Source organism: Macaca thibetana, chromosome 11, assembly GCF_024542745.1.
Source record: "Macaca thibetana thibetana isolate TM-01 chromosome 11, ASM2454274v1, whole genome shotgun sequence".
NCBI classification, from domain to species: Eukaryota; Metazoa; Chordata; class Mammalia; order Primates; family Cercopithecidae; genus Macaca; species Macaca thibetana.
Genome location: NC_065588.1, coordinates 12,951,320 through 13,022,892, shown reverse-complemented (window position 1 = coordinate 13,022,892; position 71,573 = coordinate 12,951,320). Strand labels below are relative to the sequence as shown.

The 71,573-nt window shown below is 44.3% G+C and overlaps 2 protein-coding genes and 1 pseudogene across 3 annotated transcripts; 1 reads left to right on the top strand and 2 right to left on the bottom strand.

Moving 5' to 3' along the window:
• The first annotated feature begins 2,756 nt into the window (after window positions 1-2,756).
• Window positions 2,757-3,035, top strand: LOC126930792 (60S ribosomal protein L37a-like; annotated as a pseudogene).
• A 9,856-nt stretch (window positions 3,036-12,891) lies between these two features.
• Window positions 12,892-29,575, bottom strand: DDX47 (DEAD-box helicase 47). Its single transcript, XM_050748229.1, has 12 exons — window positions 29,395-29,575; window positions 28,636-28,729; window positions 21,261-21,449; window positions 20,933-21,004; window positions 20,577-20,695; window positions 19,930-20,001; window positions 19,318-19,434; window positions 18,607-18,753; window positions 17,951-18,088; window positions 16,849-16,919; window positions 15,481-15,610; window positions 12,892-13,450 (listed from the first exon to the last, which is right to left on the bottom strand). Exons 1-12 carry the CDS (start codon window positions 29,479-29,481, stop codon window positions 13,319-13,321), a joined length of 1,368 nt encoding a protein of 455 aa, XP_050604186.1. The 5' UTR covers window positions 29,482-29,575; the 3' UTR covers window positions 12,892-13,318.
• A 21,450-nt stretch (window positions 29,576-51,025) lies between these two features.
• APOLD1 (apolipoprotein L domain containing 1) lies at window positions 51,026-56,727 on the bottom strand. 2 transcript variants are annotated; one of them, XM_050748283.1, is made up of 2 exons: window positions 54,970-56,727; window positions 51,026-54,216 (listed from the first exon to the last, which is right to left on the bottom strand). In XM_050748283.1, exons 1-2 carry the CDS (start codon window positions 55,528-55,530, stop codon window positions 54,169-54,171), a joined length of 609 nt encoding a protein of 202 aa, XP_050604240.1. In that variant the 5' UTR covers window positions 55,531-56,727; the 3' UTR covers window positions 51,026-54,168. The 2 variants fall into 2 exon arrangements, with proteins under 2 accessions (XP_050604240.1, XP_050604239.1); XM_050748282.1 differs by having other exon boundaries at window positions 51,026-56,727.
• Between the last annotated feature and the right edge of the window lie 14,846 nt (window positions 56,728-71,573).

Sequence of the window (71,573 nt, the reverse complement as noted above, 5' to 3'; positions counted from 1 at the left end):
TAATCCCAGCTACTCAGGAGGCTGAGGCAGGAGAATCACTTGAACCTGAGGGGTGGAAGTTGCAGTAAGCCAAGATCACGTCACCTTACTCCAGCCTGGGCAAAAGAGTGAAACTCTGTCTAAAAAAAAAAAAAAGAAAGTAGAGAATGAAGAAACTTTTTTCTTTTTTTTTTTTTCTGAGACGCAGTTTCACTCTTGTTGCCCAGGCTGGAGTGCAATGGTGCAATCCTGACTCACCACAACCTCTGCCTCCCGGGTTCAAGCAGATTCTCCTGCGTCAGCCTCCTGAGTAGCTGGGATTACAGGCATCAGCCACTGCCCCTGGCTAATTTTGTATTTTTAGTAGAGACTGGGTTTCTCCATGTTGGTCAGGCTGGTCTCAAACTCCCGACTTCAGGTGATCCACCCGCCTCAGCCTCCCCAAGTGCTGGGATTACAGGCGTGAGCTACTGTGCCAGGCCGAGGAAATGCTTCTTAATTGATTTTATGAGGCCAGCATAACCCTGATACCAAATCTTGCCAAAGACATTACCAAAAAAGTATAGACAAATTATGATAAATCCATATAATGGAATACTACTGAGCAATAAAAACGAATGAACTATTGAAACACACAACATGGATGAAACTCAAAATAATTATCCCAAGTGAAAGAGGTCAGATTTTAAAAAGAATACACTGTATTTAGCCGGGCGCTGTGGCATATATCTGTAGTCCCAGCTGCTTTGGAGGCTGAGGCAGGAAAATTGCTTAAGCCTGGGAGGCAGAGGTTGCAGTGAGCCGAGATCATGCCATTGCACCTCAGCCTGGGTGTCAGGAGTAAAACCCTGTCTTAAAAAACAGAAAACACTGTATGATTCCATTTATACAAAACTCTAAAAATGCAAACTACTTTGTATATTGACAGCAAGCATATCAGTGGTTTCCTGGTGTCCGGCAGGGAGGAGGAAGGAAAGGCAGGAGGGTGGGATGACGAGGAGCACGAGGAAATTTTGGGGATGATGGATGTGTTCATTATCTTCATCGTGGTCACAGCTTCATGGATGTATACGTATGTCAAAAGCTATCAAATCAAAACCTATCAAATCAAATATGTACATGGGTTTTTTTTTGAGACAGCATCTTGCTATGTTGGCCAGGCTAGTCTGGAACTCCTGGCCTCAAGTGATCCGCCTGCCTCAGCTTCCCAAAGTGCTGGGATTACAGGTATGAGCCACCACACCCGGCCATGTTTTTGATACCTCAGTAAATGTGTTGTCGGGAGGAGACAGGAGCGGGGGGAGGGGAGAGAGAGAGAGAGAGAGAGAGAGAGAGAGAGAGAAGGTCAGCAAGAGAGAAGGAAAGAGAGAGACAGAGAAGGGTAAGAGAGAGACATACACAGAGAGAGATTTCCCATGGGAAAACATATCCACAGTGAAGAATAGCTAAAATCACAAAAGCCTGACAATATCAAATGTTGGAAAGGCTGGGAGCAACTGGAACTCTCTTGCCTGCTGGCCCTGGCATGTCCCAAGCACAGAAGGGAAAGCTGGAACATTTTGAGAAACATACTCCAAAGTGTGGAGACTCCTGAGGAGCAGGCCTGGGGAAGGCTCTCACTTGCCCAGGTCTAAAGTCAGTGCTGTCCAGGGGCTATGGGAGGTGGTGTTCCCCACGTTTCCTTTCGCAGAACTCCCTCACAATAGAAGGGGGTTGGGATGCAGGTCAGGCCCCAAAGCAGCACCTGCCCACTCCACACTCAGGCCATAACCACACATTCTGAACAGCATGAGAGGACCACTCCAAGTTCCTAACATTTCTAATGAATGCAAAACACCTGACCTTAAAGTTGGCCTGTGCAGGCTTATTTGGGGTACATAGAAGGTTTCTATTAGGCTCTGGAAACAGTGAAAATAGCTCACACACCTATTAGCTCACAAACTCTCAAGGAACTGGAGAATCATCCGGGTTTGAAACCAGAATTTGAAGCTCCCACTCAGTTCGAACGTGGGAGACGGAGGTTGCAGGGAGCCAAGACTGAATCACTGCACTCCAGCCTGGGCAACACAGTGAGACTTCATCTCAAAAAAAAAAAAGGCCAGGCACGGTGGTTCACGCCTGTAATCCCAGCGCTTTGGGAGTCTGTGGTGAATGGATCATGAGGTCAAGAGATCAAGACCATCCTGGCCAACATGGTAAAACCCCATCTCTACTAAAACTACAAAAATTAGCTGGGAATGGTGGCGCATGCCTGTAATCCCAGCTACTCAGGAGGCTGAGGGAGGAGAATCGCTTGAACCCAGGAGGTAGAGTTTGCAGTGAGCCGAGATCACGCCATTGCACTCCAACCTGGCGACAGAGTGAGACTCTGTCTCAAAAAAAAAGAAAGTTGGGCCAGGCACGGTCACGGTCACTTACGCCTGTAATCCTAGCACTTTGGGAGGCCGAGGCGGGCGGTTCACGAGGTCAGGAGATCGAGACCATCCTGGCCAACATGATAAAACCCCGTCTCTACTAAAATACAAAAAATTAGCCGGGCATGGTGGTGCACTCCTGTATGTAATTCCAGCTACTCAGGAGGCTGAGGCAGGGGAATCGCTTGAACCCGGGAGGCGGAGATTGCAGTGAGCTAAGATTGTACCACTGCACTCCAGCCTAGGGACAGAGCAAGACTACATCTCCCAAAAAAAAAAAAAAAAAAAAAAGTTAATTTCATAATGAAACATAAAATAATGCTTTTAAAGACTATTGCGGGCTCAAACCTAGTTTGCGCTGACATGGCTAAATGCACCAATAAAGTTGGAATTGTCGGTAAATACAGGATCCGCTATGGTGCCTCCCTCCGGAAAATGGTGAAGAAAACTGAAACCAGCTAGCACGTCAGGCACATTTGCTCTTTCTGTGGCAAAACCAAGACGAAAAGACGAGATACAGGCATCTGGCACTGTGGTTCCTACATGAAGACAGTAGCTGGCGGTGGTTGAATCTACAATACCACTTCTGCTGCCACAGCAAAGTCTACCATCAGAAGACTGAAAGAACTGAAAGACCAGTAGATGTTCCTCCACCACTGGAAACATCACTAGCCTTTAATAAATGGGTTAACTTATGTAATAATAAAAAAGGACTATTGTCAGCATAATTCCCTAGGGCTATAGTCCTAAACTTTCTTTTTTTTCTTTGAGACTGAGTCTCGCTCTACCGCCCAGCCTGGAATCCAGTGGCACCATCTCAGCTCACTGCAACCTCCACCTCCTGGGTTAAAGCAATTCTCGCACCTCAGCCTCCTGAGTAGCTGGGATTACAGGTGCCCACCACCATGCCAGGCTAATTTTTGTATTTTTAGTAGAGATGAGGTTTCACCATGTTGGCCAGGCTGGCCAAACCTTCTTGATATGCATCCCTATTCAACATAATATCTTTAACATACTTGCACGTATGTTAAACAATTTATATACATTATATATATATATATAAATATGCCATATCCATATGTATTTATTGTGAATTGTTTACAGCAAAACTTTACACTACAAAACATAAAAAATAGACATTAGAAATGGATGGGTTAAATACAGATAAATGTTCTAGTGTCTTCCACACCCCAACAGACCGCCTCGCAGTATGTTGTCCCTGGATACCCATACCCCGCTTTGGAAACAACTTCTCTAGACCATAGGGAAGAGAAATGAGCCCTGGCTGCAGGCCACTGGCCAAAGAGTGACTCAGGGACTCTGGAGAACACAGTAGGAGAAAGGGCAGGAAATGACTACCCAGCTGAGTACCATAAAACCACGAAGTTTGCGGACAGGCTGTAAAATTGAACACGACACCCTTCTTCCCTTTACCCTCTCTCCCAGCACCCCGCCCAGGTGGGCTGCCCTTCTGTCATCCCTGTCAGCCAGAGGCTTGTCCTTTCGTCCCCTTCAAGGCTGCCCTTGGTGATCACACATAATTCTGAGTTCACCCAGACAAAGATGCTAAAGAGGTGAGGTACAAAGTGTGACTTACCCACATGCCACACTGGCAATAGACACTAGTGCCTGGTTAGGGGCATCACTGGCATTTACTAGGAAAATGAGTTAGGCTGGCCAGCCTTCTCTACAGCATACTTCTGTCGCCCAACTACTCCCACTACTCTTCTCTTTTTTTGAGATGGAGTCTCACTCTGTTGTCCAGCCTGGAGTGCAAGCGTGATCTTGGCTCACTGCAACCTCCACCTCACTTGGGTTCAAGTGATTCTTATGCCTCAGCCTCCCGAGTAGTGAGATTAGCAGGCACAAGCCACCACACCCAGCTAATTTTTGTATTTTTAGTAGAGACGGGGTTTCACCATGTTGGCCATGCAGGTCTCGAACTCCTGACCTCAAAAGATCTGCCCACCTTGGCCTCCCAAAGTGCTGGGGTTATAGGCATGAGTCACTGCACCCAGCCCCCACTACTCTATTCAAAAAGGAGACTTAGGTCTTCAAGACTGAAAAGCAGGGCCTGTTTTTTTCTCAGGCAGATATGATGAACAAAATTCCACTAGAACGTTTTTTTGAATAGAGGGAGTCTTCAGTGTCTGTCTTTAAATGGCTAAAGCTTGTTGGCACACTCTAAAACACATACAAACCTATAAACACACACATACTTCCCTTAAGCATCTTCAAAGGAAAAATGAACAGATTCCGGTGATCACCAACATCCTCTCTGTCCTCATATGCTGATTTTGTGTGAGGTTTCAACGCGCATCTTCTGGCAGTCCAAAGGTCACATTTATTTTCTGGAGATTTAGTAAAAACACAAAACTATGGTGCTCAACTTCATTTTGTCAGCATAGGCTCACCCTCCAAAATTCCTGAACACCCTTGGATGAATTTAAGAAATCACAGAAGACAGAATAAGGAATAACTGGGCTGTGCCCGGCACGGTGGCTCACGCCTGTAATCCCAGCCCTTTGGGAGGCCGAGGCAGGCGGATCGCCTGAGGTCGGGAGTTAGAGACCAGCCTGACCAACATGGAGAAACCCAGTCTCTACTAAAAATACAAAATTAGCCAGGCGTGGTGGTGCACGCCTGTAATCCCAGCCACTCAGGAGGCTGAGGCAGGAGAATCGCTTGAACTTGGGAGGCAGAGGTTGCAGTGAGCCGAGGTCGCACCATCGTACTCCAGCCTGGGCAACAAGAGCAAAACTCAGTCTCAAAAACGAGAAAGAAAAAAAAAAAGAATGACTAGGCTGTAGTTTTAAAATATGACAAACAAGCTTTTCTGATTCGCAGTTTCCTTGAGAAATAACTCATGACCTCCAGTAAAAGAAATAATACATGCCAGTCACCTGGCAAATACCTAACACACAGGAGGCTCTCCTCAGCCCTATTGTAAAGAATCACTGGTTTACTATTTATCTTTTAGAGACAGGGTCTCGCCCTGCACCCAGGCTGGAATGCAGCAGCACAATCATAGCTCACTGCAATCTCATCCTCCAAGGCTCAAGTGATTGTCTTGTCTCAGCCTCCCAAGTAGCTAGGACCACAGGCAGGCTCCGCCATGCCCAGATAATTTTTTTTATTATTTTTTGTAGCAGTGGGGTTCTGCTGTGTTACCCAGGCTGGTCTCAAACTCCTGGCCTCAAGCAATCCTCCCACCTTGGCCTCCCAAAGTGCTGGGATTATAGGCATGAGCCACCACGTCCCATCCAAGAATCACTTATTTAAAACCAAACCAACAACCATTACGAATGTACAAATAGACATATGCCAAATAAGAAACCTTTGGATAGTCCCCACTCTTGACCCACCCAGAAATCGCCACAGGGATGTTGGTTTTAAGTTGGCACTGGATTTAATAGCTTGGGTAAGAGGGTTTCTAAGATGTCAGGAGTAACCAGTGGACTCCTCCCCCAAAAGATGTCTGAGGACAAAAGCCAGCATCACATCAGTGAGAGTCAGCCCAGTATAAATGACCACCAAGCTTGACTGCTGCTACTAGTCTTTTGGACCCAGAAGGACAATTCCCATTACTTTGGGCTGAAGGACACGTCTCTAGGATAAAATGAACAAGCAGCTCACAGGTTACCCAGCACCAAGTTTATTTGATACAGGAGCGCGGGCTGTGGACCAAGCCTACTGGATGGATACGCAGTTAGGAGAGAGGGAAGCAGTGAGGGGGGCCAATGGCTCACAAACAACATGTATTGGGAGAAGCAGGGAAATAGTATTCCTAGCTTACAGACTGGGGTAGGGGGCGGGGAAAGGAGCAAACAGGGCAAGTGGCTTCATCAACATCCCAGAGGGAAGGGCAGGCTTTGGAAAAGAACCAAGTGTCTGGAAGCTGACGAGGAGGGCCCACAGCCAGGGACCATGCAGTAGAGATGATAGGGGAACGTGACCTTTTTTTCTAACTGCGTCTGAACTTGCCTTTACTTCGGGGCTCCCAGTCCCCATCCTCTGGGTCAACCTAGATCTTCTTGAAGGCTGACACCCTTCACATACCTGTAGGTAGTTCTCCTGCCCACCCAGACCCCTGACCCCTAGTCCTGGTGGGGCTGTCCTCCACTGTAGTCATACAAGGAGTCTGACTCATCCGCCCCTGTGCCTCAGCCACAGCCCACTGTGAATCACTCCCTCTGAATCAAAATTCCTTCCCTCTCCGGAGTGGCCTTTTCTTCCTTCTGCCATCTACTGGTGAAAACAAGAAAGTCATATTTTCTTACCTGCCTGTTGCCGATTTGAAAATAGCTTGGAATCTGAAAGCTCATTTGCATAATACTTACTTGTTGCGTGGAACATATTGAATGAGTAATATAATACGGAATTACACATATATACATACACGCACACATAACAGTGTATTTACCGTAAACGGCACAGGCCTGGAATCCAATTTTGGCTTCAAATTTTTACTTAGCCCTTTACCAGCTGTATAATCTGGGCATGCTGCCAGTCTTCATCTATGCTAATAGCCACAATTAATGATCATTATAATGACTACCACCTACTGATTGTTATCATGAGCCACAGTATATAGTTCATTTAAACTTCACAATGCTGTACCATAACTGTGTATCTTCAGATAAGAAGACTGAAACACAGGAAGGTTGAACAACTTGTCCAAAGTCTCACAGTCAGGGGCCCATTTGGCAAACTGGCACCATGGCTCATACTGGGAACAATAATATCCACTGTTCGGGATTGTTCAAAGAACTAGAAACAATACAGGTCAAGCCGCCTGACACATCTTAGGTTTCAGAAAGTGACAGATATTGAACATTTACTGCGTATGGGCCCTGTAAGATATTAGTTATATCCACGAACTAGGCATGGTCCCTGCCCAGTAGGAAACACAATCACAATACAATAGTAAGGCTAAGTTCAGCAAAAATAGCATCTGACTCTTTCTTCAGTACTGCTTTCCTAGTACCTGGCACTGTGGCTAGGATATGGTGGACACTGGAAGGGAAGGAGGAAAGACACAGAATTTTAAAAACTAGGTTCGAGATTCTGTGAGGCAGGCCAGGTGTGGTGGTTCACGCCTGTAATCCCAGAACTTTGGGAGGCTGAGGCAGATGGATCACCTGAGGTCAGGAGTTCGAGACCAGCCTGACCAACATGGCATCCTGCCTCTATTAAAAATACAAAATTAGCCCAGCATGGTGGCACGTGCCAGTAATTCCATCTACTTGGGAGGCTGAGGCAGGAGAATCGCTTGAACCTGGGAGGTGGAGGTTGCAGTGAGCTGAGATCACACCATTGCACTCCAGCCTGGGTGACAGAGACTCCATCTCAAAAAAAAAAAAAAAAAAAAAAAAAGATTCTGTGACAGGGATAGGTTCCATGGTCTTCTTTCCATATTAACAAATGAGAAAACTCAAGGTTCAGAGAGGTTTAGTAACTTGCACAAGGTCACACAGCAACAGTGAACTTACACTTTCCCCACATGTTCCTTTCCCAATCCCTCCTGCCCCTTCCAGCCTCTTTGACGGCACTGGCAGATGATTGAAGGGTGATAGTGACAGGAGACATCCTTTGGGTTTAGATGGCATCAGGGGATGGATGGCTATGAGCAGACAAAAGCTCCAAGACTCTGAGTGGACCTTGGGGCCCACCTCCTAGAAACCATGGCTCCAGAGGAGCCCATTTTCTTCCTGTCTCCTTTGCACTTGGCACCAACCAGCTCTTCACTTCAGGTGAGACTGTTCAGTGCTATTTCCCAGACTTCAAGTTTCTGCAGTTATTTTTAGCGGTAGTTTTCGTGCATACCTGGGACAGGTGAGGCATGAAAAGGAATGTGGGTGTGGGTAACCCTTGAATCTCTAGAGTTATGGTCTGAGTCTCGTCATTCCAGCTAAAGAGGGGTGACTCACACCCTGATTTCTTATCTGCCCAGAGGCTAGATTTCACCCTACGAACCATGTGGATCAGAATGTCTTTATTCTCTTAGTTTTAAGGACACAGTTTCTTGATGTTGCTTTGTTACCTGCTTTTAATAACTTGGATCCCTTCATTTTCTGTAACCAACACCATAGCCAGTGGTTCTTTCTGGTCCTATTTCCCAGGGTTTTGAGGGCCCCGGGGTAGATAAAGTCTCCGATTTAGGTTTGTGGATGCCTCTGCAGGCAGGAAGCTACTTGGAAAACACTCTGTCTGCAAGCAAGACGTCCTTAAAGAGCCAGCCAAGTTCTGGGATATTCTTTGCACGTTTTGAGAGACTGAGAAAGAATAATCATGATCTAGTTGGGTCTAGGCCCCTCTTAGCTACTAGAATCCCCTCAGAGTGCCCTTAGAGGACTTCTTCATAGTTCCCTGGAATTCTGGGCCTGCTCTAAGCCTGAAACAGCCTATCCAGCTGAAACCCTCTCACTAGGATCCTAGGACCCCTTCATAAGATAGAGAGCTGTTTTCCTCATTCTCACTCTCACTCAGCTCTGTACGGAGGAAGCAAAACTAGGCTAGCTACTACCATGAAGCTATTGTTACTGCAACTGCAGACAATGAATACCATGTAAATCAGTTTTACAATTCAGATGAGAAATAAGGAAGACATTTTCTCTGGGCTGATATCACATGACTATTCCAAGATACTCCCTTTATTAAGTCATAAAAGTTAGATGTATCTGTTCACAATTGGGGTGGGAGAAGATTGTTTTGAAGCTCACAGTTTCTTAAATCAGGAAGGCAGAACTAAGGAGTTGTACCAAGAAGGGAATAGCAGAGGGGCCAGGGACCTCTTTCCCCACTCCTAAATCTGGAGCCTTTGGTATCTTGACTGCAAAGGCAATTTACATGTCATTTAAGAGAATGACATTTCAACATTCTTCTATCCTTCTATTAATACCTATCCAAACACTTCTGAAGACCCATCTCCCGTCTTCTCCACACTTTGTAACTAGTTCTCCCCACCATTTCTATTCCATAATTGCAACCTTAAACCCCGCAGAATATAGCAGAGTCCGCAAAGATGCCTTGTACTGGGCTGAGCAGTATCCCACAAAAAGTCATGTCTACCCATGTATTAATCTGTTTTCATGCTGCTGATAAAGATATACCTGAGACTGGGTAAAGAAAAAGAGGTTTAATGGACTCACAGTTCCACATGGCTGGAGAGGCCTTACAGTCATGGCGTAAGGTAAAAGGCACATCTTACATGGTGGCAAGGAAGAGAGAATGAGGGCCAAGCAAAAGGGGAAACCCCTTATAAAACCATCAGATCTCATGAGACTAATTCACTGCCATGAGAACAGTATGGGGGAAACCGCTCCCGTGATTCAATTATCTTCCACCGAGTCCCTTCCACAGCACGTGGGAATTCTGGGAGCGACAATTCAAGATAAGATTTGGGTGGGGACACAGCTGAACCATATCAACCCAGAACCTCAGGTGACCTTATTTGGAAATAGGATTCTTGCAGATGTAATTAGTTAAGATGAGGCCATGGTGGATTAGGCTGCACCCTAAATCCAGTAACTAGTATCCTTATAAGAAGGCCTTGTGAAGACACAAAGATACATGGGGTAGAAGGTCATGTGTAGATGGAGACAGGGATCGGAGTCATGTTGCTACAGCCAAGAAACACCAAGGACTGCAGGCAACCAAGGGGCAATGCTGGCTAAGAAGCCAGGAAGGACTCTTCTCTAAAGGTGTCAGATGGAACATGGCCCCGCCCACACCTTAATTTTGGACATCTTAAAATCCAGGACCATGAGAGAATAAATTTGTTATTTTAAGTCACTCAGTTCCTGGTACTTTGTTTCAGTAGTCCTAGGACATTAAAACATACTTCCGTAAGGGTTTCAGCAGCACGACCACTATCTCAGCTTAGAGGACAGGAGAGCACAGGAATGACTAATAGAGCAAACCTACACACCTTGTTTTTATTTACTGGTGGATCACATTGGTTTCTGTGCCTCCTGCCTTTTGCAATAGCATCTGTGCATTTTCTTCTTTGGACTCCATGCTCTGGACCTGTTAATATACCTGAAGACACACCCGTCCACATTTCTTTCACTAGTGTCCTTTCTTCCCATCCTAGCAAAGCATAATTATGCACATACATTAGAGATGGCAGTTAAGCTTTAGTGCAGTGGTTTTTAACCTTTTTAGTCTCCCCAGAAATATGCATATTCCTCAGGGGTCCACAAACCCCAGGCCAGAGACCACTGCCTACTTGGAAAGTTGAGACATCCTTGAGGATGATTGCAATCTCTCCTTCTTACCCCCTACTGGTACACCAGTTCCATTTCAGCTTGCTTCTGAAGTCCTCCACTGAGCTGAAACAGCATCCATGAGCTGACTCGGAGAGAGCTGCTCTCCTAAGCCACCCTAGAGTGTGCCATAGGGAAAACATGATGTTAATGGAGAATTAGTCCCAAGTGGGAGGCACAACTCAAAACAAATAGGAACGGGTACGCCCCGCTCAACCATTTGCCTCCCTATTCTGGTACCCCTTTCTCCTTTCCTTTCCCTTATGTCTCTACCTCCTCTAAATTATCCTTCACACAAAGGTACCATAATAAGCAGCAACGAAATTCAGAGCAAACAAAACAACAAGTAAGTCATGCACAGTATTTCAATTCATTGCGAATGCCTTGCCCACAGGCGCCCATTTTAGAATGCATCCGTGGTAGAAACTCCCCCCCACCGATATTTGCAAAGCTCTTCCTGCAGTGAAGGAAGTCCACTGAACAGTCCACCCTGGACTACCACAGAGAATTTTACTGCTTTGTACTCTTTACTCCTCACCAGATACTTTGACTTAGATGGATACGGGAAGTTTCTTTTCTGCCAAACTTCATTCCAATCTTAATCCATCAAAGTGTTTCTTTAGACCCTCTTTACCTTGGTTCTGCCACTTCAGACACACTCTTCTAATAAAACTGTTATAGACAACAAAAAGTATTAGGCATCTTCTATGTGTAAACATCCTCAGAACATGAGACTGTTCGTGATTGGGAATTTCAAAGTTGCTTCTGAATTCCAGCAACCCTCCCCCAGCATCCAGCCCCTAGAGTGCCAATGCCCTACCTCCTCCCCTGGAGCTGAGGCCCCAGCTCCACATCTCCTGCATCGCCTAATAGATGGGACAAAAAAGACGAGTGGCCAGTGGGCACCAATGACAAGTGGATGAAATTAGGTCTTATAATTATACATTTTTGACGCATACTGATTTTATTCTTGTCACCTGGGGATAAGAGTCTACATAAGAGGCAGAGTGGCCAGGTGTGGCGGTGCACGCCTATAATCCCAGCACTTTGGGAGGCCGAGGCGGGTCGATCACCTGAGGTTGGGAGTTCAAGACCCTCCTGGCCAACATGGTGAAACCCTGTCTCTACTAAAAATACAAAAATTAGCTGGGTGTGGTGGTGCGTGCCTGTAATCCCAGCTACTCGGGAGGCTGAGGCAGAATTGTTTGAACCAGGGAGTTGGAGGTTGCAGTGAGCTGAGATCACACCACTGCACTCTAGCCTGGCAACAGAGCGAGACTCTGTCTCAAAAAAAAGAGGCCGGGTGCAGTGGCTTATGCCTGTAATCCTGACACTTTGGGAGGCCGAGGTAGATGGATCTCTTGAGCTCAGGAGTTCAAGGCCAGTCTGGGTAACATGCCAAAACCCCATCTCTACAAAAACACAAAAATTAGCTGGGTGTGGTGGTGAGCGCCTGTAATCCCAGCTACTTGGGAGGCTGAGGCAGGAGAATTGCTTGAACCAGGGAATCGGAGGTTGCAGTGAGCCGAGATCATGCCACTGCACTCCAGCCTGGCAACACAGCAAAATTCCATCTCAAAAAAAGGAAAAAAGAAAGAGGCCGGGTGCAGTGGCTCACACCTGCAACCCCAACACTTTGGGAGGCCGAGGCAGGTGGATCTCTTGAGCTCAGGAGTTCAAGGCCAGTCTGGGTAACATGCCAAGATCCCATCTCCACAAAAAATATAAAAATTAGCCAGGCGTGATGGCGTGTGCCTGTAGTCCCAGCTACTCAGGAGGCTGAGGTGGGAGATCACCTGAGCCCAGAAGGTCAAAGCTGCAGCGAGCTGAGGTCATACCACTGCACTCCACCCAGGGTGACAGAGTAAGATAGTCTCAAAAAAAAAAAAAAAAAAAAAGTCTACGTAAGAAACTAGTCTTCCTAACCACCTGCTTAATTGAGGGAATGAAGGAAATAAATCTATTTAGGGATTTTAAAGACCTCTGCTGTCTTACTGATGGACTTTGCTCCATCTGCAAGAAAAACACAACCTCCTTTCAAGTGGGACTTCCCTTTCAAAGCCATCTATCATCTTGTTTCCTTGTTGATTTTTTAAGTAATAAATATTTATCTTAATTAAGACAACCAATGAATGTGCCATGTAATCAACACTGTCAGGTTCTTACCTATTAACAAGATCTTACTTAAATCTACAAGGCCCTTTAACACCAAGGTCTTTAAGGAGTTTGAATCTTTTAAAAATAATGTTTAAATTTATTGTTTCACATTAGTTTGAAAAAAGTACAAGCCAAGATGGCTTAAATATCATTTGCAGATGTCCAAGCTTCTTTACAATTACAGGTCGTGGACATCATCAACCTAGTCCTCGACTTGCAGCTAAAAAAGGCAACAGGTCTGTGTGAGTGACAGAAGAGCACATCCTACTCATGTCATGAGCGAAGAGTCAAAGTTGAAAAAACAGTAACGGTCTTGACATCAGCACTGTAAGAATTATTCTGCAGTAAACTCCAACCCAGAATGGGGAAGAGTACTGAATTCACTGAGCACATTCTGGACACAATTCTGACAGATTTCAGTCTCACGATCTCTGTCGGAGCAGGTTTCATTCTCCAGTTCTCTTTCACAGAACAGCAGAACGTGAGCCTTCATAAAAGTGATTAACGGCCTTTCCGCTTCTTCATTTTTCCTCCAGCCACCTTGTTCCTGACACCAATAGCGCCCTCTGTATCATCATTATCTCCAGCATCCTCTCGCGAGCGTTTCTTCTTTTCTCCATGCTCCCTTAACTCCTGCAAGAAAAAAAGAAGATGGGATTGAAAACGAATTACTGGCACTGAAGGTAACACATTCTACTCCCCTCTCCTTAAGATCAAGTATCAAGTAACGTCCTGATGCCTGACATTAGCAAAGGAATGAGATCTAACTCCAAATATACAAAGATGTTAACCTTATTGGTAATCAAAACGTGAACATTAAAATAATAAGGTTTTATTTTCACATGGCAGATTGGCAAAGACTTAAGAGAAGGGTAATCCCCAGTATTGGCCAAGGTGTAGAAAAATTCACATATACTGTCACTTACAGTGCAATCTGCTATAGCTTTTCTTGGGGGAAGGGGCAATTTGGCATTCTGTACGAGTTCAAATTTTAACTGTGTACATCCCTTGGCCCAACAATTCTACTTCTAGGAATTTATTCTAAGGGAGTAAGTATGCAAAGCTATACGAAGTAGGGAGTTCAACACTGTACCAAAGTAGAAAAAAACTGGAAAAAAGCATAAGCATCCATGAATGTAAGTATTTCATACACATGATGGAATTCTTTGTAGCTGTTAAGAAACGATCACATGAATCTATATTTGTTGAAACAGAAAAATGTTAATCCTATATAATTAAAGTCTAATTATGGCTAAAGAAAGAAAAATAACCACATGTTATCAATGGTTTTCTGTGGGGAAATGTTTACCTTTTCACTTACTACTTTAATCTTTTCTGTATTTTTTGAATTTTTTTCCCAATGCACATGTAATACTTTAACAAACAAAAATACCAAACAAAAAAATCCCATGTGGGCAGAATAAAAACCAAATCTGTACCTCAGCTACTCCAACAACCACCTATGGGCAAAGTTTCTCCATCCCTCAGACCAGAACTCCAAAAAGCAGGCAGCACTTCCGAGCGTTTTCCTCTAGAATCTTCTCATCACCACTATTACTGTTACTACTACTACAGGGTGAGTATCCCTCATCTGAAATGCTTGGGACCAGCAGTGTTTTGGATTTCAGATTTTTTCTAATTCTAGAATATTTGCAGATACATAATGAGCTATCTTGGGGATGGGACTCAATTCTAAACACAAAATTCACTTGTTTCATATATACCTTATACACATTGTCTGAAGGTAATTTTACACAGTATTTTTAATATTTTTGTGCATTAAAAACATTTTGACTGTGTCTTGGTAGCAACCTGTCACATGCAGTCAGGCATGGAATTTTCCACTTGTGGCAATCCTTTTGGCACTCAAAGTTTTGGATCGCCAGGCGTGGTGGCTCAAGCCTGTAATCCCAGCACTCTGGGAGGCTGAGGCGGATGGATCACCTGAGGTCAGAAGTTTGAGACCAGCCTGACCAAAATGGAGAAACCCCATCTCTACTAAAAATACAAAATTAGCTGGGCATGGTGGCACATGCCTGTAATCCCAGCTACTTGGGAGGCTGAGGCAGGAGAATTGCTTGAACCTGGGAGGCGGAGGTTGCGGTGAGCCGAGCTTATACCATTGCATTTCAGCCTGGGCAACAAGAGTGAAACTCCGTCTCAAAAAAAAAAAAAGTTTGGATCTTGGTTTTGGATTTCAAATGTTTGGATCAGGTATGATCAACCCCTACTAGGAACTATGTAGTTTATATTGGCTTCTCTGGTGCTTGTAAAACCCCATAAGGTATTCAGGCAAGTGTTATTCCCAATTTACAGGTGAGAAACTGATTCTGATTCTGAGAAGTCAGGCACATTTCCCAAGCTCACACAGTTCACAGCTGCATCTTCTGACCTCAGGTCTGATGAATTATCTCACCACAGGTGACACGTGAACAGTTGCTATGAATGTGTAAATGTCAGAATGAGGCCAAACCCTGAATCCACCATTTGGTTGGATGGTCTAATGCAAATTACCTACCATCTCTGCACCTTAGTTTGTTCATCTGAAATTTGGAATAAAATAATACCCAGCTTCTGCAGTCTAGTGTGAGGGTTAATATGATAAAGTGGCACACAGTTAACATGGTTTGCACAGACACTGGTGAGAAAAGAAAGATGCATACCATTCGGGCAAATCTTTGGGCTTCAGCCACGCGTTCTGCCAGCATCATAACCTCATCATCCTGTGTTGGAAAGACTGGTAGTTTCTTCCCAATTAAGTGTTCTATGCGCTGGAAGAGTTCCACGTCATACCTGAGGAAGGAGAACTGCACAGCTTTGGTTGCCTGGTAATGCAAATGCTGTCCATTCCCAAACTATTATTATATGACGCAACGCAATAGGAGCCATAGGTTTAAACAATATTGAACATATTATTTCTTTTCTAAGTATGGGTTAAGTGCAATCTCTGTGCATAGCCCATTAGAAAATCACTCCAGGGAGGCCAGGCGTGGTGGCTTGCAACTATAATCCCAATGCTTTGGGAGGTCAAAGCAGGAGAATCACTTGAGACCAGGACTTCCAGACCAGCCTGGACAACATAGTGAGATGCCATCTCTATAAAAAAATTAAAAATTAGCCAACCGTGACGGCCTGTGCCTATAGTCCCAGCCATTCGACGTTGAGGCATGAGGACTACTTGAGCCCAGGAGTTTGAAGCTGCAGTGAGCTATTATCGAGCCACTGCACTCCAGCCTGGGCAACAGAGTAAAACCTTGCTGCTTAAAAAAAAAAAAAAAAGAAAGAAAGAAAAATCGGCCGGGCAGGTGGCTTGTGCCTATAATCCCAGCGCTATGGGAAGCTGAGGCAGGTGGCTTGCGCCTGTAATCCCAGCACTATGGGAGGCTGAGGCAGATGGATCACTTGAGCTCAGGAGTTCAAGACCAGCCTGGCCAACATGACAAAACCCTGTCTCTGCTAAAAATATTTTTTAAAAAGCCAGGTGTGCTGGCATGCACCTGTGGTCCCAGCTACTTGGGAGGCTAAGGTGAGGTAGGAGGATTGCTTGAGCCCAGGGGGTGGAAGGTGCACTCAGCCAAGGTCGCACCACTGCACTCTAGCCTAGGCAACAGAGCGAGACAAATTAAAAAAAAAAAAAAAAAAGAGGGAAGGAGGGAGAAAATCCCTCAAGGTATTTATTCACAGGACAGCCTTGGGCACATAAAAATTTGTTCCTCAAAAAAAAAAAAATTGGAAATAGTTATTCTAATACTTTCTGAGTTGACACAAAGACAATTGCTCTCCAGCTCTAGGTACCACTTCACCATTCTACATGCCAAATACTATACTAGATCTTTTACATATATCATCTCCAATTTTCACCAAAACCCTGCTAGATAGGTATTACTATTCCCATCTTTCAACGCCTTCATCCTGGTTTTCAGTATGAAAGTGAGTAGTGTAGTAAATGATAGCGCCAGGTTCCCAGTCAGTGGCTCGAAAGTTCTGCTCTTTTCTCTACGTTGCTCTGCCCCTAAAGCTGATTTACTTACTGCGTGACAAAAGTAATAGCCTTTCCGGAGCGCCCAGCTCTAGCTGTTCGACCTACTCGATGGATGTAATCCTAAAACCAAAAGGGTACATAAATTCAAGTTATATGGATTATAAGTATAAAAAAAAAAAAAAAAAAAAAAAAAAAAAAAAAAACCTACGTATGCAAAGTCTTGCCATAAAACTTTGAAAGAAAATAGATTCATGTCATAACATGGAGAAAATAAATGGCCTGGGCAATCTGTTGAGACAAATCTACTTCATCTTTTTTATTCTCCTTGCAGCACAAAATGGATCCAATGCTTTCCCCTCTTTCATAGAAAGATAAATCTACAAAGCATATATACATGGTCGCAAGCTGCATGGTGTTTTAAAAAACAGCACTGGATCTCGAGGCAGAGCTGGGTTACAGCTGTGGTCCTTCCCACCTGCCAGTTACACAATTACCTGCAAATTATATAACCTCCCTGAACCTTGGTTTCTATTTATTGAACAGGCATAGAAATACATGCCCAAATTATAGAGTTGTTATGAAAATCAAATGAGATAGCACCTCATCTACAGCAGTTAAATACAAAGACAAGAGACACACCAGTCTCATCCAGGGGTGCTTCTGTCATCCTCAAGGGACACTGGTAATGTCTGGAAATACTTCTGATTATCACAAGTGGAAGAGTGTGTGATGCTGTCATCTAGTGGGTAGAGGCCAGGAATGCTACTAGGAATCCTTCAACTCAAAGAACAACCCTTCAAAGAATTCGACAGCTTAAAATGTTAATAGTGCCAAGGCTGAGAAACCTTGAGATACACTGAGAACTACAAGTTGTCATTCTCAAGAAATGACAGTGACATGATCAGTATGTGGTGCACCTGCCACTACTATGAGCATCTAATAACTCTCCTTGGCTACCTCTTTCATATGTACTAACGTTACATACACAGGCCTGTGCAAGATGATGAGAATGAACTAATCAAGGGCTTTCTTGTTTCCTGATACTTAATTAACCAGGAACAAAAAAACTGCTGTAACTAAGGAAAGACAGAAGACACTCCATTAAGAAACACACTTTAGGACTAGAAAGGCAAGTTAGCAACAGGACTCACCTTGGAATGGGTAGGAATGTCAAAGTTGACAACTACATCTACATGAGGTATGTCCAAACCCCGGCTGGCAACGTCAGTTGCTAGAAGAATGGAACGGGCCTTGGCCTTAAACTTATTAAGGGATCCTAGGCGCTTACTCTGAGGTAATGAGAAAGAAATGATGGAAAACTTAACATACATTTTGGAATACAAAACACAAAACAGACAAACACAAGAACAAAGAGACATAAATTTTTTAAAGTTTTTTTCCCCCCAACTTTTGAATGGGGCTTCACAGGTCAAAACAGAAATATGAAGCAACAAGAAATAAAAAAAAAAAATGATACAAAATAAGGGTAGCCTGACACAATAGAAAAGTAACTGTGAAATAATTTATTAATGTTTTTAGAGACCAGAGTCATTATTACCATTAGGGCTGAATACATCAACTCAACAGCTTGCAAACCAGACAGCTACATATGAAATATTCTAATGGGAGCCTCTTGCTACCCTGGGAGAAAGTAAGCATCTAGAGCAACACTTCAAAGCCCATAAAATGAGAACAATTATGGAAACAGGCATCAGTGCCCTATGTCCTTATTGTACAAATCTATTGTTAGGAGGTTTATCTCGCTCATGCCATCAGTGCATGGCTGATGATGACGATGAATCCTTACCTGACTCATTTGTCCATGGAGGGGGATGGCAGTGAATCCAAGATTTCGCAGTAGCAAAGCTGTTCTCTGGGTATTATTACAGGTGCTGCAGAATATCATAAAGGAGTTTCCCGCCAATTCATTTAGAATATAAACCAGGTAGGTATCCTAAGTTACAAACCCAAAACAATATATGTCATCGAACCTGGGAGAAAGGATTGGAGACCTGGCATATACATAAGGTAAAAACTAACCCTATAGTTGCTTCTCAATTATCCAGACCTCCATTATCCAGACCTCCAGCTGCCAGCTTAGGATTCCTTAACCAGCATTATCATCTCCGTGAACCACTATTCCCCACAGAGCCTAAAGGCAGGCAGGAGATCTGTCCTCAGAAAACAGGAGAAGTCCTTATATCAAAGCACAAAACCAGAGGCTTCATCCTAAATAAAAGCCACATTATAAGCGAACAAAGGAAAAATTACCTCAAGGATGGGGATGGGAAGGAATTATATGATTACATCATGACCTCATTATTGTGGTTTAATATGTTGTGAATTCCTGGCATGTCTAGTTTATCGGTGATAATATAAGCACAACACGCCCTCTAAAGCAAACAGACAGGATGCCAATCTGCATTACAGCTCTTGGCTAATCAAGGGTTGACACATTTTCAGATGCTTTGGTGAAAAGAAGAGGGAGAGGCAGGAATGATCAAAGTAAACACTTTACCTTGAATTTAGAGGGAATAAAAATATAATATTGCTGTAATTTTTCAACTGTCTGGTATTTAGAGGAAACGGCACATTTCACAGGATTTTTCAGAGCTGCTCGCTGAAGCTTTTGCACCTGGAGGAAGAAGATCCAGAACAGCACACTGATGCCTAAACACTCTTTATTTATATGGTTTGACTCTGTGTCCCCACTCAAATCTCATGTTGAATTGTAATCCCCACATGTCACGGGAGGGACCTGGTGGGAGGTGACTGGATCATGGAGGTGGTTTTCCCCCATGCTGTTCTCATGATAGTGAGTTCTCACAATTTCTGATGGTTTTAAAGTGTGGCACTGCCCCTACCTCCTGCCACCATGTAAGACGTGCCTTGCTTCCCCTTCGCCTTCTGCCATAATTGTAAGTTTTCTGAGGTCTCCCCAGCCATGTGGAACTGTGAGTCAATTACACCTCTCTTTTCTGTATAAATTACCTAGTCTCAGATAGTTCTTTATAGCAGTGTGAAAATGGACTAAAGCAATTTATTTTTACTTATTGTTATTATTGTTGTTACCATTTACTTTATGTATCAATTCTCATAAAGAAGAAACAAAAGTCCTAGCAAATTTCACCTTCTTGGTCATGGTGGCAGAGAAGAGGAATGTTTTCCGATCTCGAGGGATCACTTTGAGGATCTTGTCAACCTAAGGCACAAAGAGGAAAAGATGCCAATATGATGTTCAGACTGGAAGAGCTGCAAATCCTCTAGGTAATGAAGGAGGTAGACGTTAACAAATTAAATATATCACTGTGAAGATTTGGTACTCGAAAATTCAATTCGATTCAGCTAAAGTTTACTGAATATTTACTGCCTGATACCCCACCAGACACTATTAAAAAAATACCTTTCTAAGAAAAGAACAGTTTAAATTAGTAGACCAGAGTTGATCTAAGAGAAAAGTCAAGAATAAGTATTAATCAACTAAGTAAGCTGGGATTAGTGGGTCATCAAAGAAAATAAAGATATTTCAGGGTATATGTCAAGGTCTAAATTAAATGAAATGGAAAAGAAAATCCAGTTTTGATATTTCCCATTTCTGGAGTCAGAGTCAGACTATATTCTAAAGATAAAAGGGTGCTGAGAAACTGCAATTTGAAGAATATCAAGAATGAAACTGATACTGATGCAATGTTCTACATAAAACAAGTGGGCAATGAACCAAATTTTGAAACAGGAACCTGAGATGCTCTAAGAGGAGGAAAGAAATTGAGAGCTCACCTCTGTCTCAAAATCCATATTCAGTATTCGGTCGGCTTCGTCCATAACCAAGTATTTGAGAGCTCTCAAGTTGAAACCTTTCGTATTTTCCAAGTGGTCAATCAGTCGACCAGGAGTTGCTACCAAGAGAGGTTGAGGAGAAACAGTGATGTTTCAGAACAGGACGAAAAACAACAACAACAACAAACAAATAAAGTTACCTGCCCCACCCCACAGCTCTCCACCAAATTTAACTTAAGAAATTAAAAAATTTAACAGGGTTACAAAATCTGTTTCTCAAAGTCTTCCTATCCGATATTGGTAGATTTTCTCCAATTCATCACTGCCAGTGTCTTTTACCTTCGTCAGTTACTCACCTATTATTATATGTGGTTTTTTTGCAAGGGCCAAAGATTGAGACATTGAATCAATTCCACCCACAATCACAGCTACAGAGAGAAAAAGAACATAGAGATGAGATCCTTAATTTTTTTCCACGGTCCACTGAACATCTTTTAGAGCCAATGCCAGATTTCTACTTAAACTTGTTCTTCCCTTACAATTAATACTCTTCCCAAAGCTAAAATACAGCATTAGCTCTTTGGGTCAATGAATTATGCTAGCAATACCTTCCTCCATTCTCCTTTCACACTCATTCTTCACTTGTGATGGCAACCTAGGATCCCTTCCCTCTCAGACACTTACCACTCTGCACTCCAATAGAGGACCCCAGGGCTTCAAACTGCTCTGAGATCTGAAAGGCCAGCTCCCGAGTCGGGGTAAGAACTAGGGCAAACAAACGCTGTGGGGTCTCCAGCAGTGCATTCAGAATGGGCAAAGCAAAGGCGCCTGTTTTTCCAGAGCCAGTTTCTGCCAGCCCGATGATATCACGACCTAGAAGAAAAAGAAATTCAACAGCCAAGTTAATTCTCTCTGCAGTATTTCTGTGTCTTCTACAATGACACAATGCTGGGCACAAAGTAGACGCTTAATAAATATCTGATGAACTGGGGAGAGAGGAAAGTTGAATAAACAGAAAAGACATGGTCTCTCTCTTAGATAAGCTCAAAACCCAGTGGTGAGACAGTCTGATATACAAATTCATTATAATGTGATAAGAGTTTTAATACAAGCCCCTGCAAAATACGTGAGAACACAAGGAAAAGTAACTACTGCCCAGAAGAGTAAAAAAAGGCTAACAGAGATGATTAAGTGAGTTAAACCTAGAAGTAAGCAAAGAAGGGAAGAAATGATATTCCTGTAAGAGGAAAGATAATTATAATTAAGGCTTTAGAGAACATAGCATGCTGGCCAGGCGTGATGGCTCACACCTGTAATCCCAACATTTTGGGAGGCTGAGGTGGGCAAATCACCTGAGGTTGGGAGTTCGAGACCAGCCTGACCAACATGGAAAAAACCCTGTCTCTACTAAAAATATAAAATTAGCCAGGCATGGTGGCATGCCTGTAATCCCAGCTACTCGGGAGGCTGAGGCAGAGTTGCTTGAACCCAGGAGGCGGAGGTTGCCGCGGTGGTGAGCGGAGATCGTGCCATTGCACTGCAGCCTGGGCAACAAGAGCGAAACTCCGTATCAAAAAAAAAAAAAAAGAACATAGCATGCATAGTTAGGCTGAGGAGTGTAATGTGGCTGGAACATAGAAGTGTTAAGGGAGAAAGAGAGAAGAATGAGGCTAGAGTTTTGATGTTTTCCTATAAGAGAGAATTGAAGGATTTTAAACAGGGAATATCATGATCAGTATTACTGTTTAGGAAGATAAACTCTAGGCCTGATGGCATAAGGAGGAGCCAAGGAACCTTACAGTGCATGCCATTTACTGCTCCTTCTGAGGGAAGAATGCTCTAAGTAATTCTTTAAGAACAGGTCACCACTGTTTGTTATCACCACTCAAGCCACAACTTATAAGATCTGGAAATTAACTCCTGGGTGGAGATCACTATCTCCAGGCTGGCTGTAGTGCATAGGCAGCTATGCACTACAACAGTGTCCACTGAGAACACTCCCTCTTAAATCACGACCCCTACAGTTGCTGCCCCTGTTCTATGACCGCGTAACAGCTGAGAAGTCTTCTTTACCTAGAAGATAATCCTACAATAAACAAATCCCTTTCCCCTGACATAACCTGAACATGACTTACAATCTGAAATGACTTAAATGACCAGAACAGGGAAAACAAAGGCTCAACCGGGACATCAGATATAATTCAGGGGAGATATGATGGTGGCCCGAACCGAGGCCAGGAATGAGCACAGGAATGAGTGAGATTCAGAAACTAACAAAGGGGAATGTGGGTGACGCACACATTTTTAGTACAGGACACTCAAAAGCCAAAAACTGAGATATAGGCAACAGAAAAATTAGTCCTGGTTAGGAAAATAAGGACTTTGGTTTCCACACAGGGAACTTAGAACTTAAGATTCCTGCAGTAAACTCAAAGAGGTATGTCTAAAAAGCAGTTGGACATACTTGTTTAGAAATACGTCTAAAAACCAGTTGAACATACTTGTTTGGAGCTCAGGAAAAAAGTGGGGTTAGAACAGACATGGGACATAAATATCCTACCACTGGTACTCCCTCAGGGGCAGATGCTTCAGAATAATCCATGAGACATATATATATATATGACCGGTCCCATGCCTGGAAATTCTGATTCAGTATTTCTCACCCAAATCTCATCTTGAATTGTACTCCCATAATTTCCACATGTTGTGGGACGGAGCCGGTGGGAGATAATTTGAATCATGGAGGCGGTTTCCCCCACACTGTTCTCACAGTAGTGCATACGTCTAGTGAGATCTGATGGTTTTGTCAAGGGGTTTCTGCCTTTGCATGTCTCTAATTTTCTCTTGCCGCCACCAGGTAAGAAGCGCCTTTTGCCTCCTGCCATGATTCTGGCGGCTCCCCAGACACACATGGAACTGTAAGTCCAATTAACCCTCTTTTTCTTCCCAGTCTTGCGTGTGTCTTTATCATCGGTGTGAAAACGGATTAATACACAGTGTATCCTAGTGAATTATATATTTTAGCCTTCTTTTCATTAACATCAGTGTTTTCCATTCAAAAGCAAATGCACAGATGTGAAATACAAGTCAAACCAGACAACAGACTGATTTTTTAGAGATTACAGACAAATGACAATCCAGGGATAAAACGTCTCACTCATCTACTTATTGTAATGTTCCCCAGTGGCAGGGTAGGTAATAATGAATTGCAACAGCATCTACCTATCTGAGAAACAAAGGTCAGTGTAAGCAAATGATTCCCAAAGCTTTTTAGTCTTCAACTCCTTGGGGATACTGCTGTCCTGCCTGTGTAACACAATACACCTTCGGGAACAGGGGGCGGGGCAGCTACGATTTGTTCTTTTTTTGTCAAGGGAAATCTTAACATTTCAGAAGAAAGGAGTACATAAGAAAGATTTAGGGAAGTAAAGGAGCCGAAGTTGCTTGGTTCACGAAGCAATAAGCACTGCTCGCTGCCCACAGCTGAGGCCTGCACTGCTTTCAGTTTTTTGAGTCCCTCAGAGCAACCCTCAGTTTGTGAAACTGATATATTTTTCTATGTCATCTCCTTTCTTCATCTCTGAAGAAACCTCTGAGCCTTTTCAGTGTTTATACCTGTAGAGAATATACCAGCATGCATAAACTCCATAAGAGCAGAATAAATTTTGTCATATAGACCTGCCACGTTGCTAGCACTGAACATAAGTGCTTGCTACATGGCAGCCATTAATAAGCTGTTTGAAATTCCTTGAGGACAACTCTAAGTGATCTCTGAAACAGAAATAAATAGATGGTGTCTCACTATGTTACCCAGGCAGGTCTCAACCTCCTGGTCTCAAGCAATCCTCCCACCTCAGCCTCCCAAAGTGCTGGGATTACAAGCATGAACCACCATGCTCACCAAACAACTCTTAATCTCTTGATAGTAACACATGTTGATGCAGATCCATTAACAGAGGTTTTCTGAGCTATAAGATTCTATGTTCAAATTCCAGCTCTAGCAATAATTAGTTAGGTGACTCTAGCCAAAGGACTTAACTCCCTGAGCCTCAATTTCCTCACTAATAAAATAATTATCCCTACCTACTATTCAGCATATTATAAGGTTTAAGAACAGTGGACAATCTGGGCTCAGTAACTTTGCAGAAACTGAAAACGTCATTAATCCCAAATTCAAATTTAGAGTTATTTTAATCAAATAACAACAGCAACAAAATCAAACATTATTTGAATCGTTTCTATAGATTCAAATGAAATATTTATAAACTACTCATTAGAATGAGACAAACCCAATAAGGATAAAGACATTTTCCATGGTGATCGTGTCTGTCAGTTCCTAGCAATCTTCCACTGACCCCTCCCTATTCTTTTCTGCATCAAATTTAAACTTATGGCTGAAAGCATTAAAATAATTTTAGGATGGCCGGGCACGGTGGCTCAAGCCTGTAATCCCAGCACTTTGGGAGGCCGAGACGGGCGGATCACAAGGTCAGGAGATCGAGACCATCCTGGTGAATACAGTGAAACCCCGTCTCTACTAAAAAATACAAAAAACTAGCAGAGCAAGGTGGTGGGCGCCTGTAGTCCCAGCTACTCGGGAGGCTGAGGCAGGAGAATGGCGTAAACCCGGGAGGAGGAGCTTGCAGTGAGCTGAGATCCGGCCACTGCACTCCAGCCTGGGTGACAGCAAGAATCCCTCTCAAAAAAAAAATAATAATAATAATAATTTTAGGATTACTGCCAGCTGTTTTGACTCCTTTTTCTCACCTATGCTGTAGGGCAAGCTGGAAAAGTTAAAATGCACGAACGCTTCTTGCTGTTTTTTTTTTTTTCTTTTGAGACAGAGTTTTGTTCTTGTTGCCCAGGCTGGAGTGCAATGGCACAATCTCGGCTCACCGCAACCTCCGCCTCCCGGGTTCAAGTGATTCTCCTGCCTCAGCCTCCCGAGTAGCTGGGATTACAGGCATCTGCCACCACCCCGGTTAATTTTGTATTTTTAGTAGAGACAGGGTTTCTCCATGTTGGTCAGGCTGGTCTTGAACTCCCGACCTCAGGTGATCCACCTGCCTCAGCCTCCCAAAGTGCTGGGATTACAGGCGTGAGCCACCGCGCCCGGCAACTTCTTGCTATTTGAAAGTAATGCTGGGCCGCTGATACTTCTTTCCCACCACTGGCCTTTATATGGTCCTTATCCTTCAAACTTCTCTGCACAGGTTGGAAGTGTTTATTAGCCCCTCCTTGAAACACTTTCCCTTTCCTAATTTGTGTGAAACTATACTCTCATGATTTTCAACCCTCTACTGAATCTTCCAATTTTTCCTCTGTCATCTTTGCCAATCTAATCCATTTCTAATCTCAGCTATAACTGCTCTTTGGATACAATGTCTATATCCACCTCTGGCCTCTCAATCAAGTTCCAATCCCAGGATTCCAACTGGGTATTTTTTTTCCTTTTTTATTGTCCCTCAGTTTTATTAATTGACAAAAAATTATAATATACTTACGGTATAGAATGCAAAGTTTAGATATATGTATACTTTGTGAAGTGATTAAATCAAGCTCATTAACCTATATGTCACCTCACATACTTGTCATTTCTGTGGTGAGAACATTTAAGATCTACTCTCCTAGCAATTTTCAAATACACAAAACATTATTAACTGTAGTCATCATGCTATTCAATAGATCTTCAGAACTTATCCATCCCGGCCGGGCGCGGTGGCTCAAGCCTGTAATCCCAGCACTTTGGGAGGCCGAGACGGGCGGATCACGAGGTCAGGAGATCGAGACCATCCTGGCTAACACGGTGAAACCCCGTCTCTACTAAAAAATACAAAAAACTAGCCGGGCGAGGTGGCGGGCGCCTGTAGTCCCAGCTACTCGGGAGGCTGAGGCAGGAGAACGGGCGTGAACCCGGGAGGCGGAGCTTGCAGTGAGCTGAGATCTGGCCACTGCCCTCCAGCCTGGGCGACAGAGCGGGACTCCGTCTCAAAAAAAAAAAAAAAAAAAAAAACTTATCCATCCCGGCTAACTGAAACTGTACCCTGAGCAACATTTCCCCATTCCCCTCCCACAAGGTCAACTCTATCTCATTGATATCCAAAATCAATTACTTCCAACTGAACTCATCTTTCCTGAATTCTCCCCCCGTTCCCTTTTTGTATCAGTGGTACACCAATAATATGCCCTGAACATAACAGCCCACAAACTTAGCGATAATCTTAGATTTTCCCCACCCCTTCCTTGCCTTCCACTTGCTTAACTGGTTGTAAAATCAAGGATTATTTTTCTAACATTTTCTTTTTCATTCTACCACCACCCTACCCATTATTTATTGCTAAAATCATTACAATAACCTACTAATTGGTTTCCCAGACTCCAGTCTCTTGTCTCTAATCTTTCACAGCTAAGAGATTAATCTTCCAAGAGTACAACTCTAAATCCTTAAGCTCCAAAAATGCCCCACTGCCTATGAAACGAAGACCAAATTCCTTGACTCAGCACTCAAATCCTTCATAATCTGGCCCCAGTCACCTTACTAAACTTTTTCACTACTCTGCTAAGTACTTGCAAATCTCCATACGTGCCTATGGTTTCCAGACTGGCTTTTTTTCCACGCTGTTCCCTATGCCTAGAAAGTTCTCCCTTCCCATCATATCTGAATGTCTAAATCCTTCTAAATTCAGTCTTCAAGGTTCAGCTCACATGTCTTCCCAACCTCCCCAGCCAAAAATAAAATGAAATAAATCTTCTCTAATCCATCCTAATTAGAAGTAATCTCTTCTCCCTCAGTGCACTCTGAATGTAACTTTCTTAGGTCCCTGTTCAACTTGTAATAAATTTATAATTATCTCTTTAATAGATTATGGACTCTAGGAGAGGACAGACTATTAACCTCCAGTGCCTTACATTTACAACAAATAGTAACTATTTATGGAAAGAGCAAATGGAATTTTGTAGAGTAAGTCTAACCTCTTTTCCACATGACAGCTCTTCAAATCATTAAATCTTTCAATTATTATCAATAGCTAGGTTAATTACTAATAATTAGTAATAATTATAGCTTACATTAATCACTAATATAGTAATAATAGCTACATTAATACTAACAATAATTAGCCACATTACCCCTCTTATAATAATAGCTAAGATTACATTCACTTTTTCTGAGGATCTTAATAGATTTCAGTTAACTAAGACCTCTGGGTCTCTTTTATCACCCACCCGAATCCTGTAAAGTTGGTACTTTAGGAATCTAAGAGCAGGTCTTTATTTCTATTCCTATTAAAGTTCATCCTGTTACGGCCAGGTGTGGTGGCTCACGCTTGTAATCCCAGCACTTTGGGAGGCCAAGGCAGGTGGATCACTTGAGGTTAGGAGTTCGAGACCAGCCTGGCCAACATGCTGAAACCCTGTCTCTACTAAAAATACAAAATTAGCCGGGCATGGTGGTGGGCCTGTAATCCCAGTTACTCGGGAGGCTGAGGCGGGAGAATTGCTTGAACCTGGGAGGCGGAGGTTGTAGTGAGCCAAGATCGCACTACTGCACTCCAGCCTGGGCGACAGAGCAAAATTCTGTCTCAAAAAAAAAAAAGCTCCATCTTAAAAAAAACCTCAAAAACAAAAAGTTCATCCTGTTAGTTTCAGTTCCACTAGCCATCAATCAGCACTTTAACCACTCTTTTACAAATCTGATAAACATGGCTCACAGCAAGAATGCTCAACTCCTCAAGACACACATATGTGTTCCAGGCATCCTTCCCTGTCTAAGTGTGCACCCATTGATGTATAAAGTCTACCAAGATTGTCATTAATATACTTTAATCCAGGGCTTCCTTAAAGTCAGCATCTGTGGCAGAGAACAAACCCTTTTAGTTATTAAGACAGAAAGTAAGCTCTGTAAAACTGGAGAATGACATTTTCAAATGCCATTACCCAAACTTTGTACCTTTAGTGACCATATCCTTATTTCACTTGAAGTATGCAAGCAACAGCTTTCAAAAGGGGTATCTAATTGAGATAACTTTATATTAAATCTGTACGAAGTCACACAACCTACCTTGTAAGGCCAAAGGAATAGCTTCAATCTGGATCTTGGTGGGTTTTGTCCATCCCAACTGGTCACAAGCTTCACACAACACATCTGTCACACCCTTAGAATTCAGAAAAATATACCTTAGCCAAGAACAGCACACCCCTACCTCCCTCCTACTTAACTGACTTTGTCAGAACCATCATGTACAACCAATATACTTGCTTTAAAAGGTATTTGCTGTGCATCTCAGAGCTTACTCTTTATACCATGAGACAGTAGCTCAAGACTTAACGAACATTTTCTGCTCACCAAGGCCAAGGCCAAGTGCTTTACATGTAGCATCTCATTTAATCGTCACAACAATTCTGCGAGGTAAGTACTTATTACTATCCCCAATTTACAGATATGAAAAGAGAAACACAGAGAGATAACAACTTGTCTATAGTAAGAGACTGGGTCAAAATTCAAATCTGGTTGGTTCGTCTGACTCCAAAGCTCCAGCTATAAAGAGACCAATTCCCCATATGTACAACCTCCTGGACACATATAAACGTTGCCACACTAAAGTGGCGAATAGGGCAAATGGGGCTCTCAGGGCCCAGCAGCCCTCCCACCACCCAAACTCAGAGCACGCCCGAAACCCAGCCCTCTGAAATTCTGGGGAAAACCCAAGGTAGGCCCCGAGATGCTTTTGTGCACTATCAGAGCGGGATCTAAGGTAATTGGGTCTGCCTGAGCCTAGCACCAGAGTACATAAAAGAAGCCAGCGCCATCCATTCTCACCAGGTCTTTAAATGTTTTAGTTTCCTCCTCTTCCATCACTGGCTGGGACGCTTCGGTCGGAGAATCGCGTTCCTCGGGCGCCGCCATCTTGTCTGAAGTCTCCGGAAGTGGGTCTGCGGCGCGCGGGATGCTGGGAAATGTAGTTTTAGTTCTCCCCGGACGGCTTGCTCTGGGCGCCCCCTGCGGGCTTGCCGGGGATTGCACCCGTCCGCTAGGCGGGTGGGGCCCAGTGAATATGCGCGCGTAGGCAGGCGGAATAGGTCCGATTGCGGAAGGGGCCCATCACCGGGGAATCGAGTTGACCTTTAGATCCCTTTTAAAGCGCCTTCCCTACGTACGTCGCCAGTTATGTTCCCCGCTTTTCTAACCATAGAGTTTGGAACGGATTGATATCACAATGCCATTTTTTAATTATAGTATTACCTTATTCAATAATGTTGAGAGCCTACCATATGCTAAGGCTGTGCTAGATGCCTAGTGAACAGGACAGCGACCCCTGCCCTCGTGGAGAAAAAGGAGACAGAAAAAGGAGATAAGCTATCACAGATCATTTCAAATTGTGAAAAGTAGCTGGGTGTGCTCATGCCTGTAACCCCAGCACTTTGGGAGGCTGAGGGGAGTGGATCACTTGAGCCCAGGAGTTCGAGACCAGCCTGGGCAACATGGCAAAACCCTGTGTCTACAAAAAATAACAAAAATCAGTCGGGCATGCATGGTGGCATGCGCCTGTAATCCCAGCAACTCAGGGGGCTGAGGTTGTGGGATCACTTGACCCCGGAGGTTGAGGCTGCAGTGAGCAGAGATCCTGCTGCTGCACTCCAGCCTGGGCGACAGAGTGAAACCCTGTGTACATAAAAATGACAGAGTAACCTGCCGAGGGTGGGTTGTGGGGATAACTGTGGATTGGGAAGGCCTCTCTGAGACGGTGATATTTGAGTTAAGACCTCACTGTTGAGCAGGAGAAAACGTTTTAAGATCCCGGGAGATAATTATTCCAGAGTGAGAGAATTCCAATACCAAGACTGTGAAGCTACTGAGGCTATTCTGGAAAGCAGCAAATTCAGAGCTGTACGTTGTATGCCCCAAGGCCAGCAATGCCCTCCCATGGCCTGTCACTTGGGTCTCACACTGCACAGGGTGCTCATTGCAGTCTTATTCCTGAGGATGGGAAGTTGGAGGCAATCTGGTGTCCATCATTGGGGAAATGCATAGTTAAAATGTGAACATGGTGTCTACAAACATGCCCTTAACAATATGATGAGAATCTCAAAAACCTAGCGCTGAGTAAGAAAAGCATAAAATATATCAAGTATATTAAAATATAGGCCCACAGATATCACATTCTGCTAAAATACATCCAACAGAAGATACACTTGAAATATTTTAGAATGGTTGCCTGCAGAGGGAGAAGAATTAGAATAAAATTGGGAATTGGGAATAAAAGAATTAAGTGTAAAAGATAATAGGCGGGCCACGGGGCTCACACCTGTAATCCTAGCACTTTGGGAGGCCAAGGCGGGTGGATCACTTGAGGTCAGGAGTTCAAGACCAGCCTGGCCAATATGGTGAAATCCTGTCTCTACTGAAAATACAAAAATTAGCCAGGCGTGGTGGCGGGGACCTGTAATCCCAGCTACTTCGGGGGCTGGGGCAGGAGAATTGCTTGAACCCGGGAGGTGGAGGTTGCAGTGAGCCAAGATCCTGCCATTGCACTCCAGCCTGGGTGACAGAGCAAGACTCCATCTCAAAAAAAAAAAAAAAAAAAAAAAAGATAAGAAATACACAAAGCTGGCCGGGCGCGGTGGCTCAAGCCTGTAATCCCAGCACTTTGGGAGGCCGAGGCGGGTGGATCACGAGGTCAGGAGATCGAGACTATCCTGGCTAACATGGTGAAACCCCGTCTCTACTAAAAATACAAAAAACTAGCCGGGCGTGGTGGCGGGCGCCTGTAGTCTCAACTACTTGGGAGGCTGAGGCGGGAGAATGGCGTGAACCCGGGAGGCGGAGCTTGCAGTGAGCCGAGATCACGTCACTGCACTCCAGCCTGGGAGACACAGCGAGACTCCGTCTCAAAAAAAAAAAAAAAAAAAAAAAAAGAAATACACAAAGCTAGAGAGGGGACTTATGATGCCAGTGTGCTTGACCTGAGAATTGTGATGAACCCAACTCGATGTCTCAATGTGCCTGCCAGCCTTCCCACCACCACAACTAAAAAAAGAGCCCTGATTTAGGCATCAGGGTGGTGTCTGCAACAAAAAGGGTAGGATGCGGTCAGAGAAGTGGGCTCAGGTCAGACTCTGCAGGGCCCTGTTGTAAAGGGCCTGGGGTTTTGGATGTTATCCTAAATGCAGAAGGAAGCCACTGGGGGTATAGAGCAGGGAAGAGGTATGACCTACACATTGAAAATATTACTCTAACTCTATATGGAGATAGGTTGTAGAAAGAGTGGGAAAAGGAGACCGTCTAAGACAGTGGTCCCCAACCTTTTTGGCACCAACGACTGGTTTCGTGGAAGACATTTTTTGCACAGAATTGGGGTGGGGATGTTTTCAGGATGATTCAAGCACATTACATTTATTGTGCACTTTATTTCTATTATTATCACATTGTAATATCTAATGAAATAATTATACAACTCAGCATAATGTGGAATCAGTGAGAGCCCTGAGCTTGTCATGCTGCAGCTAGGTGGTTCCATCTGGGGGTAGTGGGAGACAGTGACAGATCACCAGGCATTAGATTCTCATAAGAAACCTGCAACCTAGATCTCTTGCAATAGGGTTTGTGCTCCTAACAGAATCTAATGCCGCAGCTGATTTAACAGGAGGCAGAGCTCAGGTAGTAATTCTTGCTCACCTGCTACTCACCTCCTACTGTGCAACTTGGTTCCTAAAGGGCAACGGACTGGCACCAGTCCATGGCCCAGAGGCTGGGGACCCCAATCTATGTTGGGAAAAGGGCATGTGGGGTGCCTGCATAAACTGGCCATAAAAATATGGGACAATAAGTTGTGGAAAGTCACTAAAGGGCTCTGAGGAGGAAAGCCTTCTTATCGCCATTATGTTCCCATGCTCTGAGCGCAACCTGCTTTCTTATCTATAAACACTGTGTTCAAGGAGAAAGACACTCCTTTGAAGCATCGAAATGGACAGACGTTCAGGCTCCTAGTTAAGCCCACTCCCACTAGCTACTTTTCGATAAGTTAAAAGTATGCTGTTTGAGCACAAAGGAGATTCATTTAAACCACTATTGCTATAGATTACGCCTATGACATACTGCCTCCCTTTCACTGTTTCGCCCTGAACATCTGCTTCTTAGATCTGTGACTGTCCTCAATAAACAGTGTGGAGACCAGAACTCTGGACCTTTCGCAGCCTCCATCTTGCAATTGGCCCCCTGGCCCCCACTCTTTGTGCACTCTTAACCTATCTTTTCTCATTCCTTCGTCGCCACTGGACTTTGGGTACCCTATGGGTGGTGATGAGGCTGGTCCCCAACAATCTAAGAGAGGACGGATGCTCTTCATACCCCTGGCTCTAAGCACAGGGCCTGGCAAAAAGTGGATGCTCTGTAAATGCTGCCTGGCTGAAGTAAAACAGTAAAGCGTTGGGATCAGGAAGGACAGCAGACCAGAGAGGACTTCACTGTTTGTTTTTTAGGGAGTGAGGTTTTTCCATATTTAAGATTACATTCCTGGCCGGGCACAGTGGCTCACACCTGTAATCCCAGCACTTTGGGATGCCAAAGCAGGTGGATCATTTGAGGTTAGGAGTTCAAGACCAGCCTAGCTAACATGGTGAAATCTCGTCTCTACCAAAAATACAAAAATTAGCCGGGCATAATGGCAGGCGCCTATAATCCCAGCTACTTGGGAGGCTGAGGCAGGAGAATAACTTGAACCTGGGAGGCAAAGGTTGCAGTGAGCCGAGGTCGTGCCACTGAACACCAGCCTGGGTGACACAGCAAGACCCTGTCTAAAAAATATATATATATACACACACATATATAAAAGATTACACTCCTGCAGAATGGGCTGGGGTCTTTGGCCTTTTTACATTAGTTCACTCCAAGTTAAAGGAAAGGAGAGCAAATACACACTGCATAAGACAACAGGTCACCCTGAAATTGGTTCTATCGGGCAATCACAGGCATACAATTATGCTAGCCCAGTCTAAGGCATTCCATCTCTCTATTTAGCCCTCCTCATGGCTACCTTCTCATTCTCCTATGACTTGGAATTGGGCCACTCTAGATGGTCTCCAAAGTGAATACATATGCTTTGCGATAAGGGGAAGTCAACTTCTCCCAAAGAGCATCTACCCAGCTAAACTGGGCTCTTCCTCTTCCTCTTCTCTGTTACATAGACCTGCTGGGGAGTTTGTTCTCCTCTTTTGACAGAGAGGAACTCTAGTCCCAGAGAGTAAAGAGACACAAGAGTAAAGAAAGAGTAAAAATCACAAGAGACAAGACTAGAAGCCAAGCCTCTTAGACCAGGTGTGGTGGTTCACTCCTGTAATGCCAGCAATCTAGGAGGCTGAGGTGGGTGGATCACCTGAGGTCAAGAGTTCCAGACCAGCCTGGCCATCATGGTGAAACCCCATCTCTACTAAAAATACAGAAATTTGCTGGGTACGGTGGTGTGCGCCTGTAATCCCAGCTACTCGGGAAGCTGAGGCAGGAGAATTGCTTGAACCTGGGAGGTGGAGGTTGCAGCAAGCCGAGATCATGCCACTGCACTCCAGCCTGGGAGACAGAGCAAGACTCCTTCTCAAAAAGAAAAAACAACAACAACAAAAAGCCAAGCCTCTTGAGACCAGACCAAAGCTTTTACCAAAGAGAACATCGTCTTACATAATCGAAAGCAGCTTCCTTCTTCAAAAGCAGCCACACAGACTTTTCTGTAAAAACAAAGAGAGAAAGCAGCTGCAGTATTTATTTTGCTTCCCCTTGACTCATCCTCTGATTGCATTTAGGAGAGTGGAATGAGAAAGAAGAGCTGAGAGAAGGAGAGGATCCTAACTGGGGAGTGAGGGGAAGCAGAGATAAAAGCCTGAAAAGGGGACTCAGATGGAAATAACTGGAAGGTCTATAAATTTGTATATCATATACGATCTAAAATTACGTGAGTTTTGTTCAAATGTATTACAGAAAAGAAAAAGGAGTCACCCGTAAAATGTCTGGGGGTGGCTGCTGCTTTAAAGGGAACTGATTTAAGCCTTTCAACTGCAGTTATAACATAAGACCCTGTTGATTTTAGCCAAACAAATCTTTTCTGTTCTTTCTTGGATAATTCAGACACAGCGTGTTTTTAAAACTTCCTCTGGTGTCAGTGTCCTCAGGGTGTCGAGGGCCGTGAAGAGGATGTGGCATGCAGTGACAGCAGCATCAGCGCTGCTCGATTCTTTGGTCCGTTCCTGCCAGCAAGGTTTGGGCCTTGGAAGAGCACCCACCCCAGTGACCAGATTCATGTCAGACTGACAGGATGACCATAGGTGGGTTCCAAAGAGGAAAGCCTGCAGTAGCTGAGATGATTGTCTGCTTTTGACTATTCCTATCTGGTTGGAAGCAGTTTGGATATTTATATTCTGGGAATGGAAATAATAGAGGTCCATTCTGGTCACTGAGCCATGTCATATCCTGTACTTTCAGAACAATGAGAAAGGTTAAAGAGGAAATATAAATAAACACTCTAAATGATGAGGGAGGAAGAGCAAGCCTGAAACAATACATGGGCTCCAGAAGGAGAGGTCGAAGGGCCTGACCCCATCTTACGCAAAGGTTTTCATGAGCCTCAGGCTCCTTTGCCTTCACGCACCTCTTCTTCCACAAAAAAGTATTAAAAATTGTATTTTACAACTGCATTAGTATACAGACAAATATATTAATGTTATGTATTAAAACCTGTTCTTTGACTTAACACATTTTTATTTTATTTTATTATTTTCAGTTTTTAGAAACAGGCTCTCTCTGTTGCCCAGGCTGGAGTACAGTTTCCTGGACTCAAGTATCCTCCCACCTCGGCCTCCCAAAGCACTGGGATTATAGGCGTGAGCCACCTGGCCTTTTTTTTTTTTTTTTTTTTTTTGAGATGAGGTCTCCTTCTGTCGCCCAGGCTGCAGGGCAGTGGTATGATCTTGGTTCATCGCAACCTCTGCCTCCCAAGTAGCTGGGACTACAGGCACATGCCACCATGCCCAGCTAATTTTTGTACTTTTAGTAGAGGTGGGATTTCACCATGTTGGCCAGGGTAGTCTCGAGCTCCTGATGTCAAGTGATCCACCTGCTTCGGTCTCCCAAAGTGCTGAGCCACTGTGCCCTGCCCTGGCCTTCTTTTGATTTGAAAAGAAATGAAAACCTGTCTTTGGAGATCTGTAAAAGCATTGTTGACTCCAGGCATTCTGTCTCCTGCACCCCACAGGTAAGGGAAAGGTGTGAGGAACGTAGGGGAAGCCTACCACGGGCCAGGAACCCAGGACCACTGTGAAGGTGAGCAGGTTGGGATGTTGGTGGTTCCTGGAGCAAAAGTAAAGTGAGCCCCCAACTTAGGGACAAGAGTTCTGTGGAGGACTCAAACAAAAATTGGTGATCTGTTTCCGCACGAAATGGCCAAGAAGTTGCATACCGGGAGGTCTGTTTTGGAGGAAGCTCGCTTATGACAAAGTGCCCTTTATTCAAGAAGGAACCCATACAAAATGTAATCAGTCAGGAAATTATCTTTAGACTTGTGAGTGGTAACTTGTTATGAATATGTATGTTCAGATGAAGAAAGGACAGACACAGATGATGTAATAATGCGGGCAGAGAGAGAAGACAGCAGTGTACATAAAATCTAGAAAACAGACAGTTCAAGTACAATTTACGTAGTTATCTAACCAATTCTTGTCTAGAGAGAAAAAATAACTAGTCCTTGTTATTTGTTGTTTTCTTTTTCTTTTGGCTTTTAATTTGAAACTTTTTCTTTTTTTAAATGTTTGTTTGTTTATTTGTTTGTTTGTGTTTTCGAGACGGAGTTTCGCTCTTGTTGCCCAGGCTAGAGTGCAGTAGCAAGATCTTGGCTCACTGCAACGTCAGCCTCCCAGGTTCGAGCAATTCTCCTGCCTCAGCCTCCCAAGTAGCTGGGATTACAGGCACCTGCCACCACACCCAGCTTATTTTTGTATTTTTAGTAGAGATGGGGTTTCACTGTGTTGGCCAGGCTGGTCTTGAACTCCTGATCTCGTGATCCGCCTGCCTCAGCCTCCCAAAGTGCTGGGATAACAAGTGTGAGCCACCGTGCCTGGCCCTGTTTTGTCATTGTTTTTGTTTTTATCAAGACAAGGTCTCACTATGTTGCCCAGGTTAGTCTCGAACCCATGAGCTCAAGTGATTCTCCTGACTCAGCCTCCCAAAGTGCTAGGATTACAGGTGTGAGCCACCACGCCCAGCCCCACGTGTGTTGATACGACATCGTCACTATGCTATCCCCGGTATGACGAATGGAAATATCAGTAATATGCTAATAACATTTTCAATTAACTTAAGCCAATTTGTTTTGTCTCCTGCATAGTCTACGCACTTCAAGGGGTGTCTCTTCTGTGGGTAACTCCTTTGGAGCCTCAACTTAGCCATGTCTTCCAATGAACATGAAAACTTTAGCATGTGGATTTCTCCCCAACACTTGCTTTTCTCTCCATCTTCTTCATCTCACCTCTTTCTTTTCCTGAAGGTTCCACATCAGCAAGTCTTACAGACTCTGCTGCCGAAATTCATCTGGAGTCCCACTACTTCTCCTCCTTTTCCACCACTACCATCATAGTTCAAAATGAGTTTGATTGTTGTTTGATTTCCCACCCAACAGCAAGGGTTACCATAACAGTGACTAGAGCACGTCTGTGGTGTGCACTCATGCACTTCCCATTGCCTAGCCAAGAATAGGAATTCAGAAAATACTTGCCCAATGGGTGAATGAGACTGGTTTGTAGATTGGTCTCCTGTGACTGTGCTTAGCATGAATAAATCCCCAGAGCCTATTTATTTATTAATCATAGGGGTCATAGGGAGTTTCTGAATCTGAAAAAAAAAAAAAAGAGAGAGAGAGAGAGAAACCGACCTAGGAGCGTGGTAATTTAATAAGGCTGTGGCCACTTCCGTGGTGAACACCCACCCATAGGCAGTGGCTAGGAGCAGCAGAGCAGGGTTGGGGTGGGAGAGTGGCAGAAAAGCCAACTTTCCTACCAAACCTGCCATTTGGCCCCTTGAGCCCCTAGGTCCACTGGGAATAACAGATTTTTATGTCTAGTGCTCCCCCAAAAATCTGGTGTCTCAGACTGAGAACTAAACTGAAGAGGACAAATGATGTTCTATAACGCAAATAAAATTTATAAGGAATGGGTTTAACCTAGAGTCAACGATAAGCAGGAAGTTCAAATGCTATGTTACAGTCTTACGTAGAAAGCACGGCGGCTAGGGTTTCAAGGTCAGTTCATGCTATGGACCAGGTAGTAAAGGAAAAGGCAGCTTTGAGTCATTTCCTGGTTTCCTGGTTTCCTTGTATTCCCTTCATACAAGTGAGGTTTTTTTTAATGTACACACTTTTTTTTTTTTTTTTTTTTAAGAGAGTCTCACTTTGTCACCCAGGCTGGAGTACAGTGGCGCAATCTCAGCTCACTGCAACCTCCCCCTCCCGGGCTCAAGAGATTCTCCTGCCTCAGCCTCCCAAGTAGCTGAAATTACAGACGTGTGCTAATGTTTTGGTATTTTTAGTGGAGACAGGGTTTCTGCATGTTGGCCAGGCTGGTCTCAAACTCCTGGCCTCAAGTGATTCGCCTGCCTCAGCCTCCCAAAGTGCTAGGATTACAGGCATGAGCCATCACACCCAGCCTTAAATGTATACACAATTAAAAAAAAATTACTAGAAATGGAAGTGTTTATAAAGTTCCTTGGCAATCCTGATACCATGGCTACAATGAAATGAGTGCCACGCACAGCAGCTTCCGGCTGCACTGAAAATAGAAGCATGTGAATTTCATATAGTAAGTTTGATATCTAAATGTTTAAAATAAATAAAACATTAACTGCTATCCTGGACATTTCTCATGCTTGATGATAACCCAACATCTTTTAATCATCTTTTCCAATGATGGGCAAATTTCTCCCATTCTAAGTTCACCTCCTTGAAGTAGAAACAAGAAACTCACTCCTCACCCTCCCTTGCACCTCCCAGACACATGCCTTGGTCTCTGTCAAACAGACACACCCACACCAGAGCTTAGTTCAGATGTGGGTCATGCAAGGAAGTAGACACAGGCATTGGTAGAGGTGTCCTGCTTAAGGGGCAACAGCACAAAGGCTGTGATGTCCAGTGCCTGTACCAGTCGTGCGATAGGAGGTGCCCCAGCCTACCAACAGCAGCAGTGGGGTTTCTGCTGGAGTGGTGATCTCACAACAGGCTGTGGGTGTTGTTCCTGGCTGCATTGCTCTTGAGCCTGACTTTTGCTTTCTTGGAGAGTCTATGACCTTCCTAATATGCTTTAATAAAGTCCTTCTCTGTTTAACTAGAAGAGGTTCTGGTGTTTGTATCTGAGAACCCTAACAGCTGCTAAAGGAAAAAAAACTATACTTCTCTGATCTTTTTTTTTTTTTTTTTTTTTTTTTTGAGATGGAGTCTCACTCTGTCGCTCAGGCTGGAGTGCAATGGTGCAATCTCTGCTCACTGCAACCTCCACCTCCTGGGCTCAAGCAGTTCTCCTTTCTCAGCCTCCCGAGTAGCTGGGATTACAGGTGTGCACCACCACACCTGGTGAATCTATGTATTTTTAATAGAGACGGGGTTTCCCCATGTTGGCCAGGCTGGTCTCAAACTCCTGACCTCAGGTGATCCACCCGTCTCGGCCTCCCAAAGTGCTGGAATTACAGGTGTGAGCCACTGCGGTCCGGCCTTATCTTTTTTTTTTTTTTTTTTTTTTTTTTCTTTTGAGATGAGCTCTCACTGCGTTGCCCAGGTTGATCTCAAACTCCTGGGCTTAATCGATCTTCCCACTTCAGCCTCCCAATCACATGTTATGAAAACCTACTCACCAAACTGTCCCTCTTTGGTGGCCCTTCCTTCGTGCTGCCTGGTAAGCCTGTGCGTTTCCTTACTGCATCTTTCTCCCACTTGCCCAAACAACTCCGCTCAGCCTTCCAGGGTACCCTCTCCCACTGTCACTCTCAGCCTATGGCCTTGCTTCCTATTTCAGTGAAAAAATAAAAAAAACTTCCACAAGTTTCCACTGCCCATCTTATTACCTATCTGCCTTCCCTCTTGTTCTTGAAGATGTCCTGTCAATGCCTCTGCCAAATGCAGCCAACCCTCCACTTGGGCACCTGGGCTACATCTCACTCCTTCTTACTTTCTCAAGGACATTCCTCTGAAATCTCTATGTTCTCTCCTGCCCCATGAATGTTTCTCTCTCCACTGGATTAGTCCCACAGCATCTCTACATGCTATTATTTCTTTCCATCTTAAAAAAATATTTCTGATGGGGCCGGGCGTGGTGACTGATGCCTGTAATCCCAGCACTTTGGGAGGCTGAGGTGGGCGGATCATGAGGTCAAGAGATCGAGACCATCCTGGACAACATGGTGAAACCCCGTCTCTACTGAAAATACAAAAATTAGCTGCGCATGGTGGCATAAGCCTGTAGTCCCAGCTACTCAGGAGGCTGAGGCAGGAGAATTGCTTGACCGGGGAGGCAGAGGTTGCAGTGAGCCAAGATCACGCCATTGCACTCCAGCCTGGTGACAGAGCAAGACTCCATCTCAAAAAAAAAAAAAAAAAAAAATTCTGATGACCCCACATCTCCCTAGAGCTACTACCCACTTCTCTGTTTCCTTGACAGCAAAAATCTGCGTATGAGTTGTCCATGTAGGCTGCCTCCAATTCCCATCTCTTGAATCCACTTGAGTAAGGCTTTTGCTCATACTATTTCCATAGAAATTTTCCTTTAAGACCCCCATGTGCTAAATCCAATGGTCAATTCTCATTCTTCATCTTACTTGATTCCTTAGCAGCATCCAACTGCCTCTTCCTTGAAAAATCCTTTTGACTTGGGTTTCTTTCTTTCCCTTCCTTCCTTCCTTCCTTCCTTCCTTCCTTCCTTCCTTCCTTCCTTCCTTCCTTCCTTCCTTCCTTCCTTTCTTCCTTTCTTTTCCTTTTTTAAACGGGATCTCACTCTGTCGCCAGGCTGGAGTGCAGTGGCACAAACTTGGCTCACTGCAACCTCTGCCTCCTGGGTTCAAGCAATTCTCCTGCTTTAGCCTCCTGAGTAGCTGAGACTACAGGCACGCACCATCACGCCCAGATAACTTTTATATTTTTAGTAGAGATGGGGTTTCACCATCCAGGCTGGTTTCGACCTCTCTCTCTCTCTCTCTCTCTCTCTCTCTTTTGAGATGGAGTCTCACTCTGTTGCCCAGGCTGCAGTGCAGTGGCGCCATCTCGGCTCACTGCAAACTCCGTCTCCTGGGTTCAAGCAATTCTCTGCCTTGGCTTCCCGAGTAGCTGGGATTACAGGCACACGCCACCACGTCTGGCTAATTTTTGTATTTCTAGTAGAAATGGGGTTTCACCATCTTGGCCAGTCTGGTCTTGAACTCCTGACCTTGTGATCCACCTGTCTCCACCTCCCAAGGTCTCGATCTCTTGACCTGGTGATCCACCTGCCTCGGCCTCCCAAAGTGCTAGAATTACAGTCATGAGCCACCGCGCCCGGCCAACTTGGGTTTCAATACACTGGAGACTCCTGGTTTTTCTCCTGTCTCACTGGCTGCTCCTTCTCAGTCTTCCTAGCTAGTACTTCCTCATTCCCACCCACTCCCCACCCTAAATGTCAGAGTACCCAGGGCTGAATCCTTGGACCTATTCTCTATATTCCCTATTTTCACTCATCTCTTAGTGGCCACATCCAGTCTTATGATTTTTAATACCACCTACTTGCTCAGGATTCAGCAATTGATATCTCCCTTCTAAGTCCTTCCTTGGGTTCCAGACCCATATATTCAGCTGCCTACTGGGATATGTTAGGAATCTCAAACTTAATACCTCTAAAACTCAACTCCTGACTCCACTCCTCCCCATTGTGTTTCTCCCACAGTCTTCCCCACATCAGGAAATAGCCATGTCATCTTTCTAAATTACTCAAGCCAAAACTCCTCTCTTACACCTCCCACACCCAACCTGTCAACAAATGCTGCGGGTCTACTTTCATCATATATCTGGAATCGGCTCCACTCTCAGCTACCAACATTCCTGACCTGGGTCATGGCACTAGCCTCCTAACTAGTCTTCTTGCCTCGATTCTTACCTCTCAACAGTCAATTCTCAACATAGCAGAAAACATAAGTCAGCTAGGCACAGTGGTTCACACCTATAATCCTAGCTCTTCGGGAGGCTGAGACAGGCGGATCACTTGAGGCCAGGAGTTGAGGCCAGGAGTTCAAGACCAGCCTGGCCAACATGGCAAAACTCCATCTCTACTAAAAATACAAAAAATGGCTGGGCACAGTGGCTCATGCCTGTAATCCCAGCACTTTGGGAGGCAGGTGGATCACCTGAGGTCAGGAGTTTGAGACCAGCCTGGCTAACATGGTGAAACTCCGTTTCTACTAAAAATACAAAAAATTAGCCAGGCATGGTGGCGTGCACCTATAATCCTAGCTACTCGGGATCCTGAGGCAGGAGAATCGCTTGAACCCAGGAGCTGGAGGTTGCAGTGAGCCAAGATGGCGCCACTGCACTTCAGCCTGGGCGACTCTATCTAAAAAAAAAAAACACCAAAAAAACATAGCAGGCATGCTTCTGCCTCAGAGCCTTTGCACTCTCTGTTTCCTCTGCCTGGAACACTCAGATACCCTCGTGGCTCTCTCCCACACCAACTTCAGCTCTTCACTCAAACATCCAGCCCCTCTCCCCCGCAGCACTCCCTCTCCCTTGTCCCTGCTTTGATTTTCTCCATGGCACTTATCAACATGTGGGAAACAGAATAACAATGGCCCCCAAGGATGCACACATCCCAATCCCTGGAATCTGTGAACATGTTATCTTACATGGCAATGGGGAATTAGGTTGCAGATAGAATTAAGGTTGCTAATCATCTGACCTTAAAATAAGGAGATTATTTTGAATTGTCTGGCTGGGCCCAATGTAGTCAAAGGGTCTTCAAAGTGGAAGAAAAGACAGAAGAGGATGTCAGAGTGATGCAATGTGGGAAGACTCAACCCATCATTGCAGGCTTTGAAGATGGAGGAAGGGGCCACAAGCCGGGGAATGCAGGAGCCTCTAGAAGGTGGAAAAGGCAAGAAAACAGGCTCTCCCTTATCGCCTCTAGGAAAGAGCATAGCCCTGCTGACCGCTGGATTTTAGCTCATTGAGCTACAATTGCATCAGACTTCTGACTGTGAGATAATAAATTATTTGTATTGTTTCAAACTACTAAAATCTTCGTTGTAGGAAAAAAATATATACCATCTCACAAACTAGATGTCTACTTCTTCTGCTTCTTCTCTTTGTTTTATTTATTTATTTATTTATTTATTTATTTATCTTTTAGAGATGTGGTCTCACTATGTTGCCCAGGCTGGTCTTGAACTCCTAGCCTCAAGCAATCCTTCCACCTCTACCTCCCAAAGTGCTGGGATTACAGGTATGCGCCATCATGCTTGGCTGATATTTACTTCTTCATTTTTTTGGTCTGCATTCTGTACCATCAATAGATACGAACTCCCTGATAGCAGAGATATTTGACTGTTTTGTTTACTACTCCATGCTAGGTGCCTAGAAAAATACCTAGCATATAGTAAGTGCTCAATAAATCTTTTGTTGAATGAATGAATATCTGTGTGCCTGTGGGTGCGTGTTGGGAAGGGATGAAGAAAAGGAGAGATGAGGCCACAGTTGTGATGTAGAAAGATCATATGTCTGTGTGTAAAAGAAGTAGGACACTAAATTGAGCTTCTAGAGACAGGTTATTACTCTGGGCCAAGATTGCTCATTCTTGGGAAAGAGAAGAGACACAACAACTTTCTATGTATAAAGCAGGGATGTGAGGACAAGGTCCAAGTTGACCTAACTGTAAATCACCAAACAAAAAATGTCTCCCTTAATATCTCCTTCACACCACAGGAAATGGTGTCTTCCAGTCCAATCCTCTTCTTATTTATTTTTGAGACAGGGTCTCCTTCTGTTGCCCAGGCTAGAGTACAGGGGCACAATCACAGCTCACTGCAGCCTCAACATCCTGGGCTGAATCAATCCTCTTGCCTCAGTCTCCCAAGTAGCTGGAACCATGGGTGCGGACCACCACACCTGGCTAACTTTTTTTTTTTTTTTTTTTTTTTTTGTAGTCTTGTAGAGTCTATTTTTGTCTTGCTATGTTTCCCAGGCTGGTCTCAAACTCCTGGGCTCAAGTGATTCTCCTCCCTTGGCCTCCCAAAGTGCTGGGATTACAGGTGCGAGGCACCGTTTCCAGCCCGTCCTCTTCTGAGAGGTCAATGTGGATTACCAACTTGATTAGAAAGCTTACAGAAGGCCCGGCACAGTGGCTCAAGCCGTAATCCCAGCACTTTGGGAGGCCGAGGCGGGTGGATCACAAGGTCAGGAGATTGCGATCATCCTGGTTAACACGGTGAAACCCCGTCTCTACTGAAAATACAAAAAATTAGCCGGGCGTGGTAGCTGGTGCCTGTAGTCCCAGCTATTCCGGAGTCGGGAGGCTGAGGCAGGAGAATGGCCTGAACCCGGGAGGCGGAGCTTGCAGTGAGCAGAGATCGCGCCACTGCACTCCAGCCTGCAGCCTGGGCGACAGAGCGAGACCCCGCCTCAAAAAAAAGAAAAAGAAAAAAAAGAAAGCTTACAGAACTGGCCATGCTGGGGAGGTGGAACGCGGTGCCCCAGATAACTCTGAAGTCTTCCCCTCTTTAGATAACATCCCTTATAAAGGAGGTCATTCTGGTGAGGAAAGCTCTTCTAAGGTCAGGAAGTTCATTGTCAACTCAACTACACACCCTACAGTATTAGCAAGGGAGTTAGGGTCAGCCTAGGACGGGGCTTGGGTTTCTATGACAACTGCACACGTTGAAGAGCCTTTGGAGTCAAGACATCAGGTTCAACATGCAATTGCCTTTCTCTGCTCTTGTTTCCCATCATTAAAGGCCGTACAGCCAGTTTGCATTGGTGGTGTGTGGTGGTCCAAGTCCTCTCTCCAAGTCAATCAGAAGCACCAAGCCTTCAATTTCATGGAGGAAATTCTCCTAGGGATGACGTGACCTGCCGACTCCTGCTTCTCTCTCTCTTTTCCCCATTCCTCCCCTCCTGAGGCTTCCCCGCACTACCACACTGGGACCTTTACTTCCTGACTCAGCCTGTTTTGAAAGTCACTAGACTACAACATCATTTTCTCATTAAAACCACAGAATTAGGCCGGGTGCAATAGCTCATGACTGTAATCCAACACTTTGGGAGGCCAAGGCGAGTGGATCACTTGAGGTCAGATGCTCAAGACCAGCCTGGCCAACATGGTGAAACCCTGTCTCTACTAAAAATACAAAAATTAGCTGGGCATGGTGGCAAGTGCCTATAATCCCAGTTACTTAGGAAGCTGAGGCAGGAAAATTGCTTGAACCTGGGAGGCAAAGGTTGCAGTGAGCTGAGCTCATGCCACTGCACTCCAGCCTGGGAGAACGAGACTCCATCTCAAAAATAAATAATAAAAACAAAAAATAAATATAATCATATAAATATAATAAAAATAAATAAATGAATAAATAACCACAGAAATGAGTTCCTCTTAGCCCTTCGTGGTATCATCCATCACAGCAAACACCACAGGAACTCAGCACTTCTCTGGGGCGTGTACTCAAATTCAGAGTCAAGGTTTAGATAAGGCTATGTTCCACTTGACTGGAATATAAAGAAATCTGGGAGTTATGTAAATGAATCAAGGATTGAAGTGTAGAGTGAATCTGAGCAGAAAGAAGTTGGAATCAGGAAGGAACAGCCTGAAGGTCACTGTAGGTATTAGGAGATAAAAAAGCCTAGATGGGTGTGGTAGCAGTGGAATGGATCAAAATGGATGGGAGAGACATTTAATGGGAAGGAAATACTTTGGCAAAAGTATATTAGAGTGGCCAGGAGGTGTAGTTCACGCCTGTAATCCCAGCACTTTGGGAGGCCAAGGCAGGCGAATTGCTTGAGCCCAGGAGATCGAGACCAGCCTGGGCAACATGGGAAAAGCCCATCTCTACTAAAAATACAAAAACTAGCCGGGCATGGTGGCGAGCACTTATGGTCCCAGCTACTCAGGAGGATCACGGTGGGAGGCTGAGACTATAGTGAGCCGTGGTCGCACCACTGAACTCCAGCCCATGTGAAAGAGGGAGACCCTGTCTCAAAAAAAAAAAAAAAAAAAAAAAAAAAAAAGAAGAAGAAAAGTATATCAGAGAAGTAAGAAAGGGGAAGAGTTGAAGATAATGATGATATTTCCAGGTAGACAACTGGGAGACTGATGTTGCCTTTGGTAGAAGTAGAAGAGTTGTGAAACTGGGCCAGTTTTACAGAGAAATTTAGCTTCAGATGTTCTCAGAAGCAATGCCAGCGTATCCATAAGGATAAACAGTGCTTGTTCAGTCAATAAATGCTATTGGGCATCTGTGGTGGGAGCTGGAGAGACACTGGGAGATTCAACAATATCTGTGATGCGGTTTCTGTCCTTAAGAGCCTTGGGGTAGGCACATATATATTTAATAAAATGTATCAAGTGATAAGTCTGCATAAGAGACACACAGATTGCTCTTAGACATTCAGATTAGAGCAAGACTGCATCTGGCTGGAGTCAGGAATAGCACTTCAATGGGAGGAATGGCATGGTAGGAACGCAGCGAGGGCTTTTGTTTCGGTGCACTCTTCCTGCAACCTTTTTCATTCAGTCAATGATTTCATTTGTTTTCATTTTACGTAGTACCCACCAAATTCAACTTGACCCCAAATAATCCTTTAGAGCTGGTTTCATCCATACCAACATGCAGGACTGGTGAGACCCTGGAAACGAACATGCTCAGTGAGGGGCTGTGTGACAAGTTCAGGGGAATGGCAGCCTGGGTCTGAGGTTCAGGGAAACTTGAACCTTAAGACTGGAGGAGAATGAAAAAGCTGTCAAGGAAACTAAGAAAGACTGATGTCACAGAATTCAAGAGAATGGGTGTTTTAAGAATTGAGTATTTGGCTGGACGTAGTGGCTCACACCTGTAATCCCAGCACTTTGGGAGGCCAAGGCGGGCGGATCACAAGGTCAAGAGATCAAGACCATCCTGAACAACATGGTGAAACCCCGTCTCTACTAAAAATACAAAATTAGCTGGGCATGGTGGTTCATGCCTGTAATCCCAGCTACTCGGGAGGCTGAGGCAGGAGAATCGCTTGAACCTGGGAGGTGGGGGTTGCAGTGAACTGAGATCGCACCACTGCTCTCCAGCCTGGCGACAGAGTGAGACTCCATCTCAAAAAAAAAAAAAAAAAAAAAGAAAGAAAGAAAGAGAATTGGGTATTCAGCAAAGTCAAATGCTACAGAGAAGTTAGAAAGAATTAAAATTAAATAACAGTGTTTACCATGCAAAACCTCAGGGGACAATGTTAAAATCAAATCAACCACAAAGCATTATGATTTTGAATAGTTTATGATACCCAACTCATTCCTTACTCCTACTCATACCTATCTACTCACCCACATGCCTCCAACACTTTTAGTCCATAACTACTAGGCTGCAATTGAGTACACACCCCTAACAGGAAGAAATTTGACAAGCAGGGTCAGTAGTCGTTTTGAAGGAATGACCCCAAGAAGTTTCATTTTTTGAGGTTTTAAAATCAGGTCTGGATAGGCCTGTTTGACCAGTAATTTCTTCATTCATGTCTGTGTCGTCTCTACTGATATCTTCAGTTCCAGTGCATCTACAGTTAGCAAAAAGTTCTTATAAATCATGTCCTTCTACTTCAGGTGTTTTGTTCACAAGAATCTTGCCATGTTTGGGAGATTTGGGGGAACATCACAAAATATTGTTTTGTACATAGGCTTCTGTTTTATTTTCTTTTGTTTTGTTTGAGACAGAGTTTCACTCTGTCACCCAGGCTGGAGTGGAGTGGCGCGATCTCAGCTCGCTGCAGCCTCTTTCTCCTAAGTTCAAATGATTCTCCTGCCTCAGTCTCCCGAGTTGCTGAGATTACAGGTGCCCGCCACCACACCCAGCTAATTTTTGTATTTTTAGTAGAGACAGAGTTTCACCATGTTGGCCAGGCTTGTCTTGAACTTCTGACCTCAGTTGATCCTCCCACCTCAGCCTCCCAAAGTGCTGGGATTACAGGTGTGAGCCACCGTGCTCAGCCTGTACATAGGTTTTTATGATCAGAGCAGAAGTTTTATAACTTTCAAATCGCACCCACATTGTTTATTATAAATACTAGTGACTTGCAAAGCTATATTTTATTTTTTTCTTATTGACTAGCCTACTGGCATAAGATTACTCATCCTGGGCCGGGCGCGGTGACTCAAGCCTGTAATCCCAGCACTTTGGGAGGCCGAGACGGGCGGATCACAAGGTCAGGAGATCGAGACCATCCTGGCTAACACGGTGAAACCCCGTCTCTACTAAAAATACAAGAAAATTAGCTGGGCGAGGTGGCGGGCGCCTGTAGTCCCAGCTACTCGGGAGGCTGAGGCAGGAGAATGGCATGAACCCGGGGAGGCGGAGCTTGCAGTGAGCCGAGATCGCGCCACTGCACTCCAGCCTGGGGCACAGAGCAAGACTCCGTCTCAAAAAAAAAAAAAAAAAAAAAAAAAAAAAAAAAAAAAAAAGATTACTCATCCTGGATGAAACTGTTACCGTCAGGAGACTTTTTTTTTTTTTTTTTTTTTTTTTTTTTTGAGACAGGTTCTCACTCTGTTCCCCAGGCTGGTTGGAGTACAGTGGCACAATCACGGTTCAGGGCAACCTCGACCTCCTGGACTTAAGTGATCCTCCCACCTCAGCCTCCCAAGTAGCTGGGACTACAGGTGTGCAACACCATGCTCAGATCATTTTAAAATTTTTTGTACAGATGAGGTCTCACCATATTGCTCAGGTTGGTCTCTAACTCCTGGATTTAAGCAACCCACCCGCCTCAGCCTCCCAAGGTGCTGGGATTGGCCGGGCGCAGTGGCTCACGCCTGTAATCCCAGAACTTTGGGAGGCTGAGGTGGGTGAATCACCTGAGGTCAGGAGTTCAAAACCACCCTGGCCAACATGGCAAAACCCCGTCTCTACTAAAAATACAAAAATTAGCCAGGCATGGTGGCGGGCGCCTGTAATCCTAGCCACGCGGGAGGCTGAGGTGGGAGAATCGCCTGAACCCGAGAGGCAGCGGTTGCAGTGAGCTGAGATCATGCCACTGCACTCCAGCCTGGGCGACAAGAACAAAACTCCGTCTCAAAAAAAAAAAAAAAATCAGAAAAGTCAAGAGCACTGGATGGGCACAGTGGTTCATGCCTGTAATCCCAGCACTTTGGGAGGCCAAAGTGAGTGGATCACTTGAGGTCAGGAGTTCAAGACCAGCCTGGCCAACATGGTGAAACCCCATCTCTACTAAAAGTACAAAAAAATTAGCTGGGCATGGTAGCGCATGCCTGTAATCCCAGCTACTCAGGAGGCTGAAGCAGGAGAATTGCTTGAACCCAGGAGGCGGAGGTTGCAGTGAGCTGAGATTGCGCCACTGCACTGCAGCCTGGGTGACATAGCAAGACTGCATCTCAAAAAAAAAAAAAAAAAAAAAAAGAAAAGAAAGAAAGAAAAAAGAAAAAGAAAGAAAAGAAAAGAGCATAACTCTGGAGTCAGGCTGCCAGAATTCAAATTCTGGGGCACCTCATGCTGGCAATGCAACCTCTCAAATTCCTTACTTTACCTAACAATATAGGGTAATTGTAGTGCACACACCATAAGATTTTTGTAAGGTAAATGAAATGATATAGGTCAAATTGGACTTAGAACAGTATCTAGTGAGTTCTCAATAAACGTTAACTATTATTATTGCTAAATATTCCACGTGTATGTTCGATATTATTGAAATGTCATTTTATTTAAGCACTGAAAAAAATATTGTTTTTAAATGATATTTTGACAGTGCAGTTTTAATAAGAAGTGAGGGCAGAAAGAAATGTCTGCTTATCAATCAGGGAGCCTAGAGAAAGAAGTCTCGCCTAAAAGAAAGACTTCAGACATCACCCCTACCCCAAGCTGTATCTACACAAAAAGCTTCTCCCAATTATAATTATTTTGGTGAATTTGGCAACCAAATTTGGTATTCACACAAATGCTGGAGGAGGCCAGGATCCGCCTGCTCCTGTGTGTAAGGGAGGCAGAGGCCTTGGTTGTGAACCATAGCTAAAGCTCAGGGCAAATCAGGTCACAGGCCTGCCTGCCGTTCTGCCTCTGGGGTTATAGCGTAAATACAAAATTGGATTAAACATCATTTTCTGCAGATATAGCTTCATATAGACAATCTGTATGCATGCAGGCAAAGACCACATTGGAGGGCCTTCTCTCCACAACCCGGTGCTAATGCTAGTCAGGTTTGGGGGTGCCGAGGACCCCTAATGTGCATTCCTGGACCCTAGATGGGTCTTGCTTCATCAGCACGATTTCCCCTCTCCTAACAGCTCTCTGGTTGCTAAGAGATTGTTTTCAGATCTAAGGGCTCACTCTTTGTCCTATTCCAGACCACAGCAGGGTTTACTTTCCCTCTTATGAGTTTGCCAGGAGCAAAAAGTAACATCCCAACCTCCTGTCAACTCAACAAGAGATTTATTGCAATTAACTAAAAGGACACTTGTTACTACAGGAATACCATATGCTTCAGCAAAGATAGGATCCCAGCTTGCGGCTGGCCTCTGCAAACAGTCAGGGGCCTGCCAACACAGCCTTTTCTGGTTGTACAGTCATTAACAGTGCAGCCTCCAGACCCAGGAATGTTTCCAAGGTGCAGCTGGCACTCAGATAGTGAGGTCATCTCCAGAGCAGTTGTTCCCAACTGGCTGCTGCAACCACAACAGGCTTTTTGTTTAAATTGCTGGACCCCCTACTCAGTGATCACCCTCCTTTTCTTTCTTACCAACAGAATCTGAGGTATATTAGGGGCAGCGTTGTTCTCAGCTAAAAATACTACATTTCCCAGCCTGCCTTGCATGGTCAAGATTGGTGGCTTGCAAGGTGAAGTCCCCCAGAGATTTACGGGAAAGTTTTGCTTTCCTGGTATACATGCTGCCCTTCACCCTCTCTGCCTACCTCTCTTTAGTGTTTGGATTTTGTGAAGGCTAATTTGGCTGATCCTAGGTTTCCTTTCAATTCCTTTCCAGGTTGTAATTATTCGAATGTTTTGAATTGTTCAAACATTTTGAGACTGCTGGAAGTCTGATTTCCAGGCAATAAGGGAATTCTTGTGTATGCGTTGATTACTTTAAAAAATTGATTCATATCGTTTTATCTGAATATTCTAAGTGAAAATGATTAAACATCTGCCCTTTTTCAAAGTTACTGATTCATACACAAGGAAACATAGAACTAAGAAATTAATTACAGAAAGATAAAAAAGTTTGAGAAATGAGCAATTTATTTCAATAAAGAGAAAGCATTAATTTTGCTACAGTGGGAAAAAAATGAACTCAAGAGTTGCTATGTTTAACTGTATCCCCATTTATCTCTGCACAATGTCTTTATCTCAGTGTCTCAATTCACACGAAAATATTGAATGAGAAATATACCATGTTGGCTGATTGCTTGATATATCTGATTTAGGGAGACTTCTACAGCCACTCCTCTCCTTTTTCTCCCAGTAAATACTTTTGACTTTGACACTTACCATATTGGAAATGACAGGTGCCGGAGGGCAAGTGCATCAAAGCAGTTAGGATCCGAATGTTTGCTAAGGATTACTTTTTTAATGGAGCAGTTTTATTGAATCCTTAAAACGCAGAACCCAATGAATCTCCTTTATTGTGAAACAAAACAATTCAAATGATTGCAAACCCAGGAACCTAACAGAGAAGCACTTAAACATTTAGAACAAACATACTTATTTTTCAAACTTTGACATTTTTGTGAAGTACACTTCACATCTAAATATCCCTCTCCCTTCTTCTCTTTACAACATACGATTTCAACCTGTTTGTTTATAGAATGAAGGCCTTGAGGAAAAGCCTTATTCACATTCCCGTAAAAGAAATAAATACATATTTGTTTCTAGAATCAATCTAACTGAACTTGACTAAATCTTGATAGAGGCTCCAATCTTACTCACACATAAGGGGATGGATGATCTTTTGTTATCAACAAATTCTCATTAACATAGCTAAACAGTTAATTAAATTATTCAAATGCATTTCTTGAGTTCCTACTATGTGCAAAGCATTGTTCCAAAATAGACACTCTTCCTTAGAAATAAAGTGGGTCACTGAAATCATAACTTCAAAAGTATAGAACTTTTGATACACCCACAATATTCTAATGACAGGAAAGTTTGCTGCTGCTGTTAGGGCTTCTGCTTCCAGAATTGCCCAGTTTATTTCTAGGGAATAGCTCAGGCATTGGAAGAATATAACTTAAACTTAAGCATTAATAAAACATGGAGTTAGGGAATGGTTGTACCTTTATGCCATAACACAACTAACAATGTGAAGTACATTCCGGTGATCTAAAATGCTAGCATCTGGCCAGGCGAGGTGGCTCATGCCTGTAATGCCAGCACTTTGGAAGGCCAACGTGGGTGGATCACATAAGGCCAGGAGTTCAAGACCAGCCTGGCCAACATAGCGAAACTGTGTCTCTACTAAAAATACAAAAAATTAGCCGCATGTGCCGCTGCACGTCTGTAATCCCAGCTACTCAGGAGGCTGAGGCAGGAGAATCGCTGGAACCCAGGAGTCGGAGGTTGTGGTGAGCCGAGATCAAACCACTATACTCCAGCCTAGGTGACAGAGTGTCTCAAAAAAAAAAAAAAAAAACAAAAAGCTAGTATCTGGGTGAAGCAGTCTAGGAGATGACACCAGCTTGAAAATAAACCAAGATAAATTTCAAAATAAACCAGACCAATACAGACCAATTGCGATTTATAGGAAAAATAAAAATACAGAAGCATCACCTCCTCTCCGCAACCCCGGCACTGAAATTCTACTTCCTCAGACATGCTGCCATCATTGGGAAGGGTGGGGGCAGATTGGGTACATTTACAGAATTTTAAATAATTAAATAACAGAGGCACAGTTTTTGCATGTATGGTCCCAAAGACTTTTCAACTTATTTTTCAACATTACAGTTGTTAAGAATGGAAACTGAAGGAATTGTATACATTTTCGCTGACGGTTTCTTACAGACCCCGAAGTGAAAATGCAACACATCACCACCATAAGACGGGTTATTTTGTCTGTCACCCATAAGACGTAACTTGATAGGACATCAGGCTTGCAAGGTCTAAGTGCTTCCTTCACATACCTCTAAACTTTTTATCTTTCCTGAACTAAATAGGTTCCTTTTCCAGGTCAAGTGTTATCTTCTGGTAAAATACTTTCAGGATAAATATGCTTCCTCAGTTATAAATCCCACAATGCAAGCCTCCATTACAAGCTTAAACTCAGCTCCTGGTCTTGCTCTTTAAGACTCTCCGCACTTACTTAAAAGGATCACTTAAAACACTAGAGAATAAAAGTCTCCCTGAAGGAGAGAGACATTCAAGGAAAGCAATGCTATTTCCAGCCCATGCCCTGCCTTAGAAACTCAAACTTAATCTCATCTCTTGCAAAGAGCCTCAGCAGTCTCCCATTTAGAAACTTGCTCTTATTATTTTCTAAACGTGGTGGTTAAATAAAATTAAATGCAAACAATAAACAATAATTAAATTACAAACTTAAAATAAATAAAAAATACATGGACTGGCGCTTTTCAGAGAAGGTAATAATAGAGAAAGGTCAGTTTCGGGAACTTCACGTTCCTTTCTGTACCAGTTTCTACAATAGATGGGAAACACTGCCCTCTAATGGACTGACAGTGTTACATCCCTTAGTTCATACGGTGAGACACTGCCTCAGGATGCATGTACGGGTGCTCGCGCGCTCGCTCTCTCTCATTTTGGCTTCTGGGACACAGTCTGTCCTTGGTCATCTGTGAACGACTCAGAAGACCGTGGAGTCCCTAGAGAAGCTGCGAAACTTCGTGAAAGCTCATCAAGGGGATTAGAAGTTAGCATTTGTTGCAGTGGTTTTCAAACCTTAGTGTGCCGCAGAACCACGGAGAGAAATTGTTTCTCAGGTTGCTGGGCTCCACATCCAGAGTTTCTGATTCCATTAAGTCAGGGGGGTTATGTCCAAGAATTTGCCTTTCTAACAAGTTCCCGGGTGGTGTTAATCTGCCATTCCAGGGACCACACTATATGAGCCAGCACTATGCTAGGCACTTTGGCTCATTTAATATCTCACAACCGGATGAGGTTTTATCATCTTTGTTTTACACAGTCAAAGACAGATTAGGTGGCTACACTCACACAGTAGTGACAAAGCCTGTCTCAAGCCCAGGATTGTCTAACTCAACCCATCACTCTCTTCTGAACACAATGATGTCGGGAAATGAAGTTGGCAGTCGCTCCATCTATCGGGCCCTCAGCTTCTTCATGTGAGGGAGCAGGACTTAGATGATGGTTTAACCGGCTTCCCCTCTGAGTACTTGGAGGACTGGATTGGGAGCCACTCAGGAAAGGCCTACTGCATACTCAGGCTGCATCTGGGAGTGGGTAAGCTGAAGGGAAAGGGAAGAGGAGGACATGTCAACACCAGGGCCCTCTCTGAGTTCTGAACCGTCCTACAACGTTTAGAGAAGGGCTGATTTGCTCTGAATTCTGCAGTTCTTTGTATCAGACATTCTGGAAGAGAGGCAAATGCCTTCTCTCATGGGCATTTTGAGGACTTCAAAGACTAGTAGGACTTGGAGAGGACCCAGAGGGCGGCACTCTCTCCAGTCTCAGGTCAGGCCACCAGGGCAGGGTCAGGGACCCCGAAGTAACTTTCAAACAGTAGTGCCTGCCCAGCTGTGTTTAGACAGAAAGGTTTTGATAAAGGAAAAAGAGTTTTGGGGTCACATTCTTCCACTAGGATCACACAACTGAAAAGTCCGTAGCACTCAAGCCCAGGCAGATGTCACAGTGATGGGAAAAGAAGGGCTCTGGGGACCCACCCACTTCAAAACCAGTTTTTCTCATCCTTTGCCTTCGGCTCCTAACCCAGCGTGGTGTTTTCCTAAGGGAGCTACAAAATCTGGAGCATCCCATGGGGATGATTTGCTGGCCTCGGTCATTAGGGGAAAAGGATGTTCTCAGAAAAACAGCCCTGCACGCTGGTCAGCAGAGATCTTGAGGTCGTGGCCACGGCTGTACTTGGTGCAGAGCTGGACCCGAGACTCCAGCTGTTCGCTGAGTTCGTCCAGAGCCCCCGTGCAGGACTCCAGGCTCTCGGCCAGTTTCTGAACTTTGGCCTTCAGCACGGCCTGGCTAACCTTGGTGTCCCCCTCCGCCCGCCTAGGGATGAGGAAGCCACGTGAGCCGAAGAAGACGATGAAGTAGACAGAATTGTACAGGGCGATGGAGGCGTTCCTGCCGCACTGCAGCAGCTGGCGGTCCCCGCAGCCCTGCCAGCGGCAGAAGAACTCCAGGCAGCTCAGGATCTCCCGCATCTGGTCCTGGCAGGTGGCCGCGATCTCCTGCACCCTCCGCAGCTCCCGGGAGTTGCAGAAGATCAGCGAGAGGTCGGACGTGATGGTGACAGCCCCTCCGGCTGTGGCCACCCCCAGCCCCACGGCCGACGCCAGCAGCGAGGCCCCCAGGGTGACCGGGCTGAGCGAGAGCCCCACGATGGCTGCGAGGGCGCCTGTTGCGCTCAGCGAGCTGCCAGCCACGTTGGCCACCAGGGAGCGCCTGCGCAGGCGCTCCAGGCGCCGGGCCACCTCGCGCAGGCGCAGCACCTGGCCGTGCAGCCGGCCTCGGCGGTCCAGCAGCAGCCCCTGGAAGCGCCTCAGTGCGTCCGGCCCATGCGGCTCCCGGGCTGCCGGCCTCTCCATTCCCTGCGGGGACACAGACACGCGGTCAGCCTGGAGTCTCCGTGCCAGCCGCCGCTCCCTCCCTGCTGCCTGGACGCCAGCGGGAAGTTGGCACGAGTTCAGCGGAGCAGCCACTGCCCCGCTAGGGGAACGGGTCTATTTCCAGTGGATCATGAATCAAGTTCTCTTGAGGGGAGCCACACAAGTTCTCAGGACCTTATCTCTGCAAATGGAAATAGGAATAATGCTATCTTCTGCTTCTCTCCCAGGGAACGCTAAGGATGGGTTTCATCAGCTATGTGTTAAATAAGATTTAAACTGGGAGGGGCGTGGTATTAGAAGACTTCTCCAATACTGAGGCCTTTGCTCTATTTAAGATAACACCTTGTAAGTGGTGGGTTGTACAGTTTACAAAGCCCTTTCATCTTATGAAAATTGGATCCTAGGAGTTTTGCAACACACTTTTCTCTCTCTCTAATGTATGAAAAAGACGTCCACAAAATCTCAAAAATCATATTTTCTACCAAGCAGAAGAAACTAATCTAAGTTAGATGCTTGCCTGAAGCAACTCTTCTGCTTGTGATTCTTCCAGGCTCTTTTCTTAGAATCAAACCTAAAGTGAGGTTTGCGTTGTTTATTCTAACTAGGGCTCCTTAGATCTTCAGAAACATCAGTCTTTGCTGGGTGCTAAATTTAAACTCAGTCACATTAAATTAATACCATTATGTCTCTTTGTTATGAACGTTTTCTTTTAAAATTGAGTAATGGTTGAATAAAATAAAGCGGCCAAAATTTCTCTTCAACAACTTGTACCACGTTGAAGCCAACTGAAGATGACTGACAAAGATACTAACAAGTTGTACATCTTGGGGGAAAAGTACATTCATCCTCGTTGCCAAGATTCCCACCTTCATGTCCACTGTAGTCGTCATTATTAGGAACTTCTTAGAAGTGGCAAATGAGCCATAGAAATAGAGCATTTCAAAACTGAGCTATCAGGGCAGAAACCATTCTCGTCTGGAAGAACTGCCTGCATCAGACATCAGATTCTAGAAGCAGCTGATTCTTCACAGAGCCCAGTCTAGAATCCTGATCTCCTTACTCATAGGACTTAATTTTACTTCCATGCTTCCATAATCCAACCCACCAGGGGTAATTTTCCAGGTAAAAAGAGAAAATGAGAAAAAATCATCCCGAATATATGCCTCGGGGTTCCCCACTTACCATTCACTTCTGTCTGCCTCCAGGAAAGTAAAATCTGAGGCTGTTTCTGGATGAGTGTGCTTTATAGTCCCAGAGAACCAATGGCTGCCCTGGGAAAGCCTTGTCTCATTCTGAGAATTTGCCATTTCCTGTCCTGACCCCTGCTGCCTTCATCCAGAAGGACGTGACATGGTGGAAAATGACCTGCCAGCACAGCACATCCCGTATTTAGGAAACGAACATTGTGTGTTCGCTTTCCCCTGAACGCAGGAAGAGAACCACAGGCTCTTCCCTAACTTGAAACAAGTGTGTTGTCATTCTCCCAGGGGGATACCCTGCCTTTCCTGAGAATAGCTAATGACGCGATAGGGAAGGCCTTCAAACGCACCCCAGGCTGACCAATTATAGTGTTTCTTGAGGCCACCATTACAAAATCATATTTTAAAAGAAAAGGGAGGGGGTGGAAAACCCTCATATCTGATATAGCCACTCATACTCCACTGCTGTATTTTTAAAAGCATTGTGAATCTGTGAGTGGCTGGAGCCTGTGATCCATTTTGCATGCGGCGGGTACCCTGCAGCCCTAAGAATGCAAGGCCACACCCGCAGGAAGTGCTGCATGCAGTTTTGGGCACCCCCAGCTGTGGAGAAGACATTGGAGGTCTCAGAAAGGGCACACTCTAGGCCACATGCATCAGAAAAATCAGTGGGGTCAGGTTGCAGGAGGAGCTAATTATACACTTTCAACCGCAGCAGGGAACTGGCTTCCCAGGTTTTCATTTGAAGTAGCAATTGTAGCCCATGTGACAGGGAAATGAGTGGATTCTGTCTACAGGGTAGCGAGGCATGGGCTGAAGGGCAATTATTTTGACAATTCAGCAGGAAAAATTGAGTGTAGCTTCTGTGGACTTGCTGCAGACCAGATCAGATGGAACACAGATATCTCTGGGGCATTCGGAGGTCGTTGGAGCTCAGCCTAGGAATTCAGTCCTACTATATGGCCCCAAATCCATCCATCATCCTTCCAACCCTCTCCTCCAGATAAGGAGGGCCAAACTCGTTTCTCATTTGAATAAGGATTATCTCAACTGTCTGGCTGACCTGGAAAGCCTTAACAGCCATATCATTCTGGATCATGATTCAATCCCCCACCTTTATGACTATACTTTGTATTTATCAACACAGTATAGCAACAGTAGCAGCAGTAGCAACAGTACTATTTGCTACTACTCACAACCATAGTCCTTTCACACTTGATTATTCTAGATTTGATCTACTTCCAAATATTCTTCTTACAGCTCCTCAAAGGATAACTGTAACCTCAATCTAGATGCCTCCAGTGTGTCCTTTTGAGGTTAGAAGTGGAAGAACATCCTCCTTTGTCTCCATAGACATGGTCACTCCAAACCGGATGCGGGCCAGGGTGAACTGGGGAGGTAGACAGGAGGGAACATACCCCTAATTCTTCAGCTGACTTATGTTCCTCTAACTTCCCTGGACATCATCTTGTGTGTTTTGGGTTTAGAGGAACACAATTAAATATTTTATAGATGAGGAATATTGCTGGGATACAGGGTCTTCTTCAGAGCATCAATATCATAGTACAGAGGTAGGATGAAGAACCAGAAGGTAGAGGAGAATAGACAGCATGTATACTGACCCCAGCCCATCTCTTGGAATTTGTTTTTCTCTGTGTTGAAACCCCATTTTCTTCATATTTGCCTCTTTATGGAGGCAAAAAAAATTGAGTTCATTGACAGTTTGGGCTAAAGTTTTACTGCCCATAAAAACCTGGTACTTTGGCCACTATAGTAGCCCATGCCTATAATCCCAGCACTTTGGGAGGCAGAGGAGGGAGGGTCACTTGAAGTCAGGAGTTCAAGACCAGCCTGGCCGACATAATGAGACCCCATCTTTACAAGAAATTTAAAAATTGGCTGGGCATAGTGATTCACACCTGTAGTCCTAGCTATTCAGGAGGCTGAGGCAGGAGGATCACTTGCACCCCGGAGGTCAAGGCTGCAGTGAGCTATAATGGTACCACTGCAATGCAGCCTGGGTGATAGAGTGAAACCTTGTCTCAAACAAAACAAAACAAAACAAAAACAAAAAACAACTGGGGCCGAGTGTGGTGGCTCACCACTGTAATCCCAGCACTTTGGGAGGCTGAGGCTGGTGGATCACCTGAAGTCAGGAGTTCGAGACCAGCCTGACCAACATGGTGAAACCCCATCCCTACTAAAAATGCAAAGAAATTAGCTGTGTGTGGTGGCACGCACCTGTAGTATCAGCTACTCAGGAGGCTGAGGCAGGAAGATCACTTCAACCTGGGAGGCAGAGGTTGTAGTGAGCCAAGATCACACCACTGCACTCCAGCCTGGGTAACAGAGTAAGACTCTGTCTCAAAAAAAAAAAAAAAAAAAAAAAAAAAAAAAAAAAAAAAACCCAACTGGTACTTCACCTTGTTTGTAAGAACTAACACTTGAACTTAACAATTTCAATTCAGCATTTGTTTACATTTATTTATTTATTTATTTATTTATTTATTTATTTTTGAGACAGAGTCTCAGTCTGTCACCCAGGCTAGAGTGCAGTGGCATGATCTCAGCTCACTGCAATCTCCGCCTCCCGGGTTCAAGCGATCCTGCTGCCTCAGCCTCCCAAGAAACTGGGACTACAGGTGCGCACCACTACATCTGCTTAATTTTTGTATTTTTAGTAGAGACAGGGTTTCTCCATGTTGGACAGGCTGGTCTCGAACTCCTGACCTCAGGTGATCTGCCTGCCTCGCCCTCCTAACTGCTGGTATTACAGGCATGAGCCACCATGCCCAGCCAGCATTAATTTCATATAGTAAAGACACAATAAGAAATTTTAGGAACAAATGAAGGCATTTTGATCAAAAGTTCTGTGTGGTCAGTTTCCCCAAAAAAGTATGTGGACCACATCCTCAAACTTCTTTTTAAAATTGTTTTCTGGGCACTTCCAACACATCACCCTAGAGAGACTACATTGAAAATGGTGGTTGGCCCTCAAAGTAGCCTTCAGATCTCTTCTTTTTTTTTTTTTTTTTTTTGAGTCAGGGTCTCGCTCTGTCACTCAGGCGTAATGGCACGATCACGCCTCACTACAGCCTCGACCTCCTGAGCTCAAGCAATCCTCCCGCCTCATTTTTTGACTTTTTGTAGAGACAAGTTCTCACTGTGTTGAACTCTTGAAGCAGCTGAACTGTGGCATTAGCTATACTAGCTTGAATTCTGAGTCCTCGAACCATAAGGAAATTCAGTGTAGGAAGGAAGAGAGATAGAGAGCTTTTTAAGCATAGGAATCTTCAGGCCCCAGCCCTAGACAGTCTAATTCAAGTGGTCTGAAGTGGGATCTGGGAAAATACAGGTAATTCCTACCTGCAGCCGGGTTTGTGAACCACTGCTCTAGGAACTGGTAGTTTTGTTTCATTTTGTTTTGTTTTGTTGAGACAGAGTCTCGCCCTGTTGCCCAGGCTGGAGTGCAGTGGTGCGATCTCAGCTCACTGCAATCTCTGCCTCCCAGATTCAAACAATTCTCCTGCCTCAGCCTCCCAAGTAGCTGGGATTACAGGCACTCACCATCATGCCCAGCTAATTTTTGTATCTTTAGTATAGATGGGGTTTCACATTGTTGGCCAAGCAGGTCTCAAACTCCTGACCTCAGGTGATCTGCCCGCGACGGCCTCCCAAAGTGCTAGGATTACAGGCATGAGCCACCACGCCCAGTCAGAACTGGTAGTTTTCTGACCACCTGTTACATGGCAGCAGAAATAGTAAGTCTAGGCCGGGTGCGGTGGCTCAAGCCTGTAATCCCAGCACTTTGGGAGGCCGAGACAGGTGGATCACGAGGTCAGGAGATCGAGACCATCTTGGCTAACACGGTGAAACCCCGTCTCTACTAAAAAATACGAAAAACTAGCCGGGCGAGGTGGCGGGCGCCTGTAGTCCCAGCTACTCAGGAGGCTGAGGCCGGAGAATGGCGTAAACCCGGGAGGCGGAGCTTGCAGTGAGCTGAGATCCGGCCACTGCACTCCAGCCTGGGCGACAGAGCGAGACTCCGTCTCAAAAAAAAAAAAAAGAAAGAAAGAAAAGAAATAGTAAGTCTAGTGGAAAGGAGTGTGTTAGCTAGGTGTTTTTATAGTTATCAACAACCCATTTGCTTTAGGCCCCTACTTAAAACTATCACATTTTAAAGATTAAGTGGGCCGGGCGCCGTGGCTCACGCCTGTAATCCCAGCACTTTGGGAGGCTGAGGCAGGTGGATCACAAGGTCAGGAGTTCAAGACCAGCCTGGCCAAGATGGTGAAACCCTGTCTCCACTAAAAATACCAAAAAAATTAGCTGGGCGAGGTGGCGGGCGCCTGTAATCCCAGCTACTCGGGAGACTGAGGCAGAGAATCGCTTGAACCCGGGAGGTGGAGGTTGCAGTGAGCTGAGATCATGCCACTGCACTCCAGCCTGGGTGACAGAGTGAGACTCCATCTCAAAAAAAAAAAAAAAACAAAGAAAAGAAAAAAGATAAAGTGATAATTATGCTCAAGGCCTTTCAAAGGCCTGGGCCACTTCCATTTTTTGAGGCTCTCAGTTATTTTATTTTTTATTTTTTTGAGACGGAGTTTTGCTCTTGTTGCCCAGGCAATGGCGCGATTTTGGCTCACTGCAACCTCCGCCTCCCGGGTTCAAACAATTCTCCTGCCTCAGCCACCCAAGTAGCTGGGATTACAAGTGCCTGCCACCACACCTGGCTAATCTTTTGTATTTTTAGTAGAGATGGGGTTTCATCATGTTGGCCAGGCTGGTCTCGAACTCCTTACCTCAGGTGATCCACCCGCCTCGGCCTCCCAAAGTGCCAGGATTATAGGCCTAAGCCACAACACCTTGCCTCTCAGTTGATTTTTTAAAATGAAGAAATTCTATAATGGAATATAAAAAATTGTGGCTTATTTCTTTTAATTGCAATGTAATATATCTTATAATGTCAATATTTTGCTATTCTCAACATAGTCACAGGATTTATAAAATACTAATTCATTTTATTAATATTGTGGAAAAGTGGCACAAGATTAAAGTTACATGATGATGGCTTTTTCCTTTTAATCCTTAACAGTATATCTCAGTGACTAAATATAGGACCTCTTTTGGAGACATCAAAAATATAAAATTGAGGCTGGGCATGGTGGCTCACCCTGCGATTCCAGCACTTTGGGAGGCTGAGGTGGAAGACTCACTTGAGTCCAGGAGTACGATACCAGCCTGGGCAACATGGCAAAACCCCATCTCTACAAAAAATACAAAATTAGCTGGGCATGGTGGCCTGCGTCTGCAGTCCCAGCTACTGGGAAGGCTGAGGTGGGAGGATGGCTTGAGCCCCGGAGACAGAGGTTGCAGTGAGCCAAGATTGCTCCACTGCACTCCAGCCTGGGTGGCAGAGCCAGACTCTGTCTCAAAATAAATAAATAAATAAAATTAAAATAAAAAATAAAATTGAGACAACTTGTGAATGTGAGATTTTGTCCAAAGGTCTTGCAGACTTTCCTTTGTCATCTGTTCTAATATGTACATTCACCAAAATAAAAATAAATTCGGACAGGTGCAGTGGCTCATGTCTGTAATCCCAACACTTTGGGAGGCTGAGGCAGGCGCCTCAGTGGTGTGTGCCTGTAGTCCCAGCTACTTGGGAGGCTAAGGTGGGAGGATGGTTTTGAGCCTGGGAGGTGAGGCTGCAGTGAGCCGAGATCACACCACTGCACTCCAGCCTGGGCAATAGAGCCAGACCTTGTCTCAAAAAAAAAAAAAAAAAAAAAAAAGGAAATTAAAATAATAACACATATTCACCTGAGGATTTTTGCCCATGATTTTGTGAATTTCCCCAGAATGTAAGTGCTCTAGAACATAGTCAAGCTCTCATAGTTGCTTGTTGAATTTAACTAAAGAAAAATGCAGGCCGGGCGCGGTGGCTCAAGCCTGTAATCCTAGCAACTTTGGGAGGCCGAGATGGGTGGATCACAAGGTCAGGAGATCAAGACCATCCTGGCTAACCCGGTGAAATCCCGTCTCTACTAAAAAATACAAAAAACTAGCCGGGCGTGGTGGCGGGCGCCTGTAGTCCCAGCTACTTGGGAGGCTGAGGCAGGAGAATGGCGTGAACCCGGGAGGCAGAGCTTGCAGTGAGCTGAGATCCGGTCACTGCCCTCCAGCCTGGGCGACAGAGCGAGACTTTGTTCACTTAAAGAAATATCATTATTTTATAACAATTTTATGAGAATTTAACATAAAATTTTGTCTTGGACTATACAGCTTGGTATAACTTAGAATACTTATTCTGCAGAAGACTTCTAGGATATCTATATTGCATGGAATCTCAAGTATTATTGTCAAAAATTCGTGGAACTGCACAACAAGTACTGTAGTCCGGCCATTTTCATTTCTCCAAATCGGCCTCCAATCTTTGTTAATGTACACACACATCCTTAATCACTAGTGTTTAAACACTAGCCTGTGTTCTGTTTTCTACTTGACGTTCCTGCAGATAGATACACACTTGTCTATGTTGACATAGTCCTCACCTCTGTCATTTTTTAATAGCTATGTAATAATCCTATTGTTTGCTTAGTCGTTTCCCTGTTAGACAGTTGGATTGCTTCCAGGTTTTTCACTGTTATAACTAGAGTTGCCAGGACATCTGTGTACATTTTTTTTCCTTTGGATTATTTCTTTGAGGAGTATTGACACACGGGAAAATACCAACTCAAGGAGAATGATCATCTTCATCGTTTTTGTTATATATCGCTATATTGCTTTCCAGAAGAACCCATTTATAATGCCACCAGCTTTTGTAAGAATAGAGGCAGAAGGCTTTCAGAATTTTCTTTCTTTCTTTCTTTTTTTTTTTTTTTTTTTTTTTTTGAGACAGAGTCTCGCTCTGTCGCCCAGGCTGGAGTGCAGTGGCGCGATCTCGGCTCACTGCAAGCTCCGCCTCCGGGGTTCACGCCATTCTCCGGCCTCAGCCTCCTGAGTAGCTGGGACTACAGGCGCCCGCCACCTCGCGCGGCTAATTTTTTGTATTTTTAGTAGAGACGGGGTTTCACCGTTGTCTCGATCTCCTGACCTTGTGATCCGCCCGCCTCGGCCTCCCAAAGTGCTGGGATTACAGGCATGAGCCACCGTGCCCGGCCAGAATTTTCTTATATTAATGTTTAATTTGTTTGATTTCAGCTCCACTAATGTGTATTGAACACCTATTATGTGCTAGAGATCATGCTAGAGTCTGGGGACCAAAAGCTGAATAAGATATAGTCCCTGCCCTCCAGAAGATGGCAAATCTATTAGAAGAGAAAAAGACAGAATATATCATTTAAATTTAATGTGGGGAAGTGCCAGGGGTGTGTGCTGGTACCAAGAAACCACAGGGCAAGTGCATGCCCAGGAAGTACTCGGGAAGACTTTCTGGAAGCCCTGACATTGAGCTGAATCTGAGAGTTAAACAGAAGTTATTTGGACAAAAATTAGGAGAGAGAGGAGGGCAGGCTGGTCAAAGGAACAGAACGACAAAGGAATGGAGGAGTGTCCAGGGTGTTTAGTGTTGCTCAACATAAAGTGGGAAGCAGGGAAGGTCAAAGGATGAGGCTTAAGGGGTAGGTAGAAGTCAAGTTATGACAGCTTTCCTGTGCCATATGGGAAAGAGGGAGCCATTGAAGGCTTTCATCTGTGGCCTTACAGGGTTAATTTGACATTGTTGTGTGACAGTTGTGTGAAAGATGGTTCTCAGAGGTACACAGCTAAAGCCAGGAGACAGTTAGAAGGTTATTGAAGTAGTTGACAGAAATTATCTCAGATTTGGCTAGTGTTGGTAGGATGGAATGGAGTAGATAAAGTACAGAATATGTTTTGGAAGCAAAATTGGCTAATCATCCCTAAGGCTGCTCAGACAGGGTAACCATGACATCCATTCACATTCTACCGGCCAATCAAGTTGTGGCCAACCCAACATTAAAGGGTAGTAGCTAGGCACCATGGCTGGCTCCTGTAATCCCAGCACTATGGGGGCCCGAGGCAGGAGGATTGCTTGAGCCCAGGAGTTTGAGACCAGCCTAGGCAATACAGTGAGAACCCATCTCTACCAAAAAAATTAAAAATTAAAAATTAGCCACACAAGGAGGTGTGCACCTGTAGTTTCAGCTACTTGGGAGGCTGAGGTGGGAGGACTGCTTGAGCCTGGGAGGGCGAGGCTGCAGTGAGCCATGGGCTATTGCTCTATTGCTCCAGCCTGGGCATTAGAGCAAGACCCTGTCTCAAAAATGTAAAATAAAATAAACAAAGGGATAGAGAGATATACGCCTCCCACGGGGAGAAGCAAGCAGAAGAAATATAAACCATCAGATCATTGTCAGGATGCTTTCCTGGCCAAGCACAGTGGCTCACACCTGTAATCCCAGCACTTTGGGAGGCCAAGGCTGGCGGATGCTTGAGCTCAGGAGTTTAAGACCAGCCTGGGGAACATGGCAAAATCTTGTCTCCATACACACACAAAAAAAAGCCAGGTGTGGTGGAGCACCCCTGTGGTCCCAGCTATTTGGGAGGCTGAGGTGGGAGGATCGCTTGAGCCCAGGAGGCAGAGGTTGTATTGAGCCGAGGCTGCACCACTGCATTCCAGCCTGGGTGATAGAGTGAGACCCTGTCTCAAACAAACAAACAAACAAAGAAAAACAAAAAACACCTTTCCTTGTAGAGAAGATATTTCCGGGTGAACTGTGACACCATCATCCACCTCCTATACCCTCTTCCTCTTCAGCTTGTTCTTTGGAATTGCAGTCTCCATCTGGATATACAGGTTGAGAGGTTGAGTTTCCCAGTCCAAAAATCTGAAATCCGAAATGCTGCAGTGGGCATTTCCTTTGGGCGTCACACTGGGGCTCAGTAAGTTTCAGGTTTTAGAGTGATGCTCAAAGGAAATGCTCACTGGAGAATTACAGATTTCAGATTTTTTAATTAAGCATGCTCAATTGGTAAGCATATAATGCAAATATTCTAAAATCCCACCAAAATTGAAATCCAAATCACTTCTAGTCCCAAACCTTTTGGATAAGGAATACTCAACTTGTAGTAAAAATCTCGCTCTGGCTAATATAAGCGAATTATTGCTATGAGACTGAGGGAACATACTTGAGCATGGGAAAGGACCATGGAGCTCTAAAGAACCAAGACACTGAAAGGACATCGGTCGTTTTGTAATTGGAACAGCCTGTGTGATGAAACTGACAAACCACTGTTTCCTTTTGTCCTTGTATCAGTTTAAGAATCAAAGTTCCAGGAGTGATCACTGGGTTGGCTGAGCTTAGGTCAAGTGCCCATCTACCATCTGCACTGGGCAGGGAGAAAAGGGGTGAATTGCCTTCAGCTTTCAAGTGGGAGATGGTAAAAGAACTTAACCTTCCCACCAACATTACATATATACTCAGGGAGAAGACGTTTCACACTAGAAAATTACAGTGGGATTGCTATGTCAGGGAAAGGGAAACTGATGGTTAGGTAAAAAGAAAATATCCACAATAAACATTTTAGCCTAATTTGACCCACCTGGAATTTATTATATCTAGTGCATAGCAGGTGCTAATTCTTCTTCAGATGAATTTAATTTTGATCATTTTATATAAAAAAACATGCTTTTCTATAGATGTGTTATTGCTGGTTAGTCTTATACTGATTTGTTACCATTGTTAACATCTACTTCTAGGAAATCTAGTCCACTGAACAGTTTACCTGTTGTTAATTCAATATAATATGATTTTGAATGTTACTGCTTCATAATCCAATTTTTATTTTTTTATTTTTATTTTTATTTATTTATTTTTTTGAGATGGAGTCTCGCTGTGTCTCCCAGGCTGGAGTGCAGTGGCATGATCTCGGCTCACTGCAAGCTCCGCCTCCCGGGTTCATGCCATTCTCCCGCCTCAGCCTCCCGAGTAGCTGAGACTACAGGCGCCCGCCACCATGCCCGGCTAGTTTTTTGTATTTTTAGTAGAGACGGGGTTTCACCGTGTTAGCCAGGATAGTCTCGATCTCCTGACCTCGTGATCCACCCGCCTCGGCCTCCCAAAGTGCTGGGATTACAGGCTTGAGCCACCGCGCCCGGCCTCCAATTTTTATTTTTAAAGGGAGACTCTACTTTCATCGCTTTTTGCTGAGGGAAAAAACATGTATCTTTGCTAATCTTACTTGCTTTTTCTTTTGGACATAGCTGATGCTGGGAACTCTTTAATTGTCCCAGGCTTCTTATGTGTTCCACAGAAGGCAGTTTAAAGTTTGCTCTGCTTCCTCCTCCACAGGTGTGCACACCTGCACAGAACACCTGGGATCCTGTGGGTGAAGCCTACACTCTATCATTAATATAGAATCGTTTGCCCCATGGGCCCTATTACAGAATATCTAGTTTACCACATGCCTTTTCCTCTGGTGCCAGAAAGACTGCAGCTGAGTCCACATCCCTCCAGTAGCCATAAAGATTCTCTTATCTTCCAGGATACTGGGAAACAATTACCTTTGTCTGGCCCTTTCTCAGGTTTAGTCATTATCTTCCGAGTTCTCAGACATCTACAACAGTATTGCAGCCTGGATTATAACACCTGCTTGTTTTGTAGCTACAGAGGCGTCATAAATCTTAAGCTTTCCCTTAGCTTTGAGACTATTTGAATGGTTTAATTTGTAATATGCCTCTTATAGGAGAGAGAATGTTGGATATTGGTTTTCTTTTCTAACTTTGTTTAAAGTCTGTTTTTAGTAGAATTCAGTCAGTTCACATTAAGCAATATGATGAAGCAAGGGGTGCATCTTCTAACACCCTGAAAGTTGGTCATTATTATTCTAGTTATTTGCTTTTATTAGTTTTTTTGTTTGCTTGTTTTTGTGTGTGTGTGTATTTCTTTCTTTTTCTTTCTTTCTTTCTTTTTTTTTTTTTTTGGAGACTGGGTCTCACCCTGTCACCCCAGCTGGAGTGCAGGGGCATGATCATAGCTCACAGTAACTTTGAATTCCTGGGCTCAAGCAATCTTCTCACGTCAGCCTCCTGGGTAGCTGGAACTGCAGGTGCACACCACCACACCCAGCTAATTAAAGAAAAAAAAAATCATGTAGTAATGAAGTCTCACTATGTTGCTGGTCATGAACTCCTGGCCTCAAGCAATCCTCTCACCTTGGCCTCCAAAAGTGCTGGGATTACAGGAATAAGCCATTGTACCCAACCGGTTTTTAAAAAATATAGTTTCTATGCTGAGCTTTCAACTCTATTTGCTTTCGAATTAGGTGAGAAAATGATTTGATGTAATCTATTTTCCTCTCCAATCTTGCTTTGTTAGACTATCTTTAGAGCAGTTTTAGATTTGCAGCAAAATTGAGTGGAACATACAGAGACACCCCACGCTCCCCGCCCTCACACATGCATAACCTCACCCATTATTACCAACGCCCGCAGAGCAGTACCTACGTTACAATCCATGAACCTACATTGGCCCAAAGTCTGCAGTTTACGCTAGGGTTCCTATTTGGTGTTGTACATTCTGTGGGTTTGAAAAATGTTTAATGACATGTATCCACCATTATCGTCTCATACAGAGTGGTTTACCTGCCCTGGAAATCCTCTGCACTTCACCTGTTCATCCCTCCCTCCCTCCTAACTCCTGGTAACCACTGATCTTTGATCACTGTCTTCATAGTTTTACCTTTTCCAGAATGTCATGTAGTTGGAATCACAGTACGTAGCCTTTTCAGATTGGCTTCTTTCACTTACAGATATGCACTTAAATTTCTTCCACGTCTTTTCGTGGCTTGAGAGCTCATCTCTCTTTAGCGCTGAATAATGTCCCATTTTCTGGATGTGCCACCATTTATTCACTCAGCTACTGAAGAACATCTTGGTTGCTTCTGATTTTTGACAATCACAAATAAAGCTGTGGTAAGCATCTGTGTGCAGGTTTTTGTGTGGACATAAGTTTTCAGTTCCTTTGGGTAAATATCAAGGAGCATGACTGCCGAATCTTATGACAAGAGTATGTTTAGTTTTGTAAGAAACTGCCAAACTGTCTTCCAAACTCATTGTACCATTCTGAATTCCCACCAGAAATTGAAGGAGAGTTCCTGCTGCTCCACATCCTCCTCAGGGAATTCATTGTTGTCAGTTCTAGATTTTGGCCATTCTAATCAATATGTAATGGTACTTCATTGCTGTTGTGATTTGCATTCCCTGATATGATATTCCCTGATATTCCCTGACATATGATGTGGGATATCTTTTCATATACTTATTTACCACCAATATCTTCTTTGGTGAGGTGCCTGTTAAGGTCATTGGCCCATTTTTTGGTCAGGTTCTTTGTTATCTTTTCTTTTTTCTTTTCTTTCTTTCTTTCTTTTTTTTGGGGGGCGGGGGGTGGGGAGGAGACAGAGTCTTACTCTGTCATCCAGGCCAGAGTGCAGTGGTATAATGTTAGCTCACTGCAACCTCTGCCTCCTGGGTTCAAGCCATTCTCTCCTGCCTCAGCCTGCTGAGTAGCTGGGATTACAAGCACACACCACCATACTCGGCTAATTTTTGTAGTTTTTGGTAGAGACGAGGTTTCATCATGTGGGCCAGGCTGGTCTCAAACTCCTGACCCAAAGTGATTTGCCTGCCTCGAACTCCCAAAGTGCTAGGATTACAGGTGTGAGCTACCACACCTGGCCAGGTTCTTTTTCTTCTTATTGTTGAGTTTTAAGAGCTCTTTGTATATTTTGGATAACAGTCCTTTATCAAATATGTCTTTTGCAAATATTTTCTTCCAGTCTGTGGCTTGCCTTTTCATTCAATTCACAGGGTCTTTTGCAGAGTAACCTTTTTTAATTTTAATAAAGTCCAGTTTACCAATTCTTTCTTTCATGGATTGTGCCTTTGATGTTGTATCTGAAAAGTAATAACCAAGTCCAAGGTCATCTAGATTTTTTCCTGTTATCTTGTAGGAGTTACTATAGTTTTATGTTTTACTCTTAGGTCTGTGACCCATTTTAGGTTAATTTTTGTGAAGAGTATAAGATCTGTGTCTAGATTCATTTTTTTCTGCATGTGGATGTCAGGTTTCTAGCACCAGTTATTGAAGGACTGTCTTTGTACCATTGTCCTGCTTTTGCTCCTTTGTCAACGGTCAATTGACTATATTTATGTGGGTTCACTTTGGGCTCTCTATTCTATTCTATTGGTCTGTTTTTCTAGTCTTTTTTTTTTTTTTTTTTTTGAGACGGAGTCTCGCTCTGTCGCCCAGGCTGGAGTGCAGTGGCCGGATCTCAGCTCACTGCAAACTCTGCCTCCCGGGTTTAAGCCATTCTCCTGCCTCAGCCTCCCGAGCAGCTGGGACTACAGGCACCCGCCACCTCGCCCGGCTAGTTTTTTGTATTTTTAGTAGAGACGGGGTTTCACTGTGTTAGCCAGGATGGTCTCGATCTCCTGACCTAGTGATCCACCCGTCTCGGCCTCCCAAAGTGCTGGGACTACAGGCTTGAGCCACCGCGCCCGGCCGTGTTTTTCTAGTCTTTCACCAATACCATACTGTCTTGATAATTGTAGCTTTATAGGAAGTATTAAGTCGGGAAGAAGTTCATTGATTTTATTAATCTTTTCAAAGAACCAGATTTTGATTTCCTATTTTTAATTTCATTGATTTCACCTCTAATTTTTATAATCTTTTCTTCTACTTTTCATTTATTTACTTAATAGACAGGGTCTGTCACCTAGGCTGGAGTACAGTGATGCAATCATAGCTCACTGTAACCTCAAACTCTTGGGTTCAAGTGATTTTCCCACTTCAGCCTCCTAGGTATCTGGACTACAGGCACACACCATCACGCCTGGCTAATTGTTTTAATTTATTTGTAGAGAGTAAGTCTCACTATGTTGCCCACCCTGATCTTGAACTCCTGGCCTCAAGCAATCCTCCCACTTCACCCTCCCAAAGTGCTGGGATTACAGGTGTGAGACACTATGACTGGCTACTTCTACTTAGTTCAGACTTAATTTCTTCTTCTTTTTCTAGTTTCCTAAGGTGGAAGCTTAGAATATTGATTTTTAGATCTTTCTTCTTTTCAAATATATGCATTCAATGCTATAAAAATTTCCCTCTAAGCACTGCTTTTACTGCATCCCATAAATTTGGTAAGTTGTATTTTTCATATAATTTTTTTTCTTTTTTAGAGACAGGATATCACTCCGATGCCCAGGCTGGAGTGCAGTGGTGCGATCATAGCTTACTGTAACCTCAAACCATGCCTGGCTTTCATTTTCATTTAGTTTAAAATATTTTAATTTTTTCTTGAGAAGAATAAACATATAAAAGTGTATTGTTCAATCTCCAAGTATATTGGGATTTTCCAACTACCTTGCTGTTATTAATATCTAGTTTAATTTCATTGTGGTCTGAGAGCAGACACTACATTATTTTCATTTTTAAAAATTTTGTTAAGGTATATTTTATGGCCCAGAACGTGGTCTATCTGGGTAAATGTTTTACGTGACTTTGAGAAGAATATGTAACCTGCTACTGTTTAATAAAGTCATCTATAGATGTCAATTACATCCAGTTGATTGATGGTGGTATTGAGTTCAACTGTGCCCTACTGATTTTCTGCCTGCTGGATCTGTCCATTCCTGAGAGAGGCGTGTTGAAGTCTCCAGTTATAATAGTGGATTCATTTATTTATCCTTCCAGTTCTGTCAGTTTTTGCTTCACATATTTTGACACTCTGTGTTAGGTACATACATTGGGTAAAGGATTGTTATGTCTTCTTGGAGAATTGACCCCTTTATCATTATGTAAT

Coding starts and splice junctions, on each gene's coding strand:
- DDX47 (XM_050748229.1), bottom strand. CDS start 29,481: ATGGCGGCGCCCGAGGAACGCGATTCTCCGACCGAAGCGTCCCAGCCA. Junction 20,696..20,932: donor AAAACCACATATAATAATAG/GTGAGTAACTGA, acceptor CTCTCTTGGTAG/CAACTCCTGGTCGACTGATT. Junction 13,451..15,480: donor CCCAAAGATTTGCCCGAATG/GTATGCATCTTT, acceptor TTTTTCTTGCAG/GAGTTAAGGGAGCATGGAGA.
- APOLD1 (XM_050748282.1), bottom strand. CDS start 55,530: ATGGAGAGGCCGGCAGCCCGGGAGCCGCATGGGCCGGACGCACTGAGG.